This window comes from Rhinopithecus bieti, unplaced genomic scaffold (genome assembly GCF_001698545.2).
Source record: "Rhinopithecus bieti isolate Rb0 unplaced genomic scaffold, ASM169854v2 scaffold_2888, whole genome shotgun sequence".
NCBI lineage: Eukaryota > Metazoa > Chordata > Mammalia > Primates > Cercopithecidae > Rhinopithecus > Rhinopithecus bieti.
The window spans coordinates 2688761-2760849 of record NW_016804209.1 but is presented as its reverse complement, the minus strand read 5'-3'; the positions used below and the strand labels follow the sequence as shown (position 1 = coordinate 2760849).

At 41.0% G+C, this 72089-nt stretch overlaps 2 protein-coding genes and 1 pseudogene across 2 annotated transcripts; all 3 read left to right on the top strand.

Annotated features, from left to right (window-relative positions):
• The first annotated feature begins 13272 nt into the window (after positions 1 to 13272).
• LOC108526449 (BRCA1-A complex subunit Abraxas pseudogene) lies at positions 13273 to 14504 on the top strand (annotated as a pseudogene).
• A 4283-nt stretch (positions 14505 to 18787) lies between these two features.
• ASAH1 (N-acylsphingosine amidohydrolase 1) lies at positions 18788 to 48212 on the top strand. Its single transcript, XM_017867260.1, has 14 exons — positions 18788 to 19179; positions 27871 to 27917; positions 32085 to 32175; positions 33694 to 33780; positions 36567 to 36645; positions 39309 to 39383; positions 40603 to 40648; positions 41400 to 41544; positions 42082 to 42136; positions 42594 to 42675; positions 44312 to 44443; positions 44550 to 44673; positions 45748 to 45804; positions 47014 to 48212. The coding sequence occupies exons 1-14, from the start codon at positions 19102 to 19104 to the stop codon at positions 47101 to 47103; spliced, it is 1188 nt and encodes a 395-aa protein (XP_017722749.1). The 5' UTR covers positions 18788 to 19101; the 3' UTR covers positions 47104 to 48212.
• A 7440-nt stretch (positions 48213 to 55652) lies between these two features.
• Positions 55653 to 56065, top strand: LOC108526473 (SRA stem-loop-interacting RNA-binding protein, mitochondrial-like). The gene is given in 2 exon segments (XM_017867259.1): positions 55653 to 55809; positions 55812 to 56065. Coding segments are annotated over 2 exon segments (318 nt in total). The 5' UTR covers positions 55653 to 55676; the 3' UTR covers positions 55997 to 56065.
• The last annotated feature ends 16024 nt before the right edge of the window (positions 56066 to 72089 follow it).

The window sequence follows — 72089 nt, the reverse complement described above, 5'->3', positions numbered from 1 at the left end:
AGGCAACTTCTAAATTTCAGGCTTGAGCATGAAAGTAGATGGTAATGCTATCTACTGAGATGGAGGATGAACAGATTTGAAAGGAGGGAAAACTGATGAACTCAGTTTCTGACTCATCTCAGGTCCCCTATCAAATGTCACATAAAGACATCAGACACAGAATCTAGACACAGAAGCCTTGGGAGGGAATGAAATCACCCTGGGAGACCACGTAGACTAATACAAGTTAGATAGGACAGAGACCAAGGATTTCCAGCACTGACGTGATTTAGTAGAGGAGGAGGCAGTGAAAGACTATGGAAATGAAGTCAAGGAAGGGTGCAGAAAACCAGTAGATGGAGTATAATGGAAGCCATAAAAGGTAAACTTTCTATGGAAGAGGAAGTGGTCAGTTTTATCCAATGTACCGAAGGATCTAATAAAATGAAGATTATCTTTTGCCTTACAGAGCTCACCAGGTATCTCAGTAAGAGCATTTTTGGCAGAGTTGTTGGCGCAATATCCAGATGGAGAAGTATTGGTGGGTGACTTAGAGGTGAGGAAATAAATATAATAAAGTCAGTTCAACACTTTTAAACTTTTACTTTTTAAGCAACAGTAAATAAATGCAAAGTATTTTGTATTATGTAGACAGGGTAAGTTTTTATTTTGCCAAGCAGAAATTTTTTTAGTTCTACCTACTACTGTCATTATTTTATTAAAAAGCATTAAATTTCAGAAAACCGGGAAGGATATAAAAGAATAATGAACAGTCTTCAGGAGAAAACAGTAACCTTAATCTGATTCATATCTATAACTTGCTATATGAGTAAATATGGACAACATTAGCTTATTTCCTTTTTATTTTGCTACAGACACCTAAAAATATCTCCTGATGGTCTTATAGTCCATGAATCAGTATTTGGGAATTTCCAGTGTAGTTTTCTTTTGAGGACTTTGGCTACAAATGAGGGAGAGTGAGGTTAGTAACAGGATCCAAGGAAGACTTTTTCTTAGCATAGGAGAGACTTGAGTATATGTAAATGTTAATATCAAGAAGCCAGTAGAAAAGAAGAGGCTGAAGATGCAAGAAAGATAAGTCATAATTTATGGCATGGTATTCCATAAAAGGAAGAAGAGATTGACCTTAAACAGAAGGGGCAACCTCTCCATTGTAGCAGGAGAGAAGTAGAAAAGGATAGACAGATGTAGACCATATGTAGACTTGATGGCAGAAAATTGAGCCAGTTCCCTTCTGAAATTTATATTTTCTACATGAAGAAGAAGACATTGTAATCTAAGAGCAATAGAAGAAATAATAGACAAAGTTTTGAGAAGGTTTCAAAGAGTTAAGAGAGTTAACATGCCTGAGAATCACAGATTTGCTGCATAGTATTGAGGGCTCGGTAGAGTGTCTGCCATAAATTTATAATGACACCTAATCTGCTGAATAGAAGTCAATAGTCCAGGTGTAGGTATATAGAAGATATAGATAGTTGTATTCATCTAGGGTTAGGTTTTACAGAATAGGCAATGAAAGGACGAAAAGGGAGAAAGTTTAATATACTGGCAAGTAAGTGGTTAAAACGGTGGCCCATGGAACCTAAGCTGCAGAGGAGAGGAAGAAAGCAGATAGGTTGATGAAAACAGAAAAACCTATTGGAGGAGAATATTTCACTGACCCCTTTGCAGGACTGGCGACAGGGGTGCCTCATTTACTCTGCCTGCCATTCTCAACTCCTCATGGGAGGGAGTGCACGAGCAAACAAGGCAGGAACTGGGGTGCACAAGCATTGCAACTGGCCAGCCACTTTGGCACCAGGGGGATCAAACTCCACTCACTCAGACCACTGTGTTCCACCCCACAGAAGGGAAGACACAGGTGAGTAGGTCCAGGAGCTACAGTGAGCCCTTTTGGGCACCCCAGGAGCAAACTCCATGCAGACCCCATGTGGCAGTGAACCAGCAGGGGTGCCTGCAACTCCCAAAGCCCCAGAGGGTATGTTACGGTGCTTTTTCAGCTCTGCCACCTGTGGACAGCTTGAGTGTTAAAAGCTCAGTGGGCCCTCTGCCCTTTTGCATGAGGTGGCTGCCCTCCTGTGGTAAGGGCAAAGGGCCAGTGTGACAGCCTTTTATATCAGCACTGATGGTTCCTGAGCTCTTGTCTGGCATCCAGGAGAAATGAGGTCATACAAACAAATCGAAGGATGGTAAATGCAGTGAATTTTATTGCCGATGAAAGTGGCTCTCAGCAGGAAGGGGAGCTGAAAAGAGGATGGGTCGGTAGGTAATCTTTCCCCGGAGTCCACCCGTCTCTGGCTGGATTCTTCTCCAAAGTTATGTCACCAAGCTGTCCCTCTGAAGTCCAGCTGCTTCTCTCTGACGTCCAGCTGTTTCTCCTCCCTGCTGGCTGAGTCTGGGGTCTTTATAGGCATAGGATGGGGTGGGGCAGGCCATGGTCGTTTAGGAAAAGACAACATTCAAGCAGGAAAACAGGGATATAAGTTCTCACTTTAGGCAGTGGTTTCAAGCTTTTCAGCTTGAGGGTGATGCTTCACCAGGGATCTGCCTGTCTGCCTAGAATTTCTCTGCCTCCTGCCTCTATCATTGTATCACTATCAAAGAACAGATACAATTGGGTGAAACATCTAGAAAGCTAAGAAGCCTATACTCTAGATATAGCTGTTTGTGTGTAAGATAGATATCTTCCATTCTAGTCCTTCCTTTTTATAGACTACTTTATATCTGAATTTTATGGCTTACGTAAGGTTTTATGATCTGACCTGGAAATTTAGTATAAGTGGTGAGGTACATACCACAAAATCAGAAAACAGGCACAGTTGCATAAGCTGAGTCTCAGATTTCTCATCCACAGGATGGGGATAATAACAGTACTTACTTTATATTTGTATGAAAAATGCATACTGACTTTCCAACACCCAACTTAAAGACATCTGGAAAATAATTCATTTGCATTCTAGTCATTTATTCCATTATTTTAGATACTAGTTAGGTTAGGATGTCAATGCAGTTATTTTAGGTAGCTCATTTATTCAGTGAATATTCACTGAGTGCTACTAATACCAAACATTGCTCTAGCTGCTGACAATATGGCAGTAAACAAAACAAAAATCTCTGTCCTCATGGAGCTTGCATTCTAGTCAGAGAGAGACAGATGCTAAACAAATAAAAAATATGTACTACATCAGGGGGTGATAGTGTTTGGAGTCAGGTAAAGTAGAGTAAGGAGGATAGGGAGTACGTTCTCAGTCCTACCTTATATACAACACTATAGGAAGGCCTCACTAATAAGGGGCCACTCGAGCATTTGGATGTGCCACATGGGTATCTGGGAAAGTACGTTCCAAACAAAGGCAGCAGCAGGTGCCTCAGGGAGAGTATATTTGACACATTTGAAGTCCAGAAAGAAGGCCAATGTGATTGGAGTACTGTGAGAAAACGGGAAAGTGGTAGAATATAAGATAGGCTGGTTGGATCAAAGTAGCCTTGTGGGCCATGGTAAGATAATTGACTTTAGGCTGGGCATAATGGCTCATGCCTGTAATCCCAGTACTTTGTGAGGCCAAGGTGGGTGGATCACCTGAGGTTAGGAGTTCAAGACCAGCCTGGCCAACATGGTAAAACCCTATCTCAACTAAAAACATTAAAATTAGCCAGGCGTGATGCGCGCCTGTAATCCCAGCTACTCAGGAGGCTGAGGCAGGAGAATCGCTTGAATCCAGGAGGTGGAGGTTCCAGTGAGCTGAGATAGCACCACTGCACTCCAGCCTAAGAGACAGAGCACAACCCTATCTCGAAAAGAAAAAAAAAAAAGATCTGAGTGGGGTGGGGTGGAGTCATTGAGGGGACCTTGGGGCCAGGAGTGACATGCTCTGATTTTTGTGGAGATTAGATGGGGGATGGGAGAAAGCGGGGATACCAGTTACAAGGTGGCTACAATAATCCAGATGAGAGTAAAGCAGAAGTAGAAAGTGGTGAGAAGCGGTCAGATTCTGGGTATCATATATTTTGAAGGTAAAGCTAATAGGATTTGCTGGTGCATTGAGTATGTGGTAAGAAAGGGAAAAATGAAAGTGACTAAGATTTTTTGGCCTAAACAAACTAGAAAGATGAACGTGCCATTTATTGAGATAGGGAAGATTTGGGAAAGAGACAGTATATATTGGGACAGAGAGAAAATAGGTTCTTTTTTATTTTTATTTATTTATTTATTTATTTTGAGACCGAGTTTCATTCTTGTTGCCTTGGCTGGAGTGCAATAGCGCAGTCTCGGCTCACCGCAGCCTCCACCTACTGGGTTCAAGCGATTCTCTTCCCTCAACCTCCCGAGTAGCTGGGATTACAGGCACATGCCAATACTTCCAGCTAATTTTTGTATTTTTAGTAGAGACGGGGTTTTGCCACATTGGCCAGGCTGGTCTAGAACTCCTAACCTCAGGTGATCCACCTGCCTCAGCCTCCCAATGTGGTAGGATTACAGGCATGAGCCATTGTGCCTGGCCCATAAGTTCTTTTTTAGACATGACACATTTAAGATGCCTATTAGATATCCAAAGTAGATGAGGCTGAGAAGCAGCTACATATAAGAATCTGAATTCAGAGGACAGGTCTGAGCTAGTGATATAAATTTGGAAATCACTGTCTTCGTCCATTTGTGCTGCTGTAACAGGGTATGTGACATTGGGCAATTTATAAAGAACAGATAATTATTTTCTCAGTTTTGGAGGTTAAGTCCAAGATCAAGACCACAGCCTCTGGTGCAGCCTTCTTACCGTGTTCTCATCTGGTAGAAGGAAAAAGAGCAAAAGATGCGAAATGCTTGGTGAAGCCTTTTATTTTTTATTTTTGAGGTGAAACACATTTTTATTTGTTAATTAACCATTTATATTTTCTTTTTTTGTAAATTTTACTTTAAGTTCCAGGATACATGTGCAGAATGAGCAGGTTTGTTACATAGGTAAACATATGCCACAGTGGGTTGCTGCACCTATCAGCCCATCACCTAGGTATTAAGCCCCACATGCATTATCTATTTATCCTGATGCTCTCCATCCCCTCACCCTACCCTGACAGTCCCCAGTGTGTGATGTTCCCCTCCCTATGTCCATGTGTTCTCATTGTTCAGCTCCCATTTATGAGTGAGAACATGCAGTGTTTGGTTTTCTGTTCCTGTGTTAGTTTGCTGAGGATGATGGCTGAGAAGCCTTTTTAATAAAGGCCTTAATTCCATTCATAAGGGAGAAACCTTCATGACTTAATCACCTCTTAAAGAAGCCACCTCTTATTATCAGCACACTGGCAACACCTGAATTTTGGAGGGGACGCATTTAAACCATAGTTGTCATCAATATTCAGATGGGACTAAAGTCATGAGAGTGAATGAGGTCACATTAAGTGGTGAGCACAGACAAAGAAGAAATGATGTCTGATGACCAGGCCCTAGGGTATTCCTGCATATAGAGGTCAGTTGATGAGGAGAAACCAACAGACGCTATTCAAAATGTGGCCAATGAGTAAGGGAAGAGTCAAAAGAGTGGTACCCCAGAAGCAAAATGTTGTAAATATTCCAGTGTCTAAGATATAACCATGGAACTGGGTATTTGAGGTAAAATGGCATCCAAGAACATTTTCAGAAGTCAAGAAACGAGAATACTGGAAAAGTGTCTTTGTGGATGTTGAAATCACTAAGAATGTTGCCAAAAGTCACATTTAAAAGAGCGACAGTGAGTCAGGAGTCAAAACCTTCAAGGAGTGAGGAGAAGCAGGGGATCCCAGAGGTCTACAGGTAACTACAGCGTGATGGCAAGTCAAGTAATTGTGAATGTTCTGGAATTTGAAGTTTCCAAGTCGAATAATTGTTAATGTTCTGGAATGTTGAAGTTTCCAAGTCGAGTAATTGTGAATATTCTACAATGTTGAAGTTTCCAAGTCAAGTAACTGTGAATGTTCTGGAATGTTGAAGTTTCCAAGTCAAGTAACTGAATATTTTGGGTGATGGTAACAATTAGGTTGGCTATATGAAAGTGTTAATATTCAAATACATTTTACCTACAAAAATGGTAATTTTATATCTTCAGCCACATATAACAGAACATGTGTAAAATATGTTTCAGTTGAAGCTGCCTTTATAAGTCTATATATATATGGAGACTTCAAAAAGTCCATGGAAAATGCATGCTACAAAAAAAACTATGCATGATTTCAAAATTTGTTTGCACCAAAATAAACTCATACTATCTTACTGTAATATGTCTCAAAGGATCTAGCTGGAGGTACTAAGAAGAATAAGTCGTCAGTTAGAAAACAGTCCCTATCTGAGCAACACAAATTCTGTAAAATTGAAGCAAGAATATCAAATTTACAGTAAAGCTTTGGTGGAAGAACAGTGAAATCACAAATGCTTTACAAAAAGTTTATGGTGACAATGCCCCCAAAGAAATCAGCAGTTTACAAACAAATAACTCAATTTAAAAAGGGATGGGACAGTGTTGAAGATGAAACCCACAGTGCCGGATCATTACATCCATTTGTGAGACAAAAATTCATCACCTTCATGCCCTAATTGAAGAGGACTAACAACAGCACAAATAACAGCCAACAGCATAGACATCTCACTGGTTCAGCTTACACAATTACAAATGAAAAATTAAAGTTGAGCAAACCTTCCACTCAGTGGATGCCAAAATCATTACACCCAGATCAGCTGCAGTCAACAACAGACCTTTTAAATGAACTTTTTTTTTTTTCTTTTTTTTTTAGGAGTTTCACTCTTGTTGTCCTGGCTAGAGTGCAATGGCACGATCTCGGCTCACCACAACCTCTGCCTCCCAGGTTCAAGCAATCCCCCCTAGTAGCTGGGATTATAGGCATGCGCCACCACACCTGGCTAATTTTGTATTTTTAGTAGAGATGGGGTTTCTCCATGTTGGTCAGGCTGGTCTCGAACTCCCGACCTCAGGTGATTCACCTGCCTCAGCCTCCCAAAGTGCTGAGATTACAGGTGTGAGCCACCACGCCCGGCCTTAAATGAACATTTTAAACAAGTGAGATCAAGATGCTGAAGCATTTATTTGAAGAACTGTAATAGGATGGCTTTAGCAGTAGGATCCTGAATACAAGGCACAATCAAAGCAGTGGCTTCCAAGAATTGCAAATGGTGCAGTCAAAGCAAAGGCAGACCAGGCCAGGTGTGGTGGCTTACACCTGTAATTCCAGCACTTTGGAAGGCCGAGACAGGTGGATCACTTCAGGCCAGGAGTTTGAGACCAGCCTGGCGAACATGGTGAAGCCTCGTCTCTACTAAAAATACAAAACTTACGCCAGTTGCAGTGGCTCACACCTGTAATCTCAGCACTCTGGGAGGCCGAAGCAGGTGGATCATTTGACGTCAGGAGTTTGAGACCCTGCTCGTCAACACGGTGAGAGCCTGTCTCTACTAAAAATACAAAAATTAGCCAGGTGTGGCGGCACGCACCTGTAATCCCAGCTGCGCCGGAGGCTGAGGCATGAGAATTGCTTGAGCCTGGGAGGCAGAGGTTGCTGTGAGCCGAGATGGCGCCACTGCATTCCAGCCTAGGTGACAGGGCAATACTCCATCTCCAAAAAATAATAACAATAAAATATAAATATAAAAATACAAAATTAGTCAGGAGCGCTGGTGTGTGTCTGTAATCCCAGCTACTTGGGAGGCTGAGGCAGGTGAATTGTTTGAACCTGGGAGGTGGAGAGTGCAGGTGCAGTGAGCCAAGATTGCGCCACTGCACTCCAGCCTGGGTGACAGAACAAGACTGTCTCTCCAAAAGCAGTCAAGAGCAAAGATCATGCCAACAGTTCTTTGTGATGCTCTACGCATTTTGCTTGTTGATTTTCTGGAGGGCCAAAAAATGACAACATCTCATTATTAATTTTGAGAAAGCAAAGCTCTAGCAGAAAAATGCCCAGGAGATTCACCAGAGAGTCCTTCTTCACCATGACAATGCTCCCGACCATTCCTCTCATCAAACAAGGGCAATTTTGCAAGAACTTCCACAGGAAATCTTTCTGACTGCTTTTTGTTTCCTAATCTTAAAAAATCTGTAAAGGGCACCCATTTTTCTTCAGTTAATAAAGACTGCATTGACATGGTTAAATTCCCGGGACCGCCGGGCGCGGTGGCTCAAGCCTGTAATCCCAGCACTTTGGGAGGCCGAGACGGGCGGATCACGAGGTCAGGAGATTGAGACCATCCTGGTTAACACGGTGAAACCCCGTCTCTACCAAAAAATACAAAAAACTAGCCGGGCGAGGTGGCGGGTGCCTGTAGTCCCAGCTACTGGGGAGGCTGAGGCAGGAGAATGGCATAAACCCGGGAGGTGGAGCTTGCAGTGAGCTGAGAACCAGCCACTGCACTCCAGCCTGGGCGACAGAGCGAGACTCCTCCGTCTCAAAAAAAAAAAAAAAAAAATTCCCGGGACCCTCATTTTTTTTAAGGATGCACTAAATGGCTGGTATCGCTGACAATAGCGTCTTGACCTTGATGGTGCTTATGTTAAGAAATAAAGTTTATAATTTTTATCCTTTAACTTCATTGTCCATGAACTTTTTGAAGTCCCCTTGTATATATATTAGTGTTGTGTTCTTTTTCACTTGCAAACTCCCTGAGATCTGGAACTTGTATTTCACTGCATATGTATCTTTCATAACACCTAGTAATCTGCTCTTCATTTAATGGGCATTTAGTACTTTCTGTACACACATTATTACTGTAATTGTTATTGTTGGCTTCTCTTGTCATTTCAGGGTGACTGTCATACTCCTCACCTTTCTGAGCTGGGAAACAATTGAGAAATATACGCAGGCATTAGAAATATACACAGATTCTGCTTTCTTGTTCATTAAACTGAAACAAAGAAAACAATTTTGACCTCAGGTCAAAATGGAATTCCAACACCTACTTTGGAATGAACTTGTGTACTCAGTCATTAGACAAAAGCAAATGACTTTTCAGGGGCACAGCCAATTTCTAACAGGAGGGGAGTGAGCTGAGGGCAGGGTGAGGATGGAGGCGTAGGGACTGGATGTGCACCCTGCTGGCAGGAGGTGCTTATAGGCTCCATTCCTTGACTGCCTTCTCTCTACGTCTCCCAGAGCTCTCATTTTAGAGTGCTTTCTTCCAAATCTTCACAGCCATTATGTTATAACGTCATGATTTTAAAGTGTGTGTTGGTGATGCGTCACTTTGGGAAGATATGGTCAAAGGCAGCAACTACTTTCACGTCCACTCTTGTCATCCAAGGCTTGCTGCAGTGGGATTACCACTGTGGGCAGGCAGATCTACTACTGTGGGTAGGCAGATCTGAATGAGAGCGCCAGAAGAGAGGCCAGGCCATGCATGTTCGGTGATCTTTTCAACTAATTACCAATTAGATACATCTCTCCTTCCCTAGGGAGACATGAATGGAGGAGATTGCAGAGAAAGATGGACGTTTTCTTCCAAAAACATCTGATGCTAGATCCAGGTTTTGTGACACCTGAATGTTACACAATTTGAGTGGTCCTCCTTAAGGAAAAGAATACAAAATTACAAGTAGAAAATTTGGTGAAAGGCTGGGAAGGGGCATGAGCAAGTGAAGGTACTAAAACTTAAGCTTCATAGATGTACTGTACATCCGCTTCTCAACAAGGGAGAAATGTCTATTTTTATGTATTAGGATGCTCTCAGATCCAATAATTTAACTTGGAAGCAAACCAACTTGTCCAAGCTGCAATAACAGAGTAGTGGCTGATGTAAATGAAGAGTCCAGTTGTTGCACAGGATCTGGGGTTGGCTGATCTAGCAGCTTGACAATGTCATCAATGACCCAGTTTCTTTCCATCTTTCCACTGTGCAGTCCACAGTATCAATTTCATCTTAGGCGGCTCCTTTCAGGTTTATAGCATGCATGCCAGCAGCAATGGGGATTCCTAGCTTCCTCTTTCATATTAAAAGAGAGAAAACAAGGCCAAGCACGGTGGCTCATGCCTATAACCCCAGTACTTTGGGAGGCCGAGGCAGGTGGATCACCTAAGGTCAGGAATTTGAGACCAGCCTGGCCAACATGGTGAAGCCCCATCTCTACTAAAAATACAAAAAATTAGCCAGGCATGGTGGCAGCTGCCTGTAATCCCAGCTACTCAGGAGGCTGAGGCAGGAGAATTGCTTGAACCTGGGAGACAGAGGTTGCAGTGAGCCAAGATTGTGCCACTGCACTCCAGCCTGGGGAACAAGAACAAAACTCCGTCTCAAAAAAGAAAAAAAAGAGAGAGAGGACAATTGCCTCAATTATTGAGCAAACGTCCTGAGCTTCAAACCATGGCCTGTTTGGTTTAAGCGCCTGAGTGACTAAGGCCTAAGCCAAGCACTGTGGCAAGAGGTATAAGGAGACTTTAAATGTCGTAAGCCAATTGGGGCTCGCCCCGAGAGATAAGGGTAAGAATGTGTCTCATCTAAGTCACATACGGGCCACATAATGAACAGTGGAATTGAGGCTGGTGAAACATTCCCAATGTACAATATGCAACCAGATGGTAGAGCCTGGAAGAATGGGTGCAATGTATTGAAGTTTCAAGCTACTTGTTTGATTTACACGTTGTCCTCCATCTTTATTTTTCTCTACCACTAGACTGAAAGTCCAGGAGGGCAGGAATCATTTGATCACTATTACCCAGCACCTACATTAAGAGATCAATATGTGTGACAGAATAAATGAATTTAGCACGAACTTATTACTAAAATTATTTTTGTAAAATGGAACTATGAAAAATGAAACTGGAAATATGAAGTCAAAATGGCAAAAACACTGAGAGATGATCACATTTGAGTTAAACTGAAAATAATTTTGGGGTCAGAACCCTAGGTTTCATCAAGAAAAGTGGAAATAGAACAAAGTATTTTTTTAAGTAGCTCTTCAAATTCCAACATGTTTCGGGGTGTCAGGGGTTCAATGAGACATCAAAAATGTTTCAATAGAAACAGAAAGGTAAGTGCAAAGTAAAGAATAATTAATATGGGGGGGAAGGGAGGGAGAGTATTAGGACAAATACCTAATGTATGCAGGGTTTAAAACCTAGATGATGAGTTGATAGGTGCAGCAAACCCCATGGCACATGTATACCTATGTAACAAACCTGCATGTTCTGCACATGTATCGCAGTATTTAAAGTAAATTTTTTTAAAAAAGGATAATATAACTATTTTATTTTGATATTATATGGAGGAACAATTACATTAAATGTGAGCACTAAATTTATAGTTTTGTAATGGAATAAAATACAGTATCAATATACCTCAAGCTGAAGGTGATGATTTAACATTTTTTATCATCTAAAAATAAAACAAGCTGGGCGCAGTGGCTCATGCCTGTAATCCCAACACTTTGGGAGGCCAAGGTGGGAGGATCACTTGAGCCCAGGAGTTCGAGACCAGCCTGGGCACTACAGGGAGACCCTGTCTGCAAATAAAAAAAATCAGCTGGGCATGGTGGCTTGTGCCTGTAGTCTCAACTACTCAGGAGGCTGAGGCGGGAGGATAGCTTGAGCCCAGGAGGTTGAAGCTCAAGCTATTCTCCTGTACCACTGGACTCCAGTCTGGGTGACAGAGAGAGAGACCCTGTCTCAAGAAAATAAAAGAGAACTAAAAATAAAACATTATCTTTTTTGGTGTGATAAAGCTGCTACAGAAAAAGAAAATAATTTTGTATGGTTTCTGATTTTCCATTTCTAAACATCTTTTATTATCTAGATCCCTTCCTGAAGAGTTGAACAAAAACCTGTTTGAAACTCAGAATACATTTTAAATATATTAAGCCTTGAAAAAAATTAAGTAACCCATTGGTGTGGGGAAAGAGAGATCAGACTGTTACTGTGTCTATATAGAAAGAAGTAGACATAAGAGACTCCATTTTGTTCTGTATTTGATATGCTGTTAATCTGTGACCCTACCCCCAACCCTGTCCTTGCAAGAGAGACATGCTGTGGTGACTCAAGGTTTAAGGGATTTGGGCTGTGCAGGGTGTGCTTTGTTAAACAAGTGCCTGAAGGCAGCTTGCTGGTTAAAAGTCATCACCATTCTCTTAATCTCAAGTACCCAGGGACACATACACTGCGGAAGGTCACAGGGACCTCTGCCTAGGAAAGCTAGGTATTGTCCAAGGTTTCTCCCCATGTGATAGTCTGAAATATGGCCTTGTGGGAAGGGAAAGACCTACTCGACCCCTGCCTGACACCCGTGAAGGGTCTGTGCTGAGGAGGACTAGTATACGAGGAAAGAAGGCCTCTTGGCAGTTGAGATAGAGAAAAGCATCTGTCTCCTGTCCGCCCCTGGGCAATGGAACATCTCGGTGTAAATACCCAATTGTATGTTCTGTTTACCGAGATGGGAGACAACCGCCTTAGGGCTGAAGGTGGGACGTGCTAGCGGCAATGCTGCTCTTTATGCACTAAAAGGTTTATGGAGATGTTTGCATATGCATANTAAGAGACTCCATTTTGTTCTGTATTTGATATGCTGTTAATCTGTGACCCTACCCCCAACCCTGTCCTTGCAAGAGAGACATGCTGTGGTGACTCAAGGTTTAAGGGATTTGGGCTGTGCAGGGTGTGCTTTGTTAAACAAGTGCCTGAAGGCAGCTTGCTGGTTAAAAGTCATCACCATTCTCTTAATCTCAAGTACCCAGGGACACATACACTGCGGAAGGTCACAGGGACCTCTGCCTAGGAAAGCTAGGTATTGTCCAAGGTTTCTCCCCGTGTGATAGTCTGAAATATGGCCTTGTGGGAAGGGGAAGACCTAATCGTCCCCCAGCCTGACACCCGTGAAGGGTCTGTGCTGAGGAGGACTAGTATACGAGGAAAGAAGGCCTCTTGGCAGTTGGGATAGAGAAAAGCATCTGTCTCCTGTCCGCCCCTGGGCAATGGAACATCTCGGTGTAAATACCCAATTGTATGTTCTGTTTACCGAGATGGGAGACAACCGCCTTAGGGCTGAAGGTGGGACGTGCTAGCGGCAATGCTGCTCTTTATGCACTAAAAGGTTTATGGAGATGTTTGCATATGCATATCAAGGCACAGCACTTTTCCTTAAACTTATGTCACAGAGATCTTTATTCGTATGTCTTACTGCTGACCTTCTCCCTACATGATCCTATTATCCTGTCACTTCCCTTTTTCTAAGATGGTAAAGATAATGATCAATAAATACTGAGATAATGATCAATAAGGGAACTCAGGGGCCGGTGCGTGGTCTGAGTTAGCTTTCATAATTCTTCGGGTGAAGTCAATGAGCAAGCACTGAAGAAAATATCATCAAATGTCACAAAGAACGTAGTAGGTTGGTACAAATTCCATCGTCATTCAGATCAGATCATGACATTTAGAGACAGACTGCTTCATAGAAACTTGCAGGAGCATTTTTCAAACCAAGACCTTGTTTTTCTGCTATGAACACCAAGTATCATAACAGAAAGCTGCTCTACTCATCAACTGGAACATGCCTTATATAAACCTCAAAAATGACTTTTTCACAGGGTACCTTCAGTGGTTGCCAATCTGGGCATGTGTGAACAACCAGGTTATAAAACTGTATCAGGTTCTTGTATGTCCGCTGGTTTTAGCCGAGCAGTACAAACACAGTTCTAAATTTTTTGAAGATGGATCCTTAAAGGAGGTACATAAGATAAATGAAATGTATGCTTCATTACAAGAGGAATTAAGAGTATATGCAAAAAAGTGGAACACAGTGAACAAGCAGTAGATAAACTAGTAAAGGATGTAAACAGATTAAAAAGAGAAATTGAAAACAGGAGATGAGCCCAGAGTCAGGCAGCACAAGAGAATCCAAAACCCTCAGAACATTTTTCTTTGTCAAGCATGACGGACCTTTTTTCCAGAATCTAAATTTCTTCATTCATGTGTTATGTCTAAAAACTAGACATGTTTCTAAAGGTAGCTGTAACAACAACCACTATCTCGCTGTAGTAGACAATTTGAACTTAATGGTAGAACACACTGACATTCCTGAAGCTAGTCCAGTTAGTACACCACAAATGATTAATCATAAAGCCTTAGACTTAGCTGGCAATTCAAGAGATCACAGCGGGCGGATCACGAGGTCAGGAGATCGAGACCATCCTGGCTAACATGGTGAAACCCCGTCTCTACTAAAAATAAAAAATTTAGCTGGGTGAGGTGGCGGGCGCCTGTAGTCCCAGCTACTCGGGAGGCTGAGGCCGGAGAATGGTGTGAACCCAGAAGGCGGAGCTTGCAGTGAGCGGAGATCACGCCACTGCACTCCAGCCTGGGCGACAGAGCAAGACTCCGTCTCAAAAAAAAAAGGGAGATCATGGCTGTTAGACACACAAGACAAACCATCTAAAACAGATACTGATAGTAGTAACAACAACAACAAAAAAGCATCCAAAATGAGCAGCCCAGAAACAGCTGAAGAGACTGAAGGTTTTGATGAACATTCACCGTCTCCCATGTTTTGATCCTTTTAACCTTAAAAGGAGATTTTTTAATTTGGCTGATGGGTAAAGCCAAACATTTTTATTGTTTTTACTAGGTTGAGCTACTTGCAGTAATACAGGTAAGTTCATTTGTTTTTACGATGTTCACCTGTTCGCAGTAATCCACAGATAAGTCTTAGTGCATTTATTTTACAAAGTACTTTTTCGAACATCAGATGCTTTTATTTCCAAACCTTTTTTCACCTTTCAATAAGTTGTTGAGGGAAAGGCTTACGCAGACACATTCTTTAGAACTGGAAAAGTGAAGCCAGGCACAGTGGCTCACAGCTATAATCCCAGCACTTTGGGAAGACAAGGCAGGAGGACTGATTGAGGCCAGGATTTAGAGACCAGCCTGGGCAACACAGTGAGACCCATCTCAATTAAAAAACAAAAGTATCAGAAAAGCAAGAATAGCCTTATTTTCACAACGTGGGAAGGAATTTATATGAAAATTTATCTGAGTCATTAAAATTCTCCTTAAGTGATAATTTTTTAGAAGTACACTATGGCTAGAGTTGCCAGATAGAATGCTGGATATCACGCAATAAATTTGCAAAACATGATCTAAAATTTAAATTTGTCCTACATTTGTACTTGCTAAATCTGGCAGCCTTAATTATTACGCAACTATAACCCAACACAAACAGTAATCTCTCCCCTAGTTTGGAGTCCTTTGCCCGAAATTTAGCAAATCCATAATTTTGAGTACAGTACAAGCCTGGTAATCCAGTGTGTTTGGGACAGGTCAGTGGAACTCAGATCTGATACATATATACATACATGTTTATCACCTTCAGTGTCTATTAGATATAAATCATCTTTTTATGTAAAAGGCACTACTGGTTTGAGGATAGACTTGTCTAGGAATATATTTTGTCCTCCTGTTGACAGCACCACTATACATCCCAATGTAACATTTCTACAAAGGGAAGATCTCTTAACCAGGCATACTTACATTTGCTAGTTAGAAAATCATTCTGAGCAGTTTTAACTCCATTCAATTGAATGGTGTATTATATTGTATGAGCTATTTGGGGACCAGATATAATGACAGTCATACAGAACCACTTTTATTCAACATATGTAAAATGTGATGAGCTAACATTTTAAATAAGCGATCTGCTTAATGAACCTTGATTGATATAAAGGGGAAGTGTCATTCTTTACATCACTCCTGAAACACTTTTCTATCCAAAGGTTGGTTTGAGTCAGTATTGGCATCATACAAGCACTTACTATAAAAAAAGTTTATTGGTGGCAATGTGATAGAATTTATTCCCGATATCTGATGTTACAAACGTTAGGGTCCCTGAAATATGCAGGATCCTTGTATGTAACTGGCATAAACCCTGTAAAGAGATAATTAAAGTTCTTGACAAAGCATAATGAGCACAGTTTCAGGCTCTCTTAATTGCTTTTGTGATTTATTTCTTCCCACAAAGACCTGTAAAATAAAAAGCTTCCTTACTCATAAAAAAGTCAATAAAGTTTAAAAAATGTTTATTTCTCAAACTGAAACATTATTTCCATATCTCTTGACCTTTTAGTACACATTTTTGTATATTTAGTACACAGATTTTGTATATTTTACTAAATCAAGTCAAACCTGTTCCAAGTCATGTGGTGTTATAGGTGACAGGTTTCATTTAGGGTGGGGTGGCTAGGTTGCAATGCTTTTAAATCAAGGCTCCACCTCAGGAACCTAGGAATGTTAGGTAGGAGATTAGGAAGTCCACGGCTTGCCAAGAACTTCAGCTATTCCATAAACAATCTGATTACATATGCTGACTCTTGCACGCTAAACAGGTTATCCAAGTCTTAAACTTGACGCTTCTTTGCAGTATTGAGCCACCCTTTCCATGGACATAATCATGCATTTGTACATTTAAATACCATTTTCTATCAACAGACCAGTATGCCAAAAACCACTGCAAAGTCTCCTACACACACCTTGCCTTGACTTTCTGTATATTTCTAGTATTAAAGAATGGTGTAGGCAAAAACATAGATATATGTGTAAGAAAAAAAAGACATGCCGGGCGCGGTGGCTCACGCCTGTAATCCCCACATTTTGGGAGGCCGAGGCGGGCGGATCACGAGGTCAGAGGATTGAGACCATCCTGGCTAACACAGTGAAACCCATCTCTACTAAAAATACAAAACAATTCGTCGGGCGTGGTGGTGGGCGCCTGTAGTCCCAGCTACCCGGGAAGCAGGAGAATGGCGTGAACCTGGGGGACAGAGCTTGCAGTGAGCCGAGATCACGCCACCGCACTCCAGCCTGGGCGACAAAGCGAGCCTCCGTCTCAAAAAAAAAAAAAAAAAAAAAAAAAAATGCATAAAATGGTTGAATTTTAGGGAAGTAGATTTACATTTTATCTGAAAAGAATATCAGTATATAATAGGCCTTTGAAAGTTAGATGCATAGTTCTACGAAAGTGGTGCCTAAGAATAGTATGTCAATCGATAAATTTTTTCCATAAAGAAACTGATTTTGCTAGACTACCTAATCACCAATTAACATCCTCTTGTAGGGAAAAATATGCTCGGTGACATGTTTAAATCGCGCTCAAGAGTACTGAAGAGGAATGATCTTCAAATCAAATAGCTATTTGATTTAGTAATAACTAAAAGATGGGAATCCTCTTCTTCTTGGCACACTTATTTTAATTAAGCTCCAAGGTAATTCAATAGATTCAACATTTAACACGTGTATTCAACATTACACATTTTTTCTGGAGTGAAATGGCTCTGAATGCCTTACACAATTTGCCCTGCCCTCCTTAGCTCTCTTACTTTATCTATGAATACTTCTTTCTTCTTTTCCCCTTGTTCCTTCTGTGGCAGACCCACACACGTCTGCTGTAACTGAACATGCCAGGCACATTCTCCCTTTTAAGCCTTTTAACAGCTGCTGTCTCTGCCTAGAATACTCTTTCTTGGGCACACACAAAACTAGCTTCCTGGCCTTCCTCAAACTTCTGCTCAAACTTCACCTCCTTAATCAGGTCTATCTGTCCCTCTTATTTAAAACTGTGACTACCACTTCTGATCTCCACATTTGATGCTCCTGCCCCCCCCCCCTTTTTCTCCACAGCATTTATCACTAACATTCCATGTAATTTTCTTACCTATTATGTTTATTGCCCATTTCTCACCTAGAATATAAGCCTCAGGGTGGAAGAACTTTGTCTTTTTGTTGTTCACTGCTTATCCCCAGAGTCAGGAGACATGCTTGGCACATTGTAGGTGCGCAGTAAATATTTTTTGAATTAATAATGAATATTTCTACCATCTGCTAGCTTACTGTTCATGCAGGAACTCAAATGTGTATGTGGTATGTGTTAAGCATGTGGTATGTTTCAAAAGTCAAACTTCCTCCTTAAGGAGAACACTCATCTACTCCCCCTTTAAACAAAAAATAGGAAAAAAAAGCAAAACAAAACACCTTCTCATTTCCCCACCTCCAACAAAAAGATTGTTGAGTTTTCTAAAGAAATAATACAAATGGATAAAACTGTTGTCCTTTCTCTCTCTCAAAAAAAAAACTATATATGGAGATTTCGGTAGCGTGCTGAGGTTCATCAAAGCACTAGAACAATGCTGCTTGAGACTTCAGAGGTTCAATCAGGAAGTGCAACCCAGAGGGCAGGATTTCCTGCTGGACCTCGAAATCCAACCCGGTCACCTACCCGCGCGACTGCGTCCACCGACGGCACGAAAGCCAAGCGAGTCTCCCTGCCGAGCTACTCGCTTGCGCCTCCTCCCAGGCTGAGCTTTGCCCCGCCCACCTGAGTCCTTCGCCAGTTAGGAGGAAAAGCAGCCGCTTAATGAACGGCAGAGTTTGGCTGGGAGATAAGGCTCGCGGGTCCCACCTGACCTCCTCCCCAAGTCTAAGCGCGCTTTTCACCGAGGCTTCAATTCTGGGATTTGGCAGCTCTGCTGTGAAAGCCCAAGTGGGTAACCAACAGCCTGGAGGACCCGAGTGGATTCGTTTCTCTCTTCCTCCTCGGCCACTCAACTGCTCCTTGTCCCTGACCCCGCGGTGGGGATGAATAACTCAACTCATTTCGGGCCCGCTTTCCTCAGAGGGCAAAGATGGGTCAGGGTAGGATGTTACATTAGTGTTGAGACTCTTTGGATCCGTTTCGTGGGTACCGAGGACACTTGAATACCCGAGCCAGGCTGCACCCGCCTGCGGGAGGCGCACCGCCGAAGCTGCGCGGGTGAAGCTCCCGGCCCCACCCACGGGGCGGGGCTCCGGCTCGGTCCGACCAGTGCCCGCAGTGGGGGAGGGCGATGGATCAGGCCACACGCCAGGGGCGAGCGCGACTCTCCTTCTGCTGGTCTCCCCAGCCTGGAAGGCGCTCTCTCTACGCCATCCTTTTCACGGCACTGAAAAGCCCCGTCCTCTCCTCCCAGTCCCGACTCCTCCGAGTGCTCCCCCACTGCCTGGGATGGTGCGGTCCCAGGTCGCGGGTCACGCGGCGGAGGGGGGCGTGGCCTGCCCCCGGCCCAGGCGGCTCTTCTCTTTGCCTCTGCTGGCGTCCGAGGAGTGGCGTTGGCTCCCGGAGCGATGCTGGGCCGGAGTCGCCTCGCCTTAGTCCTCCTGGCTGCCGCCTTCAGCTGTGCTGTCGCGCAGCACGCGCCGCCGGTGAGTGAGCTTGAGCCGAGGCGCGGAGAGGGGCGTGCAGGTGCGGGCGCGGATGGAGGCGCAGGTGTGGCGGGGCGGGCGGGGACGACGAACACCTGGTGCTGGGCAGCGTCTTTTCGGGGGTCTGTGGTTTCGCGCACAGGGATGTGGGTGCAAAGCGGGCTGGTGAACCCCGTCCTCGGTTGATTCGGTGCTATCTGGATGGAACTAGAACACCTTTAAAGGAAATCCTAATGTCTGCAGGATACCTGGAAGTGATTCGCATATTCGCAAATTTGAGTGAGTGTACTTGAATAACCAGTTCCAGGCTCTTGCATTTTGAACTGTTTAAATAAAATGTTCCGGTAGACCTGTGTGCATTACTCAATCAAGGACAGACTGCCTGATGGTCAGGTGCTTTCTTCCGAAGACATTCAGGAGCTCAGCTCAGGATACTGCAGGGCCTTGGGAATCGCTGAATGGTCCCAAGCCTGGGCGGTGCTAGCAGCCCAGGGCATGCCCCAGAGGGCCCCCTGTGGCCTTTTGCACCCAAGTCATGGGATCGCCTGTCCCGTGGCTCTTTCCCACGATCAAGTCACAGGGCCACGAACTTCCTAACTGCAAGAGACAGTGAGGGACTAGCGTGACTCTTTTATTTCACAGAAGAGGAAATAGACCTAGAGTGAGAAAATCTTTAGCCAGAGGTTACACTATTGTTTACTGAACATGCCTGACGCCCGAGTACTCTTGACGCTAGTACTCTTTCATAATTCATTTCTTTATAAAGCAGTCAGACTGCGTTTGTCTTTGCCAACAGACCGGATAAGTAGGAACCTGGCGCATCTAGCCTGAGGCTGGATATGAGATGGTCTTGAATAGCTTAGGTAGGTTATTGAAAGTGGAAGTAAGATGTACTTTCTCTTCTTTTATACCAGTAAGGAGAAATTATTTAAAATCATGTTGGAATATGACTTAGCCATTAAAATTGATATGATGTTTAGCAGATAAAAGTAGAATCCAGAATAGTATATATAGTTTTTCTTGTAATAGGAAAATGCACAGAACATATATGCGGACTCGATTGAAAGGCCGTAAAATAGAATTGCTCTACCGTGGGTAGGGAATTAATTTGCTTGAGGGTAGTTGGTATTACGGGAATTTTGAAAGAGTTTGTGATACTTTGTTACTGTCAGGGCCCTTCATTCAAAGACCACCAGGAACACTCTATGAGTTGAACAAATTGGGTTTAGTGTTCTTTGAGGCAAATGAGAACACACACCATGAGCGACGGTGGGTTATAGAAAAAACCCATGACAGAATTTGAACTTTGGTTGCATGATTTGGGGTAAGATTAAGGAACCGGGCTTTGCTGTAGATAGAATGCTGTTAGACGAGTTGATGGGTGCAGCACACCAACATGGCCCATGTATACATATGTAACAAACCTGCACGTTGTGCACATGTACCCTAGAACTTAAAGTATAATAAAAAAAAAAAGAGGAAAAAAAAGGAAGTGGAGCATTTCTATCACTAAGGAAGCAACAGCCATTCTACTTAGCAAGAGAAGGGGATGCTTGGTGTTTTGTGCGTTGCAGGTGACCTTGTTTTTATCTGTGCTTAGACAAAATCCTCAAGTGGCATTGCTTTGTCTTTCTTTGTCACGTCTCAGAATAATCTTATCCGAGGTAGCTATCTGTGACATAGTTTATGTCCAGGAGGAAAACAGAGCTTACCTGGCTGTGAGTGTCAGATGGGCTTGTAATAATATTGAGGTATAGCTGTGGGACTCAGAGCAGTTTCAGGTGTTGGAGGCTGTTTTTTCTTCTTTCTCAATAGCTTTATTTATTCTAGCAAAAGTATTTTGATAACTATTTTCAGAAGAAGTATCAACAACCTCTCAATGGATATAATAGTTCTCACCTAAAACAGCGATTATCAAAGTCTAGTCTGGCCACTGGTGTCAGTTGGGGAAGCTGTTTTCAATGAAATTAGAAAAATAAGAATGCAAAACTAAAATTATTAATTTAGAATGTTAATCTTTATTCTGGTTGTATGGATTTCCAGTTTTCATTGTTACTAACATGTTCTTAAAAATCGGCTAATGGCAGAGGTAGATGTTATGGGCATGGAATTTGTTTTGTTTTAACATCTCCATTTGACAGAATAAAAATTTGGACTCTCCTGTGCCAAGGCCTCATTAATTTTTTTTTTTTTTTTTGAGACGGAGTCTCGCTCTATCACCCAGGCTGGAGTGCAGTGGCCAGACCTTGGCTCGCTGCAAGCTCCGTCTCCCGGGTTTACGCCATTCTCCTGCCTCAGCCTCCCCAGTAGCTGGGACTACAGGCGCCCGCTACCTCGCCCGGCTAGTTTTTTTTTTTTTGTATTTTTTAGTAGAGACGGGGTTTCACCGGGTTAGCCAGGATGGTCTCGATCTCCTGACCTCGTGATCCGCCCGTCTCGGCCTCCCAAAGTGCTGGGATTACAGGCTTGAGCCACCGCGCCCGGCATCATTAATTTTTTTTACTGGCCTGGAAAATCCTGGGATCCATGGGCGGAAGGACCTTTAGAACCTTAGAGAAGTTCCGTTTATTCATTCTCTGAGAAGAATAAGCAGTTTTTCGGATGAAGTCGTTATAAACTATCGCCTCATGGTGAGAAAAGATATTTCAAAACTACTTTTGATAAATATGAATGAGGAGAACTGGCTTTAAATTGGAAACGAGTCATTTGATTTGGAACATCTGTAGGGCTTTTTTGTTTGTTTTGAGGCTTTTCACAATATTTATATGTTAAGGTCCTCCTGAGTTTTTCTTCATTATTGGATTTTTTAGGAGCCTATTAAGAGATGAGGGTGAAGACAGTGGCACAAGAAATGTCTGGAGAGACAGCACCAGATGACATCATCCAGGGTTCTGTAGACTCTTACTAAGGATTCAGAAATTTATCCTAAAAAATGGGAGAATCTGGAACCAGCCAATGGGAGGCCATTAAATGGTTTTAGACAAGATAACATTTTCACTTTAAAAAGATGAGTCTGGATTGGAGGGCAGCAAGGGTAGATGTGAGGAGACTGGGCCAGAAAAGAAAACAGGGTGCATTGAAGGATGGTGGCGCCAGGGGTGAGGGAGAGAAGTAGATGTTCTAGAAAAAAATCAGGAGGGCGAATGAGCAGAAGGAAGTATTGGGTAAGGATGAGGGAGTGAGGTGTCAGCGTGACTTGCACATTACCAAAGTGCTTCACTGGGCGAATGGTGGCCTCAGTGCCAGGGAACATGGGGAGGGGAAAGCTTGGGGGCTAAAGAATGGGGATCGTTTTCATTTGGGGTATGTGTTAAATTTCAGGTGGCAGAGAGACATTCAGCCGGCCACTCGTACTGGCACTCAGAAGAGAAACACTGAGAGTCATTGGCATAATGATATTATTTGAAGCCCTTGGAGCAGATGAACTCACTTAGAAAGAGGATTAGAGAAAGAGAAGAAAAGAGAACTAGGCAAAGGCTAAGTAACTTGCACATGTATATGTCAGGAAGAGGAGAAATTGCCAAAGTTAAAACAGGACAGGCTGGGCACCGTGGCTCACGCCTGTAATCGCAGCACTTTGGGAGGCCAAGGCGGGTGGATCACCTGAGGTCAGGAGTTTGAAACTAGCCTGCCCAACATGGGGAAACCCCATCTCTACTAAAAATACAAAAATTAGCTGGGCAGAGTGGCTCAGGCCTGTAGACTCAGCTACTCAGGAGGCTGAGGCGGAAGAATTGCTTGAACCTGGAAGGCAGAGGTTGCAGTGAGCCAAGCCTGGGCAATGAGCGAAACTTCCTCACACACACACACAGACACACATACACACATATACACGCACACGCACACACACACACACACAAAACAAAACAGAAGACTAAGTGGGACAGGAAGCTCAGGGAAGAGACTAGGACGGGTTAACTATGTTGAATATTATTGAGATGTCAATAGTATTATGATACTGGGCAACTGGAGGTCATTGGTCACCTCAGCCAGAGCAGTGTTGGGGGCAGAAAATCGCTTGCAGTAGGCTGAGGGTGATCAGCAGGAAAGGAGCTAGAGAGATGGCTGCTCTCAGTAATAAGTCTGACCCACTTCATAAGATGTGTGAAGATGAAACATAATGGCTAAGTAATGAATTGCCAAAGTAAACTTGTAAACTTATTTTTATACATCAGCTTCTCATATGAGTTAATGGCATATGTCAACATTGTTGACATTAGCTCTTGAATCAGCTTTAGCAGTGATTTTCACACAGTTGCCAGAAATCTCATAGACCGCATCTGGCCTAGGAATTTATTGTGCTTCATCTCCTTTTCCCTACTTCTCCCATAGAAGGAACACACAGGTGTAATCCGTTCACTTATTCAACAAATACTGCTTGCCTACGATGTGCCTGACTCCTAAATGCTGGGAATGCATCAGCCAATGAGATAGATGAGGTCCTTCCTCTCAATGGAGGGTTTATTCACATTCCTTTGACTTAAATATCAGTAGCGTAATAGGATGCCATCGCATCAAAGCCCAGAAGACAAGTGAAAACATTTACAAGCTCATGTGACTTGTTATACACCTAAGAAACCTGCCTCTTCGTATTCAGTATTTCTGCTGAGTTGTACATAAGAGGACATTATAGGAAAAACTTGTCTGGAAAATAGTTGTTGATGAATTCAAGAACTGAATGAAAAATTGTCTTGCTAGAGTTGTTTGGCTTCTGATGGGTATGAAAACTGACATGAGGTATATCATTTTAGATTATCTTTCATTGTCTCTTTCTGAGTATTTGAATAAGACAAGCACGCAAGGGCTTTCTGGACTTTGAAAGTTCGTTGTTAGATGCATACATTTCATTGAGGGTCTCCTAATTCTGTAGGGCTCAAATATTTTAAGGAGCTGTACAAGTTACGTCATTTTTTAAGGGTCTGGAGCATTCATTGAGACCTTAATGAAATACTATTGTCTTTATATTTTTGTGTTTTTTAGAACGTTACGTTCAGTAGCTCTGTAATTAGTTTATCTTAATGAGTGGGGAGGACAAAGAGGCTTAAGTTTCTATCAAATAACCAGAAAAATTAGAGAATTTGCTGACCCAAGCAGTCTTTTAAAAACACTTTCCAGAGAGTTTCTTTTTTTTTTTTTGAGACGGAGTCTCGCTGTGTCACCCAGGCTGGAGTGCAGTGGTGCTGTCTCGTCTCACTGCAACCTCCACCTCCTGGGTTCAAGCAATTCTCCTTCCTCAGCCTCCCGAGTACCTAGGATTACAGGCACATGCACCACACCCAGCTAATTTTTGCATTTTTAGTAGTGACGAGGTTTCGCCATGTTGGCCAGGCTGGCCTTGAACTCCTGACCTCAGGTGATCCACCCACCTCAGCCTCCCACAGTGCTAGAATCACAGGCATGAGGCACTGCGCCTGGCCCAGAGAGCTTCACATGCATTGAAACATCAGATTTTTACCACTTCTCTCCACTCTGAGGAGACAACTAGGGGACAGGGAGAAAGGGAAGGGGAGAGAGAGAGAGGGAAAGAGAAAGAGAGGGACTGGGGGGAGAGGGTTAGAAAGAATTGATTCTAAGTTGGATTTTGTTTCCTGTGATAGGGTGTAACATAGTATACTATCCCGACCACATAATCTCTGTTCATGTCATCTGTTTCTAATATTTATGTATCATCTATCTATTTAAGTTTCCACTTAATAGAGTTGTCTGTTATCGAAAGTGTGTGTACAGTTGGGGATAGTAAGAAATTTTAAATAACATTAAATAAGTTCATTATAATTCTGTTTTAGGGCTACTCATGGGTTTTGAAGCTGTGTCTCCCTGTAGAATTCTTTTCTGAGGGTGAGGAAGTAGCTCTTTTTTCCACCCTACCCCTAAAACTAACCTTTTTGCATAAATGACTTAGGCGCTCATGCCATGTGATTCCCTGAAATACTGTAGTCTCATAGCTGCTGACTTTCTTATTTTCTCTCACATTTATCCTGTTTTCTTGCAATCAGATTCTATGCCGATTTCATGTTTGTTCATTGCAACCAAGAGTCGTTACCAACTTCAGATTCCCACATGTATTGTGGCTAGCTTGCTCTTTAGCTCTTACTTCTGGTGCAGGTCACATTCTCTCCTAATCCTTGATGGAGCATTTTCAACTTCGCTCACAGTAAGGAATGTGCCTGTAATTTGATGTTTATTTTGGCTTTGGAACCCAGGGTGTGCAAATTTAATTATTAGGAAGGGATAGGAGTCATTAATTTGCCGAGTTGATTCTAGTGGTCATCAGAAGCCCTGAACTAAGTGCAGATTATTGTTAGGAATTAAATTGAGGCATTGGTTTTATTATCTCTGTGGGAAGCTGTTCGATAGAGCAGGGGAAGCCATTGACTCTGATTCTGTCACCAGCTGTGTAACTTTCTGCAAGTCACTAATGGAGCAGGGTCTTATGTCCACAACGTGATCATAAAATTAAGCACTTGGGTTAAGTATGCATCACAGTATTCCCAACTCATAGGAAAACAATGGTCAGATACACAAGAAAATATAGAGCGGAGTATGTCATCACAGCAGAATTTATTTACAAATTTTACAAAGTAAAATTAAGCTGCAACCCAAATAAGTCTCTAAGTAGCTCATTAGCAAAATAAGGAAAGCCATTTACCAATGGTGGGTTAACTAAATTGTATTCGATTGTAGCAGCAGAAATGTTGTGTCCAGGGAAGATGAAATTATTTTACATGTCGTTAAATGAGAACCCTTGTCCTGGACTTCGGGAGCAACATCAATATCAATTAAAGAACAAAGCATGTGATTTTGAATGATTTTTCTTGACTCTCAACGTACCGATAACTGATCAGTTGTTGATATTTATTAGATGATCAGTGCCAAGTTTGAAGTGACTGATGAGTTAGCCTCTGAATCATCTGTGTAAAACAACTATAGGCGAGGATGTTTTCAAAGAAGTTGAGAAAATAGCGATTCAGTATAACCTGAAATGGAATCTGCCAAGATACATACAAATTGACAGTGGTAATGTTTGTGAGTAGAAAATGCTGAGTTGAGCAAATTCACAAAACTTATGAACATGCAAGGTGTTTAAAGCTGATGGTTATTTATTACAGTATTCCTTTTCAGGTACTTTATGGAAAGTATTGGGATCTCACATGTGTTATTGAACCAGCAGTGTAAACCATGAGCTTCATTTGCTCTTGTGGATATAAGCGTCATCATTTCTGTGAATTTTTGTCAGAAATAGAGGCCGGATATCCTGATGTCTCTTGTGACAGAGCCATTAGATGTCTTGGTAGCTATGAAGTTTTGCAGTCTTCGAGTTCACAGTTGAGACTAAAGTTTTTCTAAACAAGAACTGCCCCCAGCCACTATTATTGAACATGAATGACTTTGGAAATTAGCTTTTGCTACAGACTTGATATTGTTTCTTAATGAATTCAACCCAAAATTATAAGACAAAGCCACACATATATGAGAAACTTACACTGTGGTAAGGCAAATTTGACAGCTAGTGTTTGAATCACAGGTAATGTCAACCTACTTTATATATTCCCCATGTTACCAAAGTTAAAACAAGATGCTAGACCCCCATTCTTACACGGCTTTGCAGCAGATACATTTTCTGAGCTCAAGCTACAGTTCCAAGAGTTTTCTTACCTACTGTACTCTATCTTATTTTGGATTTGTACTTTTTTAAAACAATTATTTTGCTGTCACAGTACTGGTTCTCCAGAGGAAAGGAGATAAATACACTTGATACGTTGAATAACAAAAGAACCATAAATCTGTGTGGACTTTTTAGGATAAGTTTAGGAGAAGATTCTATTTTGCCACTAAGCTTGGACAACTCTCCCTAAAACAGTCTCATTCATTCATTGTCTCAGGCAGTGACCTCAGTGTTGGGGGCCGTCCTCGCCTCAAGGAGCACAGAGTCTGGTATTGATGAGGAACGTGAACAAATGATTATGATGCAGTGTCATAAACGTGGTGATGTGCATGTGTACAAATGCTGTGAGAGTACAAGTGAGGGTATGACTGTTTTTATATGGAAGATAGACGAAGACTTCACAAGAAAGAAAATACTTGAACTGAATCTTGGAAGTTAGAACCAGCAGTAAGGAAAAGGCATTCTAGCAAGAGGGAATAGCACAGGCACAGGCTTGGAAGGGTAAGAGATCATAGGAAGTGCTTGCATAAATACTAAGGGGAGTGTCAGGAGATGCGGCTGGGATGGTAAGTTACAGAAAGATGATGAAGGGCCCTGTGCTGTGTGCCCTGAAAATCTGGTTTGGGAGGCAAATCCCAGGACAGGATGCAATACACATGGCTAGTAAGTTGAGGTAATACATCCTATCAGGTCATTTACTTTTAGTGCTAAGTCAGCCTCTCTAACATCAACATTTTCCATCTGCTTTGTTACATTTGTCTGTTACTCAATATATTTGCAATATTAGAGCCAAATTATAACACCTCGCACTTTCGCAAATTGAATTGAAACTGAAAATCTACTTAATGGTGTAGGATTTTACAAGTTTCCTGGAAGGAAAAGACTGATTTTAAGAGGCGTTGAAATGGCATGAAAGAGCAAAATCAGACTTGATCTTGTCTTCACAGATAAACCACTTTCGAAATGGCTTATTCCGTTAGCAAGCATTTGTTATTTTCTGAAACTTAATTTTCTTTGCTTTTTAGTGGACAGAAGACTGCAGAAAATCAACCTATCCTCCTTCAGGACCAACGTGAGTAAACATCAGATGATGAAAACTCCCTTTGACCTTTGCGAAGTTTTTCCTCTTTGTAATAATTGCTCATAAACTAATGGTAGTGAATACAATCTTCAGTCATGTTTTCCATTCTGAGACAGAGGTTTGTTTCTCAGGTTTGTGTATTATGCATTTGGCTGAGATCTTGGACAAATATGAAAATATCTTCCAATTCAAATGCCCATTGCTAGCCTATCAAAATCATCGGAAAGAAAAAGATTTTCAACCAGGCGTGGTGGCTCAGGCCTGTAATCCCAGCACTTTGGGATACCAAGGCAGGTGGATCACGAGGTCAGGAGATCGAGACCATCCTGGCTAACGGTGAAACCCCATGTCTACTAAAAATAAAAAAATTATCCGGGCGTGGTGGTGGGTGCCTGTAGTTCCAGCTACTCGGGAGGCTGAGGCAGGAGAATGGCGTGAACCCAGGAGGTGGAGCTTGCAGTGAGTGGAGATCGCACCACTGCACTCCTGCCTGGGTGACAGAGCGAGACTCTGTCTCCAAAAAAGGAAAAAAAGGATTTTCATTCTCCACTAAATTCTTCTGTCTACCACGAAGTGTTTTTCTCATCTTTGACAAATATAAGGGCTGTATTTGAAATAACCTGTGATTCTCTGTGGTGCCTGGATTATAAGCCACCAAATTATTTTGGAACAAAAAAGCACAGGACCCCATATGTGATACGTTCTCAAAATAAAGCTTGGCACAACAGAGCTATCGAGGACAGAACAGGATTGGAACACCTCAGAGGAGGACCAGTGTCATGATTCACTGTGTTTAACATTAATATTTTTAGTCTAGATTTTGGTCTTTCCAAATCCTCAGTGTTTAAATGGGCCTGTGAGAAAGCCATAATAATAGCTCGCAGACCCAGAGGGTACAGAACAGAGAAAAGAAGGAACTGGTATAGGGGATGGTGATCTTACTCTCCTACACTGCCCTCTCGCTGAAAGTAGCCTGCTGGTTGTAGGGGAAAACAGTAAAACTCTGTCAGGTGATATCAAGATGACATTCTCGGTTTCTGCAACATTCCAAATTATGTATGTTGTACTGCTATTGTCTAAAGAATGTATTCTAAATAGCCTCTGTCCCGAATGGCGTGAAACTGTAATAAACTAAATTATTTTGACTTACTCGCCTTTATGTAGAAAGAGGCCAGTATTTGGCAGGAAGTAATTTAGAGGTAACCCATTTGGATGGTGTTCGGGGCCCGTGTTCATTCCAGCTCTTTCTTCAATGGCCTGCTCTCTGAAAGTCTTCCTTTCTGTCATCACTGGCATCCTTCTGGCCTTCAGTGACATGTCTGCCTTACCGATTGATTGTGTCTCTCAGCTGGTCTCACTGGCCCAATTCATTGAACATTTAATGAGGTGCCTTCCACGTTTAAGGCCGTTTCTACTCTCTTTTAGGTGCACTTTACATGTGTCTGTAAATTGAATGCCCTGTAATTGGAAACCATAAACCTTTGTTGATTGGGCATTTTACTGATTCCTTATTGCCATGTGTGTGTGAGTGTGTGTCTACATACGCACATACGTACCTACACATGTACATACATATATACCCCGAACACATACATATGTATACGTAGGCATAACGTGTGTTTCTTTCCTTGCCTTCATTTCTCTACTAGGTTACTTTTTACCACCCCAGCCTGCTTTCCTACACAAAAAGCCTCAGCTTTGCTCTCACCCTTCTCCTCTCTGAACTCTTATCAATGGATCTTGAGATCTAGGAGATAAGTGTGGTATTTATATCCCTCTGAATGACAAACAGTCGTCCTGTCCTGTGAGATCATCCTTTTCAATTAAGTGCATAGATTTGAGCAGCATCCATGGGCAAATATGAGGAAAGAAAAAGATAACCTGTTTGGCCAGCATGGCTAGTCAAACCAATGCTGGAGATAAAGGAACTGATAGCCAGATCACCCCTGAATCCATCTGAATCGCATTCAGCATTTCTTTCCCACTGCTCACTGGGTGGCTAGCACCTGCTTTCTTATTTGTAAATGTGTGTGTTGTGTCACTTGGACTAGTTTCCATGCGACCCGGGTAGCCATGTGGGCTCAGGCGATGTTGCTGATGTTATGAATCGCATGGACATTGCCAACACTAAGTCTCGAAAATGATGAAATGATGTTTCTTGTTTGCAGTGAAGTAGGAAAATACACTGTGATAACTACCGTTGATTGAATGCCAGTGCTGCTAAGTGTTTTTTGTTTTGATTTGTTTTTTTTTTTTGCATTTTTCATGTAGTGTCTTCGCTGCTGTTATAAGGTGGATACTCTTTTATTCTTATGGGGAAATTGAGGAGCACAAGTTAAATACTGAAATGTTTTAGAAAACTGTTTAACGAGAGGTAAAATGTGCGATTATGACTAAGCTTTAGCTATTAAAATAATTTTGTTTATTAGATTAACCAGTTCTCTCAAATTCTACTTAGCGCTGCTTTGATGGTAGAGAGGTCTGTGTGGTCTTATCCCCGCTTCATTGTAATCCCTTCATTGTCTGTCGGTTGTGTTGCGTTCATCCCCTCTTCATCGCCTCTCTGAGATCCATGAGCCTACCCAAGACTCTAGGCTGAAAAAGGATCGGGACTTTATGGCAGATATAGAGGCATGATTTGGGATTGGTTGTGTGTTATGCGGTGAGGAGCAGCTGATTGGAGTTCATAGGGACGACATGCATTGCTCCAACAGGCCGCTGAGTTATCTGTGCTACTAAACATAGAAATCTAAGTGCACACTTGAAGGGAGAGGGAAGGCTGGTAACACCTGCCTGTAATATGGGGAACAGTAATTACTGAATTGTGGGACAAAATTTTACATGCGAAATTATGGTCCATCAGAAATGGAATTAATTTGTTGTGATGAAAAGCTTTTTTCTGGAATATAAGTATTGTAGTATTTCATGTAGATATCAGCTCCTAGGCAATGGGGAACTTGAAAATGCTTTGAGAAGAAGAAAATTCATTCACTGTGATTTTGTTTAAATGTACGTTTCCAAAATTGAGTATGCTTTTCTTTTGTCTAAATCACAACCTGAATGTCTGTTAGTTAACAGTTGCATAAAACCTCATACATGTACCAGGGCCCCCAGTTACACAGCATTATTTAGAGAACGAAGTAATTATTTATGACAGTGGAAATATAAATAGAACCACAGTTCATGACTTAGGTAACAACCCATCTGCAGCTATGGACATAAATCTAGATAACCTTTCTATTTAGGTGACTGGTGTCATTGTGGCACATACCAGAGTCACCCTACCAGTCTCAGGAGCAGATCAGTGGAACAGATGATGGTTATTTTTAGGCATAGGTTTATACTGATAAACCACGAAATGGCACACCCTTAAAAGCTATTTCAGTTTAGTAACAAGGGCCAGAAAATAATATTCCTATAGCAACAAAAATAGTTATAGAATTCATCCACCAGAGATATGGCCCAGCTCCCTTGATAAGTGAGTGGATGTTGCTATATCCTCAGAAATTGCTGCATGTAAGTTAAAGAGTAGGAAGCTGGAGAAAGGATATGACAGAATATGGCTCGGGCTTGGACTTCGTACAGAAAAATCAGAAGAGAAGAGGTATATAGTAGGGAAGATGAGGATGGCTGACAGAATCATGAAGGTTCTCGAAGCTGGTCATGGGAAGATAATACATGTTGCTACTCTGGGGCTTAGAAGGTGATGATCTTCCTGAAGTCAACACTGGAGACAATGGTTTGGCAATAGTGTTACACTCACTGAGAGAATTCTGAAACTGGAAACCAATTGGAGAATTGTCTAGAGCCTAGACTAAATCTTTGCAGATATTTAGGAGAAAAAAAATGGTAGGTATTTCCCATCAGTGATAATCAGGTTAGAGCTCTTAAGCCATAGTTGATTTTTTCATAGAAAACCAATTCACATGAACCTTCCCTACTAGATCATTCTATTCCAAGATTTCTGTGACCACTTATGATTGTGTTCTCAACCTAGAAGCACTAGGTAGAGAATGAACTTTCTTTCCAAATTTTGGTTTGGGTAACCAAATTAGACACTGTCGTTAAGACTGTGCCTCTCATATATCCTTATAGATGTTATCTAACCCTCACAAAAAACCCTTTGATCATTTCAAGATGATACACCTCTCATTACAGGTACAGAGGTCCAGCTCCATGGTACACCATAAATCTTGATTTACCACCCTACAAAAGATGGCATGAATTGATGGTTGACAAGGCACCAATGGTATGCTCTGATGCTTAAATCTTTTATTTATTTTTTATTTTACTTCTTTATTATTATTTATTTATTTATTTATTTGAGACAGAGTCTCACTCTGTCACCCAGACTGGAGTGCAGTGGCACGATCTCAGCTCACCGCAACCTCCGCCTCTTGGGTTCAAGCAAGTCCCCTGCCTCAGTTTCCCGAGTAGCTCGAATTACAGGCACCTGCCACCATGCCGATTAATTTTTGTATTTTTAGTAGAGACAAGATTTTGCCATGTTGTCCAAGCTGATCTCGAACTCCTGACCTCAAGTGATCCTCCCGCCTTGGCCTGCCAAAGTGCTGGGATTATAGGCATGAGCCACCATGCCTGGCCATATTTTTTATTTTATTTATTTATTTTCCCCCAAGGACTGTGAAGATTTAGTGTTAAATCTTTTATTTCTAACTTTATTAAATATTATTGTATTTTTAAAAGAACACTTCATGAAATTACCCACAGAATGGTTTGAAATTGTGCTTTTGATACCTTTCTGCCATATACAATAAATGACAGTAGAGGAAAAGAGGTCATTCCTCTGTAGGCTTTGTTCTTTTTTGTAAACTTTACCTTTGTTTCTTTCCCTTTATGTTATCTCCTTTCATGTAAATCATTAAGATTCAAATTCACTTTAAAGATAAAATTAGACTTACTGTATTAATATATTAATTGAGGCCAGGCACAGTGGCTCATGCCTGTAATCAATCCCAGTACTTTGGGAGGCTGAGGAAGGCAGATCACCTGAGGTCAGAAGTTCAAGACCAGCCTGTCCAACATGGTGAAACCCCATCTCTATTAAAAATACAAAAATTAGGCCGGGTGTGGTGGCTCCCACCTGTAATCCCAGCACTTTGGGAGGCTGAGGCGGGTGGATCACAAGGTCAGGAGTTCGAGACCAGCCTAGCCAAGATGGTAAAACCCCGTCTCTACTAAAATTACAAAAATTAGCCAGGCGTGGTGGCATACGCCTGTAGTCCCAGCTACTTGGGAGGCTGAGGCAAGAGAATCACTTGAACCCGGGAGGCGGAGGTTGCGGTGAGCCGAGATCATGCCATTGCACTCCAGCCTGGGTGGCAAGAGTGAAACTCTGTCTTAAAAGAAAAAAAAAACAAACAAAAATTAACTGGGCATGGTGATGCACGCTTGTAATCCCAGCTACTTGGGAGGGTGAAGCAGGAGAATCCCTTGAACCCGGGAGGCAGAGATTGCAGTGAGCTGAGATGGTGCTACTGCACTCCAGCCTGGGTGACAGAGTGAGACTCTGTTTAAAAAATATATATATATATATCTTTTATATATATTTTATATCTATATTTATATATACATACTTTTATATATTTATCATTTTTTTAATAATATATAAATATATTTATATTTTTTTATATATATATATAAATTGTCAAATAGCACTCTCTTTCAGCTACATATGGGTAAGCCAAAAGGTAATCTTGACAGCATTTCATTATATCTTTTAGTAAGCATTTTATTTATTTTTCAGCTAAAAGTTATAGTGAATTCTCTGAAGAATATGGTAAATACATTCGTCCCAAGTGGAAAAATTATGCAGATAGTGGATGAAAAATTGGTAAGAAATATTATTTCTCACAATAAATGTTAAGCACACACGCATTACACACAAAAATCAGAAAATGCTCTGGTATTTATTTAAGGGCATAATTCAGCAACCTCTTCGCAGGGACTTGGACAGATCTGCGTGAATCTAGCTCACTGTCAGAACTTCAGAGGGACTTAAATTTGGGGGACTGGTCATATTAGGGTAACAGCATAGCAAATTATGGTTTCGTAAAAGGATGGGACTACATTACGACACCGGGCAGACAAACATACTTCATCTGGGAGTGTGCTGTTTCCTTCCCTTTATGAGTGAGTTCACTAGTGAAGACTTGGTTTTTTTTCTTAGGTATCTCAGGGACATTCAGAGATTTTTTTTTCTAGATACGACCAAATTATGACCAAATGACATACTCAGCCTGGCCCCGTATTCTGTAGAGTTCCTCAGTAGCTCTGACCCCGAAACTCATTTGGGTTGAGTGTTCCTGTGCAATCACCAAACTATTTCATTTTCATCCTTTCATGCAGGAAGACTCCCATTTCTCACTCCATTTCTCAGCCCCGTTTTTGCTTACGCAGAACCAATGAAACACCTAGGGCCTGGCCCCTAGAACTGTTAAAGGGACCCTCATTGTACTTGATGGCAGATTTTGGGCACTCATGACATTCGGGGTTGGGCAGCTTTTTTGTTTGTTTGTTTGTTTTGAGACCTCACTCATCTCACTCTGTAGCCCAAGCTGGAGTGCAGTGACGTGATCATAGCTCACAGCTGCCTTGATCTCCCAGACTCACGGGATCCTCCTGCCTCAGCCTCCTGAGTAGCTGGGACTACAGTCACATGCCACCACACCCAGCTAATTTTCTGAATTTTTAGTAGAGATGGAGGCTTGCTCTGTCACCCAGGCTGGTCTCCCAACTCCTGGGCTCAAGCGATCCTCCCGCCTCGACCTTCCAAAGTGTTCTCCCAAAGTGTTGGGATCATAGGTGTGAACTGCCATGCCCGGCCTGGGTTGGATATTTCTTTGTCATGGGGCTGTCCTATACATTTTAGGATGCCCGGCCTGGGGTGGGTATCTCTTTGTTGCAGGGCTGTCCTCTACATTTCAGGATGCCCAGTCTGGGGTGGGTATCTCTTTGTCATGGGGCTGTCCTGTGCATTGCAGGATGTTTAGCAGCATCCCTGGCCCTTACCCAGGGATGCTGGTAACACCCCCTCAGTTGTGACAACCAAAAAATGTCCTTAGATATTTCCGAATCTCCCATGGTCGAGAATCATTGCCCTAGCGGCCGAGTGCTCTGGGCACATCCTCCCTCTGACACTTGTACCTGCCAAGCACCAAACCCATTATCCCTCATGTTCATGCTGTTAGAGCTTTTGTTTCAGGCTATCCTTTATGTTCATACTTACCAGACTTCCTCAAAACAAAAAATGCTGGCAGGAGCGAAAGAGGATGAGGTCCCCACGTACCCCATATGCCTTAATCTCCCCTCTACTCTGAATGTTATCAGGGAGGGCAGCATTGCAGAGTGTTTTTGTGCCACGCCTTGGAATCGGGCAATACTGGGTTTTAAGGCTGGATCACTCACATAATAGCTGTGTGTCCTAGGGAAAGTTCCTTAATCTATGAAACCTCAGTTTTCTCATCAGGGAGAATAATACTTACTAATACGTATTTCATATGGTGGTTGTAAGGATTAAATGACATACTGTGTATAAAGCATAGTGCTTGGATGTAATAAGTGTTTAATAAATACCCATTAAGTCACATTTGTTTGTTAAATGGCTGGAACATTCCACTTGGGCAGTGCTTTGAGTTCCTAGGGAAAAAAAGTAATACGTTTAGGCGACATTGCATATAATTACCAAGCTGGTTAAAAAAATGAGATTCGTGAATTTTAAACACTATCTCAGCAAGAGGCTGTGAACTTAAGTTGTGATCTAGATGTTAGTAGTTGCCATTGAGAATAAATATATGATGTCCACCACTGAATTTGCTTAAAGTCTATAGTTTGCTAAGATAATGCAGTTACTTCATGTTAGCCAAAGATCAGCCATTAACCATGACACAAGGCTATGGATAGACTAGTTCAGGTTTATCTCCGTGCGTGTGGGAAGGAAATGGTAAGAAGGGTATATGCCAATGGCTAGAGGGTGAATTCATGCAGAAAGACAAGGAGTGCTTGTTATGATGTTTTTGTGGTGTGGGTCAAATTAGGTCATCCAGGTGGAGTTACTCTCGTTCCTGCCTTCTCTGGAGAATGATGGAAAATAAGGCAGGAAAACAATCTGAGAATCTGGTCTATGTATAGGGGCCCAATATTGAGTATTATATAGAATCTTTTTTTTTTTTTTTTTTGAGACGGAGTCTCGCTCTGTCGCCCAGGCTGGAGTGCAGTGGCCGGATCTCAGCTCACGGCAAGCTCCGCCTCCCGGGTTTACGCCATTCTCCTGCCTCAGCCTCCCGAGTAGCTGGGACTACAGGCGCCAGCCACCTCGCCCAGCTAGCTTTTTTTGTATTTTTTAGTAGAGACAGGGTTTCACCGTGTTAGCCAGGATGGTCTCGAACTCCTGACCTCGTGATCCGCCCGTCTCGGCCTCCCAAAGTGCTGGGATTACAGGCTTGAGCCACCGTGCCCGGCCAGATTCTTTTTATAACTACATGATGTAAAAATGCTTTAAAAAATAACTCCTATCACTTATTGTGATAGCAGTATCTAGAACAAATTATACGTCAAAGAACTAGATTTCAAAGTATGTTTTTTAGGTTAAATGCTTTTATTAATATATTTGTTTTCCAGCCTGGCCTCCTTGGCAACTTTCCTGGCCCTTTTGAAGAGGAAATGAAGGGTATCGCCGCTGTTACTGATATACCTTTAGGTAAAGTTCACTTAGAAGCTTTTAAAAAAAAAAGTAATTAAACTCTTTTACAAATTTCCATTGAGGTGTGATATACAGCCAAGTGCACAGGTCTTACGTATACAGCTCAGTGAAGCTTCAGAAATGGATACGTGCACGTAGCCATGACTCAGATCAAGATACGGAAGAGCCCAGCACTCCATAGTACTCCACCATGCCCCTTTGCAGAAAATACTGCCTCCTCCAGTAACCACTATTCGGATGCCACTGTAGATTAGTTTTGCCTCTTCGTGAACTTTATATAAGTAGAACTGAATGATAGGAGCTCTGGGGTGTGACTCTTCTGCTTTCATTATGGGTAGTGTGCCACTCCATGAACAGGGTATTTGAGTTGTTTTCAGATTTGCGATATTAAGAATAGATGAGTTATAAATATTTTAGTACATTGTTGGGGTCTATGTGCTCATTTTTCTGGATATATACCTAGGAAGTGAACCGTTGGGTTATAGAGTAATTGGATGTTTAGCCTTGTAGATTCTGCCAAACAGTTTTCCACAGTGATTCCAGCAGTTGACAATCAGCAGAGTGTGATTGATTCAGTTTTCTCCACTTGATAATTCTCCTCTCAAGAGTATCAGTCTTTTCTTTTTCCTTTTTTTCTTTGATAGTGTCAATCTTTACTTGAGCCTTTTTGTTGAGTGTCACAATATCCCATTTTAGTTTTAATTTGCATTTCCTCGATGTCTAATGAGATTTAACACTTTATTGACTTTTTTTTTTTTTTTTTTGGTTTCTTTGTTTCTTTTGGAGAAGGGCTTGTTAAGGTCTTTTGCCCTTTTAAAAATTAGATTGAAGGAATTCTTTACATACTTTGAATATAAGCCCTTTGTCAGATGTGTGGATTCTGAATATGTGCTCCCAGTCTGTGACTTTCATTTTTATTCTCTTAGGGTGTCTTTTGATGAACAGACATTTTTAATTTTAGTGAAGTCTAATACCTCAGTCTTCTCTTTTATGAGTAGTGCCTTTTGTATCCATTTAAGAAATCTTGGCCTAGTCCAAAGTCATATATATGCTTATGTATTTTCTTCTAGATATTTAATGTTTACTTTTGACATTTAGGCCTATGATGTATTTTGAATTATTTTTGTATATGCTATATGACTTAAGGGTCAAGGTTCGGGATTTTCTCATATGGTATATCCAGTTAGTTAAACACTGTTAATTCAGAAGGCTGTCCTTTCCTCAGCAAATTGCAGTGGTGTCTTTGATATAAATGTACAATACATATATATATACACACACAGACACACACACATGTGTATATGTATATACAAACAGGTGATTATATATATGTTGTTTTGTTTGGAGAATTACTGTTAAGTTTCATTTACCTATTTGTCTTCCCTTGTATCAATGCTATTCTACCTCAGTTACTAAAGCTTTATAGTAAGTCTTAAAATTAGGTAGTATAATTCTTCCAACTTTGTTTTTCTCAACATTTATTTAGGTTATTGATTTCTCTGAGCAGTATCTTATTTTCAGGGAGAAGGCCTTGCATGTCATTCATTAAAATTATTCTTAGATATGGATGGTTTGGGAAGCTATTTTTAAAATTTCAGTTTAAGCTTTATGGCATGTAACGAAAAAGATTTTCCCCACGACCCCGAAAGTTTTATCTTTAAGCTACCAAAGCAGTAGTGTCGTTATTTTAAATAGCCAATAGTACCTTCATTTTATAAGAGAGATGATTGAGAATTTGTGAAAATCAGTGGCCAGTTTTGTGTGTTGCTTCTTTAAAAAAATGATTTAAAAGATAGTCAACATACTGGAAATAGCTGCTAGCTGCCTTTATGAAAAGCAAGTCTAATTCCTTTATTATGTAAAGAACTCTAGCAAATCAATACCAAATATTATAAATACCTCATGGATTAAGAAGAATAACATGATGTATACGCCAGCCCTCGCGTGTAAATTTATATAATTTATAATTATTATTAAATTCTATAATAAAATAAGTAGAATGGTCACCAAATTAGGAAATGTTAATTGAAATAAAGTAAGCATTGGATTTGGCGTGAAAAAAATATTGAGCTTAACATGTTAATGTTAAATAGGAGCAGAAATGAAATGTATTACCTATCTTTGAATTAAATGCTAAACAGCAGTTTTACACATTTTGGGAAAGTATTCAAAAAATAAAATGCCCTAGAATGGGGTGTCTTGGCAGCTCTGTACTAATTTTATTAATAGTTATTGATTAATAGTTCTTGAATCTCCTTTTCACCTTAAAATTTTAGTCACAGTTGAAAATCTGGGCAAAATACATTTCAAGCAAACAGCCAAGAGCCAGTTGTATTAAATGATCATATTTACGCTCCCAAAAGAAAAATCGAAATGAAGCATGTTGAGAAACATTTTTGACATGATGTTGGAGAACAGTTGCAACTTGCCCAGATGTTCAGCTGGTCCAAAGGCTGCCTCCTGGGTGACTTGTTTCATCTTGAGTCTAGAAAGTCCAGGCTGGGGAAGAAAACCACCGTCCAGCCGGCCGTTCCGGCACAGCCCCACTGGCCAAAACACACACTCACACATTGAAAATACTTAAACTTTTCTTAAAACAAATTTTCTCCCATCGTCATGGTTCTGTATATTAATACAAAATTTTCCTTTTTTTTTCATAGGAGAGATTATTTCGTACAATATTTTTTACGAATTTTTTACCATTTGTACTTCAATAGTAGCAGAAGACAGAAAAGGTAATTGTGCACTGAGGGAGGGTGGGCAGTATGAAGCACTATGTAAAGAAGAATCTTCTAAATAAACGGAATTAGAACTTCTAAACTTTGGGCTTGCTACATAAATTCTGTGTGTGTTGCATAGAGCTTTTATTTCTTGGTAAATTTTATGAGTGTACTGAAAATTCTCCTTATTTTAAGACTACTATACTGCCTATTAAAGTTGAATTCAAACATGCCAAAAACCTGGAAGAAATGTTTCAAGGCTAGAAACATTGTTCTTTTCCTCATAGTCTACTTACACCCATCTACATGATTTAATAGAAGTGCTCGCAGGAGGTACTTCCTTATCTTCATGTATGTCATGATATCTGTCCTTTTCCTGAGGCCCAGAACACACATTCTGTCATCCTTTCCCAGCCAGGCGACCCAGTGTGTACCAGCCTCCCTTTCTCGTATTTTTCCTAATGGGTCTCCAGAGTACAAAGCACAGGACAACTTCGCTAACTCACCCTGATCTTCGACCTATACTCTGGGTATACATTTGCCTGTACCTCACCCTTGAGGTGTCCTGCTCTAGGGGATGATGCCTGAAGGGAAACATTGGATGAATCCCAGTAATTGAGGCTCAGATTTCTGTGTCCTGGTAGAACCATGTGATAGTGAAACAAAATATGACCATTGATTCCTTTTCCCATATTCTTATCTTACCTGAAACCTGTGCTTTCAGATTTTGTGGGGTTGTCTGGCAGATTGACAGTGACAACAGTCCCATCTAGTGAAGGCTTAGGATATTAGGATGTTTGTTACTTCTCATTGTTTGAAGAAACAGTTGTGAATATAAATTAATCAAAATTAGAGGCCAGACACGGTGGCTTACACCTGTGATCCTAGCACTTTGGGATGCCAAGGCAGGTGGATCATCTGAGGTCAGGAGTTTGAGACCAGTGTGGCCAACATGGTGAAACCCCATCTCTACTAAAAAAAAAAAAAAAAAAAAAAAACTAGCCGGGTGTGGTGGCATGTGTCTGTAATCCCAACTACGTGGAAGGCTGAGGCACAAGAATTGCTTGAACCTGGGAGGCAAAGGTTGCAGTGAGCTGAGATCGCACCACTGCACTCCAGTCTGGGCAACAGAACGAGACTCTGTCTCAAAAATTTAATTAATCAAAATTAATTGTCCAGCTTTGATTTAGCATCTTAACTGCTATTACACGTCTCTCTGTCTACCTTCAAATAGGTCATCTAATACATGGGAGAAACATGGATTTTGGAGTATTTCTTGGGTAAGTAAAGAACACAGGGTCGGGCATGGTGGCTCACACCTGTAATCCCAGCACTTTGGGAGACTGAGGCCAGTGGATCACGAGATCAGGAGTTTAAGACCAGCCTGGCCAAGATGGTGAAATCCCATCTCTACTAAAAATACAAAAATTAGCCAGGCATGGTGGGGGCCACCTGTAATCCCAGCTACTCGGGAGGCCGAGGCAGAGAATTGCTTAAACCTGTGAGGCAGAGGTTCCAGTAAGCCAAGATCGTGCCACTGAGCTCCAGCTTGGGTTACAGAGCCAGACTTCACCTAAAAAAAAAAAACCACAGGAACTGTTTAATTCTATAAGAAGAGTAGGTTGTATTACATTGATGAAAAGTAAGTTTCAAGTCACACCCAAAATGTGATCATAAGTGAAGATAAATGGATTACTGAGTGTTGAGAAAAGAGGGGTACACTCTTCTATTATATGTGTCCATCTTGACCTTTCTGACAAAATAAGAGTGCTGTAATTAGCATTCTGTGTTTGAATCTGAGGCTCACTATTTATAAGCTGTGTGATACTGGGAGAGTTACCCGACTTCTCTGAACCTCAGTTTTATCATTTGGAAAACAGAATAAAGGTACCATATTGTAAAGGTCTTGTTAGGATTGATCATGGTGACTCGGTAGATAAAGCTCCCAGTGTAGTGTCTGGCCCTCATCATCAATGTTCATCATTATTTTCACTGTGTTTCTTAAATGTCACTGAAACTTGTCTTTTGTAGGTGGAACATAAACAATGATACCTGGGTCATAACTGAGGAACTAAAACCTTTAACGGTGAATTTGGACTTTCAAAGAAACAACAAAACTGTCTTCAAGGCTTCAAGCTTTGCTGGCTATGTGGGCATGTTAACAGGATTCAAACCAGTAAGGACTCTGTTGTTACATAATTATACAGGTAGCTTTTTGTCCTATTACTGTTATGTAAAAGGTGAAATCTAAGAATATGAGGACCTAAAGGGAATATGAAGCCCCATTTCATCCCCTTGTACTTCTTGTCACTTCATAGGTATGAGATCCCGTGGTAGAGACGAGTAGAAAGGAAATGGAGGTTTCTGAGCCTGTTCTAGGATAAAGAGCATGTGGCTGGGTGTCAAGGGCTGGGAGTCACAGTCTAGGATCTGGTCCTGGGTCTGCCACTCACTTAGGCAAGTCAGGCGTTCATTCTCTGCCCTTCAGTTTCCTGTCCAAAAAACGTAGCCAGTGATACCCCACCTACTTATGTCACATACTAGAATCAGAAATGCTTTGAACTTTTTAAAAAGCCTTGCATGGTTTTGATTTATTTATGCCTTCCCCATTACCCAAGCTGGGCCTTTATATCCCACTCTGAAGTACAGCGGCGACAGGGCCTTAAAGCGCATGGTTGATGTTTCTGACTTCGTTGCTTTGTCTTTTTCTCAGGGACTGTTCAGTCTTACACTGAATGAACGTTTCAGTGTAAATGGTGGTTATCTGGGTAAGTAGAGCATTCTCAAGTGAAATGGGAATCTCAGAGCTTTTTTATGAGGATGACTGGACTGTGCCTTCTGATTACATAGTCCAACCTCTTCGGGTTCCTAACTGGTTACAAAGTCTAACCTCTTCTGGTTCCCAACTGGTTACATTGTCCACCCTCTTCCGGTTCTTGACTGGTTACAAAGTCCAGTCTCTTCCATTTCCTGACTGGTTATATAGTCCAGCCTCTTCCGGTTCCTGACTGGTTACATAGTCCACCCTCTTCCAGTTCCTGACGGTTACATAGTACAGCCTCTTCTGGTTCCTGACGGTTACATAGTCCAGCCTCTTCTGGTTCCTGACTGGTTACATAGTCCAGCCTCTTCCGGTTGCTGACTGGTTACACAGTCCAGCCTCTTCCGGTTCCTGATATAGTCTAACCTCTTCCAGTTCCTGACAGTATGTTCGATCTCTTCCAGGTATTCTAGAATGGATTTTGGGAAAGAAAGATGCCATGTGGATAGGGTTTCTCACTAGAACAGTTCTGGAAAATAGCACAAGGTAAAGTGTTTCGTTGCTTTACTATCAAATACAAATATTTGTTAAGCTCCAGCTTAACAATCCTTTGAGGAGCTATTGCAGAATTTCTTAGGTGAACCTCTGACACTCGTGGAATTATTCATGTTTTCTTTGTGCATATTGTGTGTTTTACAGTAAAGAAATGAATTACTTAAAATTAGCACTAGGGATACTGACATTCTGAAAGGCACCTATGAATATTTTTGGTGTACAGAAAAAAAAAATCACCCACACACAAAAGAACAATTGTACAGTAAAATCTTCATTTAAATGGTAGTACAGACCAGACACAGTGGCTTATGCCTGTAATCCTAACACTTTGTGAGGCTGAGACTGGCAGACCACTTGACCCCAGGGGTTTGAGACCAGTCTGAGCAACATGGCGAAATCCTGTCTCTACAAAAAATACAGAAATTAGCCAGGCATGGTGGCACATGCCTGTAGTCCCAGCTACTCAGGAGGCTGAGGTGGGAGGATCACCTGAGCCCAAGGAGGTCGAGACTGCAGTGAACTGGCATCCGTCCACTGCACTTCACCCTGGGTGACAGAGTAAGACTCTATCTCAAAAAAACAAAATAAATAAGTACAAAATGTAGTAAATATTAGCCTGTAAGTTTTATCCTGCTTTGGTATAGAAATCTTACAATAGCAAAACTACCTTTCCTTCATTCAGCCTGCACTGCGTCCAAATAAATGGGCATCAATCCTGTTTCTAATAATTCCCAGGGAATAAGATTTAATGTTAGTAGTGTTCTTTGATAACCCAATTCAATTTTCAATAGTCCTAATTTTCAAGAAGGTTTACTTTCTATTCTCTTAAGTCCCATATACTGTAATATTATTTCCCTTTGTTCTGTTGTTCAGTGAAAGGCATGGACAGTAAGGGTGGAAGATGATCTCTCGAGGCCACTTTGTTTCTCCTTCAGATTAGAGGGACTTCCTAAGATTCCCACTTCCCATCTCAGTGTTCACCATCTGAGGATTGCTTTTCCCAGAGTCATTGCTCACCATCCTTTTTTACAAATCACTTTGCGGCTGGGCGTGGTGGCTCATGCCTGTAATCCCAGCACTTCGGGAGGCAAAGGCAAGAGTATCGCTTGCACCCAGGAGTTCGAGACTAGCCTTGGCAACATAGTGAGACCCCCATCTCTAAAATAAAAATAAATAAAGAATACGTTCCTTAGATACTTGTTTTCCTTTAGTTTCTACAGAGCTAAACATTTCCATTCTAAGTCATCTAAAAATGTTTCCTACCATCATCCTCAGCAAACTAACACAGGAACTGAAAACCAGACACCGCATGTTCTCACTCATAAGTGGGAGCTGAACAAAGAGAACATGTGAACACAGGGAGGGGAACATCATACACTGGGCCTTTCGGGGGGTGGGGTAAAAGGGGAGGGAGAGCATTAGGACAAATACCTAATGCTTGTAGGGCTTGAAACCTAGATGATGGGTTGATGGGTGCAGCAAACCACCATGGCACATGTATACCTATGTAACAGACCTGCATGTTCAGCACGTGTATCCCAGAACTTAAAAGTAAAATTTAAAAATAAATGAAGTTATTTACTGAAATAAAAAAAGTTTCATTTTTTTTTTCATTGTTTCTATATAGTTATGAAGAAGCCAAGAATACATTGACCAAGACCAAGATACTGGCCCCAGCCTACTTTATCCTGGGAGGCAACCAGTCTGGGGAGGGTTGTGTGATTACACGAGACAGAAAGGAATCATTGGATGTATATGAGTAAGTAGATTTGTTAAAGCAAAAGAAGTAGAAACAAAAGCATACACTGACATACTTCGAGTTTTAAGGCTGTAGCCTAAGAGGGAATCTCTCTTTTTGTATCTAGACTCGATGCTAAGCAGGGTAGATGGTATGTGGTACAAACAAATTATGACCGTTGGAAAAATCCCTTCTTCCTTGATGATCGCAGAACGCCTGCAAAGATGTGTCTGAACCACACCACCCAAGAGGTACCTTTGCGGGTCATCTTTAGAAAGAAACTGTTGCCATGAAAGATTCTCTTGGTTCTGCCATTTTTCTTTGGCCTTCAAGTAATTTATAAACCTCCTATTATTCATAGTATCTCTGGTCACTCTCCACTGATTTTTTGGGGTTTTTTTTGTTTGTTTGTTTGTTTGTTTTTTTGAGACGGAGTCTCGCTCTGTCGCCCAAACTGGAGTGCAGTGGCCGGATCTTAGCTCACTGTGAGCTCCGCCTTTCAGGTTCACGCCATTCTCCTGCCTCAGCCTCCCGAGTAGCTGGGACTATAGGCACTCGCCACCTCGCCCGGCTAGTTTTTTGTATTTTTTTAGTAGAGGCGGGGTTTCACCGTGTTAGGCAGGATGGTCTTGATCTCCTGACCTTGTGATCCGCCCGTCTCGGCCTCCCAAAGTGCTGGGATTACAGGCTTGAGCCACCGCACCCAGCCTTTTGTGTTTTTTTTTTTAACTTAAAGAGCAAAATTGTGCTGTACTTTCCCTTTCTGGTTCTAATGCGGGATACCACTCTGAAGTTGAATAACAAACAGGCAAGAATTTAAAAAGGGGAATGAGAGAGAGGAAAGTAATCCATAAAAACTGTTACCTGTGTTTCTAACAGTGACTCCCACGGAAAGTCTACTGCGGGGATGGAGGGGAGGTTGATTAAAGACTGTCTTGACCGGGCGCAATGGCTCATGCCTGTAATCCCATCACTTTGGGAGGCCGAGGCGGGTGGATCATGAGGTCAGGAGATTGAGACCATCCTGGCTAACACAGTAAAACCCCGTGTCTACTAAAAATACAAAAAAAATTAGCTGGGCGTGGCGGCAGGCGCCTGTAGTCCCATCTACTCGGGAGGCTGTGGCAGGAGAATGGCGTGAACCCAGGAGGCAGAGTTTGCAGTGAGTCGAGATCGCACCACTGCACTCCAGCCTGGGCGACAGAGTGAGACTCCATCTCAAAAAAAAAAAAAGAATGTCTTGGTTTCTGGTGACCCATGTGTGTAGATAAGGCTGTTGACTTCGTATTTAACTTACTGAACAAAACTTTTTGTATGTGTTTTAGAATATCTCATTTGAAACCATGTATGATGTCCTGTCAACAAAACCTGTCCTCAACAAGGTATTTTAAATATTGTATGTATATTTGCCTTAAGGGAAAGAATTTGGCCCGGTGTTTTATCTTTCTCTGTTATCTTTGATCAGTTTGAACACAGAAGTTATGTTCACCTTAGGGCTGATTTTTTAAAAAATGTTTTTGTGTGGCTAAAACTGTATTTTGGAATACAACAAAGAAAATGATCACTGAGGCTAGATAGGTCAGAGTATTGTTTATAGCTTTATTTACATGGCAACTTAATTAAGTCTAGCATTTTACTCTTATCGGTATCTATTAAAAATCTCACACTATATAACTAAGCAAATTCTGAAGTCCATTTTCAGACAGAGCTCTGTGTCTTGGTGGGTTAGGGTTTCCCTTAAACTTTACTACATCTGTTTATCTTTTCCCTACACTATAGATTTAAAAAAAATGCTAAAAGTTTCCTAATCATCCCACCACTTGCTAACAGTCGTTCCCTGAATGTTCTGAATATGCCCCCTTAATTATGCCATTTGTTCCTTCTTTTTTTTGGTCCTTTTCCACAGCTCTCCCTAACGTAAACATGCCACCTTTACCCTTGCCAGGAGAAATCTCTCCTTGTCTTTAGCGTCCAGGTCATCCTGGCTCTCGCAAGAAGCCTGCCTTCAGTTCATGGGCCCTGCCATACTTGGCGTTTTGCCTACAGCATCTTTGAGCAAGTCACCATCTCGTGACTGTAGTTTGTGTGAACCATGAGTTTGGGTGTGTGCCTTGTAATCTGGGTGCCTGCAGTTTCCCCCACTGTATTGGAAATGCTTTAAGGATAGGGATAGCCAAAGCTCCACGGTTTTTACTCCATAGGACACCCGGAGGCCTCCCGGACTGCCAGCTGTGCGTCGAGGAGGGTTAAGGCATTGGGGGTGAAGCAATGTGCTGCCAGGAATAAGCTCCTGTAAGGAGCTGGAGATCATTTCCTGAGTCTTTTTATATTCACTAACTGAAACAGTGATCCTGTTGAAGTTGGTTGCTTTAATTATTTGATAAGACTCTATAATGATTAGCTAATTTTACATTATACTATATGAATATAAATATATACATTATATAACATGCGTTGCATATATTAACATTATATTATTTAATATTAAATTAACTTCCTAAAGCAAATTCTGCAAGTATAGAAATGCTAATATGTATCAGAACATCTCTGAATTGAAAACGTCCTTAAAGTAAAAATAACTTTTCTTTCAGCTGACCGTGTTCACAACCTTGATAGATGTTACCAAAGATCAATTTGAAACTTACATACGGGACTGCCCTGACCCTTGTATAGGTTGGTGAGCACACGTCTGGTCTACAGAACGCGGCCTCTGAAACATGAAGACACCACCTCCGTGTGACCGAATACTGCAGCTGTCTGACCCTCCAAAGACTAAGACTCGGGGCAGGTTCTCTTTGAGTCACAAGCTTGTCTTCCTGCAGCTGTTGACAATTGACAGACTTTTTTTTTTTTTTGCCCTATCAGTTGATTTTTTATCTTATTTACAGTAAGATTTTTATCTTATTTACAGATAACTTCTTTAGGGGAAGTAAAACAATCATCTAGAATTCATTGAGTTTTGTTTCACTTTGACATTGGGGGATCTGGCGGGCAGTCGAACCATGGTGAGCTCCACCTCCGTGGAATAAATGGAGATTCAGCGTGGGTATTGAATCCAGCACATCTGTGTGAGTAACAGAACAGTAAACACTCCACATTCTTCAGTTTTTCAGTTTCACCTACATATTTGTATGTTTTTCTGTATAACAGCCTTTTCCTTCCGGTTCTAACTACTGTTAAAATTAATATACCATTACCTTTGCTGTTAGTGACAGCAGTATAATTTTATTACATACGATTAGAGGGATGAGACAGACATTCACCTGTATGTTACTTTTAATGGGCAAAAAGTGGGCCTTTGACTCTAAATAGCACTTTTAGGGGTTCAAGAAGTAATCAGTATGCAAGGCAGTCTTTTATACAATAATTGAAGTTTTCCCTTTTTCATAATTCCTCTACCTCCCAGTAACCCTAAGGAAGTTGCTAACTTAAAAAACCGCATCCCAGTTTCTGTGAATTTAGTAAATAAACAAAGACGTGGAAAATAGGAAGTGAACTCATTATTTTAAATTCTCATAAGTAGCATTCATGTAATAAACAGGTTTTTAGTTTGTTCTTCAGATTGACATGTCGTTTGAAAGAAATGTTAGTAGTTACTAAAATTATGTTACTCTGTTTTTCAGAAATCAAACTACTTATGAAAAGTACTAATAGAACTTGTTAACCTCTCTAACCTTCACGATTAACTGTGAAATGTATGCCATTTGTGCAAGCCCATATGTCCATTTCATTTTGTATAATCACAGTTGTGTTCCTGACACTCAATAAACAGCCATTGGAAAGGGTGCCAGTCAGCAGTCATGAACGCTGATTGGGTGTGTACATCTGTGTTGGTTTGAAGGTGGGGGTTATTATCGAGAAATACAAGCTGAACATCGTATCTGAATTAAATAACAAGGGTTATGTAAGTGGGTTATTAAATATGACTAAACGGTCACAATCTTACTCTTACATGACTAATACCACCTCTTAACCAGATACTATCAACCCAATTTGCAGGCCTTTAAAGGTAGTTTTTCCCCCAGATAGGAGGTGCTTCCACAAAACTTTAGTGATTCCAAGATTACTTTAGTAAAGCGAGAGGAATTATAAGAGGATTTACATTAAAATAGGATTCGATTAATGAAAAAAAAAGTTTACTCAGATTTTCTACCTCTTATACAAATGAAGTCAGGTAAACTTGTTGTGTTTTTTTATTAATGTAGTCATCTTTGATATGCCTGATAATAAAGAGGTGAGATGCTAATTTCAGACCAATTTCTCAGGAGTAAATCACAGTTTACAAGAAATAACAGGTGTTAAGATTTTAAGAAGTAATTGTTTAGTGGTAAAGCAGTTTTAAAATAGGATGTACAGGATAAACCTAGTTATATAACACTTTATACATGTACTTATGCATAACTAGATACAGATCTAGAATATCAAAAGATGACTGGGAGGATATTATCCAAAATGCCGACCGTAATTCCCATTGGATAATACTAAGTGCTATTTTAATTTGGAGAGGACAAAACTTAGTAGCCATTGGACATTAATGAGACTACTTTTAGAAATACTATAAAAAAAAAAAAAGGTCCAGGTTGAATCCAAACCATGTGCTATATCTCATTTCCCTGCCTGGTTTTTGGGAGTTTGATTTTGAATGGAAAGCTAAATCCTACCTGTATTCCTTCACACATGGAGCTCCTCAGTCACTCATCTTAATTCTTAATTAGAGCTCCTACTTACCCATTTATTTACCTGGCCTTGTGATTGATAACATGCTTGACCTAGATTACCTCCTCAGCAAACCCTGGTATCACTTGTAATCACACTTGCCAACCATGGAACAAAGGGTAACTTGATGAAAGTTGCATTAATAGAAGGGCTTAGAGCCAGGCTTTCAGCCAGGTCTGTCCAACTCCTGTGCTCTTATCATGACACCTGAATTCTTTTTCTTTTTTCTTTTTTTTGAGATGGAGTCTCACTCTGTCGCCCAGGCTGGGGTGCAGTGGCCGGATCTCAGCTCACTGCAAGCTCTGCCTCCCGGGTTCACGCCATTCTCCTGCCTCAGCCTCCCGAGTAGCTGGGACTACAGGTGCCCGCCACCTTGCCCGACTAGATTTTTGTATTTTTTAGTAGAGACGAGTTTTCACCATGTTAGCCAGGATGGTCTCGATCTCCTGACCTCGTGATCCACCCGTCTTGGCCTCCCAAAGTGCTGGGATTACAGGCTTGAGCCACCGCGCCCGGCCCCGAATTTTTTTTTTTTTTTTTTTTTGAGACAGAGTCTCTCTCTGTTGCCCAGGCTGGAGTGCAGTGGCGTAATCTTGGCTCACTGCAAGCTCCACCACCCGGGTTCACGCAATTCTCCTGCCTCAGCCTCCCGCCACCATGCCTGGGAGGGACTACAGGCACCTGCCACCACGCCCGGCTAATTTTTTTTTGTATTTTTAGTAGAGACAGGGTTTCACCGTGTTCACCAGGACGGTCTCAACCTCCTGACCTCTTCATCCGCCTGCCTCGGCCTCCCAAAGTGCTGGGATTACAGGCGTGAGCGCCCCCGGCCCCGAATTCTTAACTTTGCAAGTAGGATTGAGAAACAGCTCTGTCCTGTGAGACCCACACTTCTGCTGCCGTGGACCAGGCCACCATGCTGAGCCTGGACACCACTGTGTCACTGCCTTCTACTTGTTCTGTGTCAATTATTAATGTTCCGGTAGGGATCAGAAACCCTTTGGTGTCAGGAGCTGACGGGTCACTTGTTTCTCTGACTACCCTGAGTCTGAATCATGCTCAGCTTGTGGGGAATGCGTTAAGAGCACCTCAGTCTTTCTGTGGCTGTGACCCAGGAGTACATGAAAAATACGAAACGTTCTGAAATTTTTAAAAAGTCACCGTAAAAGCTCACAGAGTCATTATTGAAGTTAGTCTCACAAAGTGAAGGATAGTTTTTGTTTATTGGTGACAATTTACAAAATAGTTGCCAGCTCAGCATCACAAATGACAGATGTGGCCAGCAGGCTCCAGACCACACCGAGCTGCGTGCTGGCCCCATCTACAAGCCTGGGGAAGTGTGGCTGGGCTCCTCAGCCTTCACAACTTGTGGAGGTTGGTCAGCTCACATGAAAATCAGTCCTCTCTCTTTCCCTGGTACTCCCTCCCTCTTATGTTGATAAAGTGGGTTTCCCAGCCGGGTGGCACGGGGGATACTAGACTGGTGTGTGTTGGGCAATTCTCTGGTGGTTCTTGACATCTTCAAGGGTGCTTGTCTAGGCAGAGGACAGATTAGTTTCCTGACTACGGTAATAAAGATCTTCGTCTACCTGTAGGGCAAAGGTTGGATGAGTTGCTTGGACAAGAAGCTCGTCTTGTAACTTGAGGGGTCTCCTGAGCCTGGGGTTCCTAAGCTAGGATACAGATGATGCATCATAAATTGGGTTGTCACACATCACCTCCTTGGGGGACTTGGGGGTGGGGAGCAAATGGAATTCCCAGAGTAATACAGTCCTTTGCCTTTGACCGAGGAGTCTGCCAGCATCCAGGAAGCTATGGCAGGCTAGGTCATTAAACTTGCAAGCAGGGTAAGATCTCAGGCGTTTCAGTGTCTCAGCCGTCGGGGCAGCTGGGCAGGATCTAGGCATGCCAGCCCCCGGGCTGCCTCCAACAGCGCCGGCTTCCTCTGGGGCTCCTGGAAGGGCAGGCTTGGACAGTGATATGGTTTGGCCCTGTGTCTCACTCAAATCTCATCTCGAGTTGTCAGGGGAGGGACCAGGTGGAGTTGATTGGAGCATGGGGGTGGTTTCCCCCATGCTGTTCTCGTGATAGCGAGTGAGCGAGCTCTCCCGAGAGCTGATGGTTTTAAACTGTGGCACTTCCTCATTCTCCGACTTGCTTCTCTCCTGCTGCCTTGTGAAGGTGTTGTCTCCGAATTTCCCCCGTGCCTTCTGCCACGATTGTCAGTTTCCTGAGGCCTCCCCAGCCATGCGGAACTGTGAGTCAGTTAAACCTCTTTCCTTTATAACTTAGCAGTGTGAAAACGGACTACTACAGACAGAGTGGGATAGACTGCACCCCTCTGTGGTCTCACAGGCTGGGAAAGGAGGTGTGGGGCATGCACAATATGGAGAAAGTTAGTAAAAATCACTGGCCCTGTGGACCAGAAGAGACCTGGGCCAACTGGGTTTTGCCTCTGTCAAATATAAAATCCACATAAAGATACCTAACCATTCAGCCCTCATTGGGGGCCCTCCTGATTACTTTTCACCAAGACCCAAACTTGGCTTGGTCGTCCCAGTCCTCAGTGGTAGCAATAACACCTGGAACTTATTGCTCCCATTGCAAGGTTGAGCAATAGCACCTGTCCTGCAGATCTCACAGACAAGCAGCCTGTGGCGCAGCTGGAGTTTTATGTTCCAGGTGCGCGGAGCCCAGCACACAGCTCCGCTGCAGAGGTTGGAGGGAGGTGCAGAGGCAGCGTGGGCTCCTGGTGGATTCAGCTGCAGGCAGTAGCCCAAACATTTACTTCACATGTATCTGATTCTTGTGTCCATTTGTAGCCGATAGGCCAATGTGGAGGCATCTCAGCTGGCTGCCTATGACTGTTGTAACATTTCAAATGCTTTCTGCACAATAGGACATTGTTATTTTTAAATACTTGATTGGAATTTTTCTTTTCTCCTTTTTTTTATTTTTCTTTTTTTTTGTTTTGAGACAGAGTCATGCTCTGTTGCCCAGGCTGGAGCACAGTGGTGCCATCTTGGCTAACTGCGGCCACCACCTCCCAGGTTCAAGCAGTTCTGCTTCATCCTCCAGAGTAGCTGGGATTACAGGCACCCACCACCACGGCCAGCTAAATTTTGTACTTTTAGTAGAGACAGAGTTTCACTGTGTTGGCCAGGCTGATCTTGAACTCCTGACCTCAAGTGAGGTGTTCACCTCAGCCTCCCAAAGTACTGAGGTTACAGGCATGAGCCACCGCACCTGGCCGATATGGAAATTTTGATTGAATTCAGAACTCTTCACAAGGTAATTTAGTACATGTATCAATGAAAGTTAAAAAAAAAAACAATTAGTTTTCAAATGTAATTCCAATTTCTGTAAATCCTTGAATGCTTGTACAACACTATTTTAAATTTATTAATTAGGCATACAGATTGATCCTTAATGATTTTTCTAAAATTTGAGGAGATCATAAAATCTTGGCCAAGAATTGTGTATAGCAATTTCAAACGGAAAACAGGTTATAAAAACATGTTAAGAAAATAGCTGGGCTCTGTTACTCACGCCTGTAATCCTAGCACTTTGGGAGGCAGAGGTGGGTGGATTGCCTGAGTTCAAGAGTTCAAGACAAGCTTGGGTAACATGGGGAAACCCTGTCTCTACATAAAATACAGAAGATCAGCTGGGCAAGGTGCCGGGCGTCTGTAATCCCAGCTATTCAGGAGGCTGAGGCATGAGAACTGCTTGAACCCAGGAGGCAGAGGTTGCAGTAAGTCAAGATCATGCCACTCCACTCCAGCCTGGGCAACAAAGTGAAACTCTGTCTCAAAAAAAAAAAAAAAAAGATATAGTTTTGCATTTTGACGTGTAATATCTCCCCTAATACCTTCTGTTCATGACTTAGACATTTCATAATTAATAAAAAGAAAATGTAATGAATTTTTCGCCAAGTCCCTTATCCCCTGTCGTTTACAAACACTATCCTTTTCGGTATGTACTGCAGCACGCATACAGGCCAAAAGATAACAAATCTCTCATTGTTTCCATTGCTTCATCACCAGCTGGGTGACCAGCGACACATGACTTAACTCCTTGCATCCCCATATCTGCCTTTGTAAAATGAGGGTTTAAATCCAATTTTCTCTCAGGATTCCACTAGCTTGATAAATCTCGATTCAAATTGTGTCTCAGTTTGGCAGGGAATCCAGTAGCAGCCAACACCCAGATGTGGTTGGACTTGTCAGAACCGTTGTAGTCTTTGTTAGTCATACACATGCATGGGTGAAATCCAATCAAAACTTTCATATCAAGTATTTCAAAATGATGCTCTACTTGGCAGAAAAGCACAGAGTTTGGGCAGTCATGGGCAAGTAGCCAAGATGCCTCCAAACTGGCCTGTGAGCTGCAAATGACATTTTATACATGTATAACATATACAAAATATGTATATTTTATATACATATATACAATTTATATCTACACATAAACGTATAATTTGTACACACAGAGATTTACAGTAAATATGTTATAATGGGAAACCATAGTACCTAGTTCAATGCCAACCCTCGTTGAATGTCAGAAAAACAGTAAGGCTGGGCATGGTGGCTCACACCTGTAATCCCAGCACTTTGGGAGGCCAAGGCAGGAACATCACATGAGGCCAGAAGTTTGAGACCAGCCTGGACAACATTGTGAGACTTCATGGCTACTCAAAATAAAAAAATAATTAGCTGGGCATTGCAGCATGCACCTGTGTCCCAGCTACTCGGGAGGCTGAGGCGGGAGGAGCACTTGAGCCTGGGAGATGGAGGCTGCAGTGAGCTATGATTGTACCACTGCACTCCAGCCTGGGTGACACAGCAAGACTCTGTCGCAATTAAAAAAAAAAATTACATTATGCTCTATGATAGTTTAGTGGCCTACACAAATTCAGCTCTTCCCATGTTGTGGATACGAAATAATGAGGCGGGGTTGATAGCATTATTTCACAATATTATGATAAGAGGAGTTTTAAGAAGTCAACTGCAAGGCCATGCATGTCCAATGCTGTGTGTGGGTGAGTGAAATCTTATGCCAAGGAGCTATAACCAAGGGGAGATTACTTGATGCATACACCAGTTCTTGCTTTTCACCTGCTCGGTACAATGGGCCCTACATGTTACCAAATGGAATAAATAAGACTTTTCATCTTAGTTACTGAGAAAAAGTATTCCTTGGTAAAGCAAACACCCTGTGATTGGCTCTGTTATTAGAGAATTAAGTTTACTGTCTTAGTATAGAAAATCAAGTTTCAGTAGTTGAGTTTCATTACATTTTTGTTTCTGATTGTTACAGTTGCTCGGTGAGAACAATGTGTAAAGTTTTCACTTGTTTGCCTTCAAGGGTACTGACTTCATTTTATATATACACACACACACACTCTCTCTCATGTATGTGTGTGTATATGTCTCTCAGACACGTACGCAGTAGTTTTTAAGTGACTACATTCATTGCCAATAAGCAATGGTGTATATAAGGGAAGATGAACTCGAGACTTGTTCTGGTGTTGTCTCTGCCACTCAGTTTTCCTGTATTTAAAATGTGAAGAAACTAAGGCACTATGAAAGATCTTTGATACTTGAAAAATTTTTAGGGCTGTCAAAGACAAGGGACCGTGAAAAGTTGACAGCCGTTTGTTGTTTGGCTGGGTTTTTTAACCAAAAGAATATAGAAATCTATAACAATCATATTAATAGGTATTGAACAATACTACTGTTTTATAGACCAGATAAATTAATATTTTTCAAATGATTCTCCATGTGGAGAATCTGCCATGGCCAAAATAATCTAATAATATTAAAAATATTTTCCTATCATCTCCTTAAGTTCTCAATATGCTAAAAGCTAATATGATGGATTTTTTAAAAATCTTAAGTGGTTGTTTAGGAAAAAATATTATAGTTCTCATTTTTTTAAATCATATAATTGATAGACTATTCTTCTGGACCCAAGATTTCAAGGGCTGCGTACAGGTGCTTAGTTAACTTGCATTTCTTTTTTCAACTTAGTTACGTAAGAACAGTGACAAATCTAGCATTAAAAATAAGAATGACCAAGCATGGTGGCTCACGCCTGTAATTCTAACTTTGGGAGGCCAAGGCAGGTGGATCGCCTGAGCTCAGGAGTTCAAGACCAGCCCGGGCAACACGATGAAACTCCATCTCTACTAAAATACAAATACTAGCTTGGCATCCTGGAGGGTGCCTGTAGTCCCAGTTACTGGGGAGGCTAAGACAAGAGTATTGCTTCAACCTGGGAGGCAGAGGTTGCAGTGAGCCAAGGTTGTGCCACAGAACTCCAGCCTGGGTGACAGAGCGAGACTCTGTCTCAAAAAAATAAAGTACACAAGAGCCAATAAAAAAAATTCAAGTGGTTTATTAGAATCAGGACCAAAGCAATTGTTATTTGCTGTATCGTTCTATACAAAATACTTTAAAATAAAATTTAAAAATAACCATTTGTAGACGTGCCAACATAGTGATAATACAAGTGTAAGATTTTTTTTAGTCTAAAGATGGCGGCCTCAGCAGCGAGGGGTGCTGTGGCGCTGCGTAGAAATATCGATCAGTCGGTTGCTTTTGTGAGAAAAATTCCTTGGACTGCGGCGTCGAGTCAGCTGAAAGAATACTTTGCACAGTTTGGCCATGTAAAAGGTGTATTGTACCTTTTGACAAGGAGACTGGCTTTCACAGAGGTTTGGGCTGGGTTCAGTTTTCTTCAGAAGAAGAACTTCAGAATGCACTACAACAGGAATATCATATTATAGATGGAGTAAAGGTCCAGGTTCAAGCTAAAAGGCCAAAAGTTCTGCAAACATCTGATGATGAAGAGTAAGATTTTTGAGACCGCAGCCTATTAATAAAGTTAACATAACTGAGAAAAAAAAAAGTGTAAGATTTAAAAAAATTTTTTATTTTATTTTTCCATAAATTATTGGGGTACACGTAGTATTTGGTTACATGAGTACGTTTTTAGTGGTGAATTGTGAGATTCTGGTGCACCCATCACCTGAGCAGTGCACACTGCTCCCTATTTGTTGTCTTTTCTGTCACCACCTCCCACTCTTCCCCACAAGTTCCCACATTCCTGAGTTACTTCACTTAGAATAATAGTCTCCAGTCTCATCCAGGTCACTGCAAATGCTGTTAATTCATTCATTTTTATGGCTGAGTAGTATTCCATCATATATATATATATACACATACATATACATACACACATACATATACATACACACACACACACACACCACAGTTTATCCGCTTGTTGATTGATGGGCATTTGGATTGGTTCCACGATTTTGCAATTGTGAATTATGTGGCTATAAACATGCGTGTGCCAAGTATCTATTTCGAATATGACTTCTTTTCCTCTGTGTAGATACCCAGTAGTGGGATTGCTGGATCAAATGGTAGTTCTACTTTTAGCTCTTTAAGGAATCTCCACACTGTTTTCCATAGTGGCCGTACTAGTTTACATTCCCAGCAGGAGTGCAGAAGTGTTTGCTGATCACCGCATCCGTGCCAGTATCTACTGTTTCTGCTTCTTTGATTATGGTCATTCTTGCAGGAGTAAGGTGGTATTGCCCTGTGGTTTTGATTTGCATTTCCCTGATCATTAGTGATGCTGAGCATTTTTTCATATGTTTAGCCATGTGTATGTCTTCTTTTGAGAACTGTCTATTCATGTTCTTAGCCCACTTTTTGATGGGATTGTTTTTTTTTTCTTACTAATTTGTTTGAGTTGGTTATAGACTCTGGTTATTAGTCCATTGTCAGATATATAGATTGTGAAGATTTTCTCCCACTCTGTGGGTTGTCTGGTTACTTTGCTGACTGTTGCTTTTGCCATGCAAAAGCTCTTTAGTTTAATTAGGTCCCAGCTATTTATCTTTGTTTTCATTGCAATTGCTTTTGGGTTTTTGACCATGAAATCCTTGCCTAAGCCACTGTCAAGAAGGGTTTTTCCAATGTTATCTTCTAGAATTTTGATGGTTTTAGGTTTAAGTCCTTAATCAAACTTGAGTTGGTTTTTGTATAAGGTGAGAGATGAGGATCCAGTTTCATTCTTGGACATGTGGCTAGTCAATTATCCCAGCACCATTTGTTGAAAAGGGTGTCCTTTCCCCACTATGTTTTTGTTTGCTTTGTTGAAGATTAGTTGGCTGTAAGTATTTGGGTTTATTTCTGCATTCTCTATTCTATTCCATTGGTCTATGTGCCTATGACAAATTTATTTAGAAGAAATATTTTCTTATCTTTTCATGCTTTGCTTTAGATATTGCTACAAACTTTATTTAATAGTAATTTTAAATTTTGACAAGTAAAGTTATGTGAACCATGTACAGCAAAATAAAGGATTTCATTTGTTAGACTTGTTTGCAGACATAGCACCTTAAGCTTCCATTAGATCTGTTTTTATCAAGTTATCTTATCTCTGAGCTACTTGACACGTTCTCTGTCTCATCGGGTACAATCATTTAAAAACCGTTGAGCTAGGTTGTCTTAAAATTTTCTTTAAAATATGCAAATAATATATTTATCTTTTTTGATAAAACATTTAACAAAATAGAAGTCTCCCCCTTACTTAACTCTTCCAAATTCCACTCCCCTCCCCAGAGGAAACCTCTTACCCATATTCTCTGTTTGGCTCTGTGTTCCTGGTTTTTTTTTTTTTTTTTTTTGAGATGGAATCTCACTCTGTCACCTGGGCTGGAGTGCAATGGCACGATCTCAGCTCATTGCAAACTCCGCCTCCTGAGTACAAGCGATTCTCTTGCCTCAGCCTCCCAAGTAACTGAGATTACAGGCACCTGCCACCACACCCAACTAATTTTTGTATTTTAGTAGAGATGGGGTTTCACCATGTTGGCCAGGCTGGGCTTGAATTCCTGACCTCAGGTGATCCACCCACCTCAGCCTCTCAAAGTGCTAAGATTACAAGCGTGAGCCAGTGCACCTGGGCTGTTTGTTTATTTTGAGAAAGGATCTCACTCTGTCACCCAGGCTGGAATGCAGTGGCACAATCATGGCTCACTGCAGCCTCAACATACTGGGTGCAAGCAGTCCTCTCACCTCAGCCTTCCGTGTTGCTAGGGCTACAGGAATGAACCACCATGCCCTGCTTCTTTTTATTTTTTGTAGAGACGAGGTCTCATTATTTTGCCCAGGCTGGTCTCGAACTCCTAGACTCAAGCGATCCTCCCACCTCAGCGTCCCAAAATGTTGGGATTACAGGCATGTGCCACTACACTTGGCTTTTGTTTTTCCTTCACAGTATGGACCTCTTTCCATGTGACTTTATAGATTTTTATCATCTTTTTTAACTGCTTTGAAGGATTCCAAAATGTATTGATGGACATTTAGTTTGTTTTCAGAGCTCTGAAGTTATAAGTAATGCTGCAGTGAACATCTTATGTATACATATCTAACAGTTTATAGAACAGATAACAGATACACAATAAAGAATAGATGTGGTTAGGTGGGAATTTATTTTGTAAGCTACTACTGAAGCACTTTCCAAAATGTCTGAACCACTGCACACTCCCAGCAGTGGGGAGAATGCCTTTTTCCCCAGACACTCAGAAACAGTAATTACCATAGCTAATTAATCTATGACGTCAGTGAACACACTTGGAAGAGTGACAGAATTACTGTATCCCCATCACCGCGTTCATTTGCACAGACTCCTAGGGCACCCTGCAAAGACATTCCTGGGGAGATGGGGCCGACAGGACTACAACCCTAATCTGGCAAAGGGTCCATTGTGACGACTGATGCACAGGTGCCTGTGTCAGGGCTAGTGAAAGAAGAAGGGACATCGGAATAGAGAACCCTCTAACCTGGGAAATCTGATCTGAAACCGTAGCAAAAAAGAATGTGATTGTGACTCCCACGTTAAACACAAAAGACTCTTGGCAGTTGCCCTATGTTCCAAGCCACTATTTTTAACCAAGATCAAATCAATAGCCTGTAACCCTTACACTTCATGTTGAATTCAACCAGCTCAACCCTGAGTGAAAACCATGGAAGGCACTGTACTGGGCTGGCTAACAAACAGCCCCTTCCCTGAAGGATCCTACAGCCCAAGATGGGAGTTAGGAGAGTAAATCACTCATTGGGATTGGCCATGATGGGAGTTTGCACAGGGTAAACACAGAAATGAGAAACTACACCCCAAAAGGGAGGGCTGGAGAAGAACAAAGCTTTAAAGAATGAGCAGGAGTTCGATGGAAAAAGAAGGAAATAAGTCGTTTGACTGACAGAGAAAAAGAGTGTGTATGAAGTATGGAAGCATGAAACAGTACGACCAGTTTGGAGAACTACAAGTTTTCAAGTGCTTGCAGCAACACAAGGATAGAGAGGTCAACAGATGGGTCCAGGGATCTGTAATTGCAATTTCATAAATCATGTTGGAAAAATAAATTTACTTAACACTCACACCACCCTCATGGTTGCTGAGTCACTGAATTCCAGAAGCCTCTGGGGACAACCACTCATTCTGTCAGAGGAAAAGGAAAAAGATGCTACTCTGTCCTCGAAGTTACTGGTTAGAGACAAAACCAGGCTGAAGTGACCCAGTGGTCTTATTCATAAGGGCAAGATGAGGTTCTGTGATGCTCTTCTTTGATGTAGTGCTGTTTGAATGCTCTCCTAACTGTGTATCCAGGGGACTGCTTTTAACATGAGTGCAATCTTATAAGTACAAATGGGCCAGCACCCTTCTCCATATCCTTTCTAACCACCTGCAACTCGGTGAAGAAACAAACTCTGCAACTCCCATTTATTCATTCAACAAAACATATAGGCAGACAAATGTCATCACAACTTACGCTTCCAGGCAGGATGAAGTAGCAGGAGTCAGATTCACCTTCTACCTGATACCACAGAAAAACCAGACAAAATATATGAAATGATTTTTAAGACATTGGATATGAGATATCTGAAAGGCAAGAAACAAGGAGAGCCCTGCTTGCCCCAGCCTACCGCCTGGAGAGTTTGCATGCCATGGAGCAGAAAGGGAGCAATGGCACAGCCTGGGGTATCTCGAAGTGTGATGGAACTGGGTGTGAGTAGCAAAGGCAGCTAAAGATTACGGGGCAAGGGCTGGGTGCAGAGAATAGCTATAGAAATACAAAACTATCCACACCCAATAATGTAAAATATACAATATCTGGCATCCAGTCAAAAGTTACCAGGCATACAAACAAGCAGAAAAAGATGGTTCCTAATGAGGGGGAAAAAAATCAATGAAAATCAGCCAGAAATAACACAGATGACAGAATTAGCAGACAAGGATGTTACTATAATTGTACCCCAGTGCTCAAGAAGCTAGAGGAAAGATTAAGTTATAGAAACATGGCAGATATGGAAAATACTCAAACCTGATACGGAGCAAATATGAAAGCCATATAGTTAATATCATACTTAATGGTGAAATACATTTCTGCTAAGATTGAGAACAAGGGACTGTTGCCCACTCTTACTACTTCTATCAACATTGTACTGGTTGTTTCAGCCAGTGCAACCAGGCAAGAAAAAAGTAAAAGGCATCCAGATTTAAAAGGAAGATATAAAATTATTTTTATTTGAAGATAACATGATCATCTATGTAGGCAACCTTTGGAATCCACACAACATTTTCAAAATTACTAGGATCAATAAGTGAGTTTAACAAGGTTGCAGGATGCAAGATCTCTGTATAAAATCAATTATATTTCTATCTTCTAGCAATGAATAACCAGAAACTGAAATTCAAAACAATACCATCAGTGATACAGGAAACTCTGAGAGTTTGCAATAGACAGAATAATGGCCCCCAAAAATGTCCATGTCCTGACCCCAGAACCTAAGCATATGTTTCCGTACATGGCAAATGGAACTTTGCAGATGTGATTAAGGACCTGCAATGAGGAGGTTTATCCAAGTGGACCTAATCTAATCACATGGAGAGCAGATACTTTTTTCTGCTCTGTCAGAGGTGTGACTACTGAAGAAGGGTTGGAGTGAGATGCAATTCTGCTGACTTTGAAGATAGAAAAAGGAAGCCATGAGCCCAGGAATGTGTGTGGCTTCCAGAAGCTGGAATGTACAAGGAAATGGGTTATCTCCTTGGGTCCCTAGAAAGGAAGGCAGACCTGCTGACACCTTGATGTTAGCCCATGTGATCCATGCTATAATTCTAATCTATAGAGAACTGTAATATAATACGTTTGTTGTTTTAAACCACTAAGCCTGTGGTAATTTTTTATGGTAGCAATAGCAATCCAAATAGGATAAATCTGTACATTGTACGTAAATCCTACACACTGAACACTATAAAACATAGCTGACAGGAATTAGACAAAACTTAGAGATACCATGTTCATGGAAGACTTGATGTTAAGATGAAAATTCTCAAACTGATTTATAGATTCAAACAAATCCCAAACAAAATTCCAGAAGATTTTCTAGTAGAAATTGCTAATTCTAAGGTTCATATAGAAATGCAAAGTACCTAGAATAGTTGAAGAAACCTTGAAAATTGAAAAGTTGGAGGACTTACACTACCTGATTTATTATAATAAAGTTATAGTGAAGAAAACAGTGTGCTAATGGTATAAAAACAGACAAATATATCAGTAGAATTGAAGAGTCCAAAAGTAGATCCACACACATAATATAGTCAATTGATTTTCAACAAAGGTGCAAATGGAATTCAGTAGAGAAAGGATAAGCGTTTTCAACAGTGATGCTGGGACAACTGGATATTCAAATGCAAATAAATGAACATTAATGAAAACCTCACACATACACAAAAACTAATTCATAATTTATCAGGCAGGGCACTGTGCCCCACACTAGTAATCCCAGCACTTTGGGAAGCTGAGGCAGGAAGATTGCTTGAGCCCAGGAGTTCAAGACCAGCCTGGGCAATATGGCAAGACCCTGTCTCTACAAAAAATTAGGCATGGTGGTGAATGCCTATGGTCCCAACTACTTGGGAAGCTGAGGTGGGAGGACCACTTGAGTCCAGGGAGGTTGATAGGGTTTTGCTGTGTCCCCACCCAAATCTCATCTTGAATTGTACTCTCATAATCCCCACATGTTGTGGGAGGGACCCAGTAGGAGATCATTGGAATCAAGGTTTCCTCCAACAGTTCTCATGGTAGTGAATAAGTCTCATGAGATCTGATCATTTTATCGGGGGTTTCCGCTTTTGCATCTTCCTCATTTTCTCTTGCTGCCACTATGGAAGAAGTGCCTTTTGCCTTCTGCCATGATTCTGAGGCCTCCCCGGCCATGTGGAACTGTAAGTCCAATTAAACCTCTTTTTCTTCCCAGTCTCGGATATGTCTTTATCAGCAGTGTAAAAATGGAGTAATACAGAGGTCAAGACTGTAGTGAGCCGTGATCGTGCCACTGTACTCCAGCCTGGGTGACAGAGCAAGATCCTGTCACAAAAAATTAAAAACTTTTTAAAATTGATCAGTGAACTATAAAGCCTTTAGAAGAACACAGGAGAACATCTTTGTGACCCTGGGTTAGGGAAAATTTTCTTAGATATAATGCTAAAAGCATGATGCTTAAGAGGAAACAATGAATACATTGGACTTCATCAAAATCAAGAACTTAAGCTCTTCAATAGGCACCAAAAAGAAAATGAAAAAACAAGCCTCAGAGAGAAAATGTCTGCGAAACACTTTATCAGATAAAGAACTTGTATCTATAGTACATATAAAACTCACAACTCAAAAATAAGAAACCCGATAACCCGTTTTGAAAATGGACAAAATATTTGGACACTTCACCAAAAAGATATATGGGTACCAAATAATAAGAAAACAACTGGAGGGGCGTGGTGGCTCACGATTGTAATTCCATGACTTTGGGAGTCCGAGGTGGGTGGATCATGAGGTCGAGACCATCCCAAGTAACATGGTAAAGTCCCATTTCTACTAAAAATACAAAATTAGCTGGGTATGGTGGCACGCCCCTGTAGTCCCAGCTACTCGGGAGGCTGAGGCAGGAGAACTGCTTGAACCCTGGAGGCGGAAGTTGCAGTGAGCCCAGATTGCACCGCTGCACTCCAGCCTGGGCGACTGAGTAAGACTCTGCCTCAATCAAAAACAAGGAAAAAAAAAAAAAAAACACCTGTTTTTTTTAATGTGTAAAATATCTGAATACTTCAAAGACAATATATAGTTGGTAAATAAGCACATGAAAAGATGTTCAATATCACTAGTTATTAGGGAAACACAGGTCAAAACCATAATGGGATACCACTGCACATGTACTAGAAAGTCTAAAAAGTGCAAAGACTGATAATACAAAGTACTGGCAGGGATGTGGAGCACTGGGATTTTCCAAGTGTAAAGGTGGAATAATGTAAAATGGTACTTTGGAAACAGATTAGGCAGTTTCTTTTAAAGTTAAATACACACACTTAGCATATGATAAAGCCAGTCCACTCCTAGGTATTTACTCACAGGAAATGAAAGCATGTCTATACAAAAACGTGTACAAAATTTTTCAGTAACAGGTTTACTTGTACTAGCCCCAAACCAGAAACAACCCAAATATGCATCAAGACATTAATGAATAAACAAATTCGTATATCCATACTATAGAATACTATTCAGCAATACAAGGCAATGAAGTATCAGTACTTGCTACAACATGAGTGAATGTCAAAATATAATGCTGAGTGAAGAAAGCCAGACCCAAAAACATGTATACTGTATGGTTACATTTAGATAGATTTCTAGCAAATGCAAACTAATCTGTGGTGACAGTAAGTCAGGGGTTGTCTGGAGACAGGGTTAGGAAGGGGGAAGGTGAGAGGGAGGGATTACAAAAGGGCATCCGGAAACTTTTGGGGAAGATAGGTATGTTTATTATCCGGATTGTAGTGACAGTGTTACATGTGTCAAACAGCAAATTGTACATTTTAAAGTATACTTGATTATATGTCAGTTATCCCTCAATAAAGGTGTGAAAAATGTATTGAGAATACATTCAACAGTACAGGTGGTTGGCTAGGTATTGGAGATACCATGTTGAACAAAAAAGAGAAGGCAAGGTCTCTGTCTTCATGGATTTTAAGATATGAAGCAAAGAATCCTTCCTTCCATTTCTTTCATCAGTTTCCACTTCTGCCCACATACTTCTCTCTGGTGATTATTGTGTGACAGGAGCAAAGTGTTATCACCAACAGGATTTCTTAAATCATCGTCTCAGGCAAGGGCTGCTAGAGTTGATCTAAGAGTTTGAAACTAGAGTGTGCAGCTATTTGGAATAGGATGTAATTCTCTTATTTCTGTTTACAGAGAAAGTTGTAATCATTTTTGTGCTTAGAAAAAGCCCATTCATTTTCCTCAGAAGAGCCAGCACTGGGTTCATAACAGAGGCTCAATTCAAAGACACCTAAGAAGACATCAAGAAGAGTAAAAATGTATTTGGCTACAGGTGAAAAGGCTGGATATTCTCTTTCTAGTTGTGGCTTCCATTTTTCCCTGTGAACCCTGGGGTTGGGTGTGAGGGGATGTGAGTGGTAACTAATGGCAGGTCTGGGGCAAGAGTAATGAATACCTCTTAAAAGAATAATACAAGAGTAATGAATACAATGAATACAAGAATACAAGAGTAATGAATCCCTCAAGAGTAAGGATTAACTCACATGCTAAGGCAAATTCTTTAAACATACTGGGGTGCAGAATGGTTTGTGTCAGCATGGATCGCACACAATCCATCAAAAAGTGGCTGATTACAGGGTCAGTGAGGCATTCATAGGCTTTTTGTTTTTCTTTTCTTGTTTTGAGACAGCGTCTCCCTGTTACCCAGGCTGTAGTGCAGTGGCGTGATCTCGGCTCACTACAACCTCCGCCTCCCAAGTTCAAGCGATTCTCCTGCCTCAGCCTCCCAAGTAGCTGGGATTACAGGAGCCCACCACCACGCCCAGCTAATTTTTGTATTTTTAGTAGAGACGGGGTTTCACCATGCTGGCCAGGCTGGTCCTGAACTCCTGGACTTCAGGTGATCCGCCCGCCTCAGCCTCACAAAGTGCTGGGTTTACAGGTGTGCACCACCATGCCTGGCCCACAGGCTTTAAGTCCTGGCAACAGCTACTCTTGACTGGTTGGTAGCATCACCACGAGCACTATGAGCAGGTAGGCAACCCACTGACTGGGTTGGAAGAGTTGGGGAACTGTGCCAATATTTATTCCTTTTCTTAAAATTTTTGTGTAGTATTTGACACATACAAAAGCATATAAGTAAGGTATAGCTAAAGCATGAAGCACAATAATGAAACAACAGTATCAAACCCACTATCAACTCACTCACACTGAAATTACCATGTTTCTTCTCATGCCTTTCTCATTATTCTCAGACAGAATCACTCTCTTAAATTTCCATCTTTAGCCCTTCCATGCTTAAAAAAAAAAATCAGTGCAAATGTGTATTTTCCTTACCCATGTTGTTATTTTTTTTGAGCAATATGAAGATAGAATCATACATACATAATCTTCTGTGACTGCTCCTTTATTCAACATTGTTTTTAAGATCTGTCCATATTCTTACTATAGCAAAATTTATCAATCTTTTCTTTTATGGATTGTTTTTGTGTCTAAAAAATCTTTCCTTACCTCAAAGTAAAAAATCTTCTGTATTTTCTTAATCAGGTTTTCTCTTGCACATTTGTCTTTAATTCACATGGAACTGGGTTTTATGTATGATGAGAGACAAGGGAGAGAATTTTATTCTTTTCTACATGGATAATCACTGAACAGCATGTAGTGATTAGTTCCTCCTTTCACTACTGCTTTATAACATTCTCTGTCAAGTATAAGACCTTATATATGCTTGAATTCCTTCCATTATTCAGTTTGTCCATCCCTAGACCTAGGTATACTATCTCTAAGCACTATAGGTTTATGGTAAGATTTTATATTTGGTAGGGCAACCACTGCCCCTTCGTTGAGTTCTTTTGCTTCCAAAGTATCTTGGCTATTTGGGGGCATTTGATATTCCCTATTACTTTTACAATTAGTTTATCAATTCCTTGAAAAACTATGTTGGAATTTTGATTTTTTTCCCAAGCTTTATTTTAGAATCGGAGGGTACACGTGCAGATTTGTTAAAAAGGTACACTGTGCGGTGCTGATGTCTGGGGTATGAAGGAACCTATCACCCACATTGGGTGAGCCGAGAACCCAATAGGCTGATATTTAGCCCTTGATTGCTCCTGCTCTATCCCCTCTAATGGTCCCCAGTGTCTTTTGTTCCCATCTTTATGTCCATGTGTGCCCAGTGTTTGGCTCCCACTTATAACCTCATTATAAAGTATTTGATTTTTGTTTCTGCATTCACTTAGGGTAAACAGCCTCCAGCTGCATACATGTTGCTGCAAAGGACATCATTTTTGTTCTTTTTATATGGCTGCATAGTATTCCACAGTATATATATACACCATATTTTCTTTGTCCAATCTACTGTTAATGGGCATTTGGGTTGATTTCATGTCTTTGCTGCTGTGAATAGTGCTGTATGGAACATACAGGCACATGGGTCTTTCTGGTAGAATAATTTATTTTCCTTTGGGTATGTATCCCGTAATGGGATTGCTGGGTTGAATGGCAATTCACCTGTTACTTAGTTCTTTGAGAAATCTCCAAAATGTTTTCTACCGTAGCTGGACTAATTTACAAGGACTTTTGATTTTGATTGCATCAGTCTTCAGGTCAATTTGGGGAAAACTGAAATCTATACATTATTGAGTTGTATTCTCAAAAAATATTATACATCTCTCCATTTATTGAGATCTTCCTTAATGACTCAAAAAACTTAATAATTTGTCCATCTTTTGTACATTTATTTTTATCTTGTATCTGTAAGTTTTAATTTTAAATAACTTTCAAAACATTGCTTATTAACTGCTGATGTGTAAAAATGATTGTTAAATTATCACCTTACATAACACAATTCTGCTAACCACACTTTTTCAAATGATTTGTCTGTAGATTTGGATTTTCTTTGTTGACAACAAATGATCTGTGAATAACGGCAGTTTTTTCTTTCCAAATTCTTACACATTTTATTTTCTTGCCTTACAATGTTGTGTAAAACCTATAATACAGTGGAATATAAGTTATACTTAGGGACATTCATTTCTTTTTCATGGTTTTAAAAGAGATTGTCTAATTTTTTAAACTAGAGTTAAGTTCTCAAATCAATGAGGGATATACTGTCTAGCAACAGAATAGAGTTCCACATATATGCTCTTTCCTTCATCCTTTCTCTTCTAATTAAAGTGCCAGGGAAGAATGATGGTAAGGGTGGGGAAGTAGAATAGCCTGTGAGTTGATATACTATTGACCACCTTCATTGCATTTCTTCTCAATGGTGGCCTGATTATTTTTTTCTCTGTTATCACCCTTTTGAGCTTACCCTTATTTTACAATTAAACTTGACATTTTCCAGTGGAAGTAGAATGTAGAATTTTAAAAATTCCATTGAAAAGCCACAATCAGAGTTATTGCCAGCTATTATAATATTAAAGACCTTCAGTAATTATAATGTAAGTTCCGAAAGATTTCAAATTAACCTTTTCCTCTACCTGAACTTCTTTGTATAATTTTTCCTTGATAAGTCTGCTGCTTTGCTGATTTGATACTGCATTCCATATAAAAAGAATCTTCTTAACTTGACATAGAGAGACAACCTTCAAAGGGCTTGACCAATCACTGATGTCCTACTTAAACCTTGTTGGAAATAGTGTCATTGGAAAGTTGACACAAATTTATATGCCCCCCACCCCCCCCAGGGCCAAAAAAAAAGAAAGAAGAAATTAAGTTAGATTATCTGCTATTATACTTATATATATTATATATATAGAGTATATATCAAACACATCCACCACCACACACAACAGATAGATATGAAGAAACTAACCCTCTAAAAATATAGCAAATAGGAAACAGCACTGTTTGAGGTGGAAAATGTAGGCAGACGATGGTGCCTTAACATTTTTATAATATTGTAGGCTATTCCCTGAGCTCCCATTTGATCAGCATATTCTATACAGTCAAAAATGACAGACACTAATACCGTTCTTTCTCCTCTGCCCTACTCAGCCAAACTCTGCAGTTACAGAGAAATACCGAGGGCAAGGTTCCATTTACCTTTGAGGCCAAAGTGCTGATAAGGTTGGCCCTGCCCTGTACTACTCTCAAATCTAGGATCCTCAATAACAATAAATATTTTGTGAACACTTGGGATATGTGGCTATTTGGAGAGGTACACAGAGTAGAAACCATTTGCTGTGAAGAGCTGACATCAAGTTGTTTTTGTTTCCCTTAAGCTAGAGGTTCATTGAACCACCAGGTAGTAATAACTGTTGTGATTACCCCTGGCCGGGCGCGGTGGCTCACGCCTGTAATCCCAGCACTTTGGGAGGCCGAGACAGGTGGATCACGAGGTCAGGAGATCGAGACCATCCTGACTAACACGGTGAAACCCCGTCTCTACCAAAATACAAAAAAATTAGCCGGGTGCTGTGGCAGGCGCCTGTAGTCCCAGCTACTCGGGAGGCTGAGGCAGGAGAATGGCGTGAACCCGGGAGGCGGAGCTTGCAGTGAGTGGAGATCGCGCCACTGCACTCCAGCCTGGGTGGCAGAGCAAGACTCCGTCTCAAAAAAACAAACAAACAAACAAAAAAAAAAACAAACAAAAAAAAAACAATTACCCCTTTTCTAGAACAACAGCATATTTGGAAAAATCTACCTAATCCTTTCCCTTTTAACATATCAGTATCTGACACTGAAATGAGCAATGCTAGAATACTGTGGATAGCTACTATACAGCAAATATTAGGATAACTGAGTTATCCTAGTGGTAAATGTTGTAGGCAATAATACACAAAGCTAACAAATACCACCAGTGCTGTGCCAGGCCCTGTTCGGTTGCTAGGGATACAGTGTTGAACAAGTCTGACTCCTTAACAAGGAGAGACAGATATCAATATACTAATCATGATAGTTTCAGATGGTGACAAGTATAAGAAGAAAAAAAATGATAGGATAGAGAATAACTGAAGGGTGTGAGGCAAACTTGATGGAAACTACAAACTCACATAGGCTCAATGAACCCCAAGCATGATACACAAATCCATACATACACAGGCATATCATATTCAAATTGCTGAAAAGTGCACATTACACAGAGAAGAAAAATGACAGCAGCCTGCTTTCTAAAAAACTAAGCCAGAAAATAAAATGGCATTGCTAATGTGTTAAAAGAAAAACAAAATGTTCAACCATATTTCTATATTGAATCAAAGACCTAGATGAAGGGAAAACTATATAATGTTCATGGATTGGAAAACTCAGTATTGTTCACATTTCCATTCCTCCAATTAATCTATAAGTTCAATGCAATACCAACAAAACTCCCAGCAGGTTTTTGGATTGTGAAAACTGAAATTGAAAATACAAAACATGAAAATGAAAAGAACATAGCCAAAAGTGTCTGTGAAAGAACAAAGCTAGAGGATTTATGTTTCTTTTTTTGTGTGTGTGAGCAAGATGAAGAGAAACTTTATTGTTCGAACAGCTCAGAGGAGATTTTTTTTTTCTTCTATATCCCAAGTCATCAAGCAAGGACTTAGGTTTCTTAATTTCAAGACTTACTATAAAGCTATAGTAGTCAAGACAGTGTAATACTGATGTAAGAATAGACATATCAATCAACAGAACATAACAGAAACTCCAGACATAGAGCCACACATATATGGTCAATTGATTTCCACAAACGTGACAATAGGAAAAGTCCTTTCAACAAATGAAGGCACTGGATTTCTATATAGCAGAAAAATAAAACCTGATCCTTACCTCACACCATACCAAAAAAAATTACTTAAAATATATGATAGACCTTAAATATGTAGGACAAAGAATTATTATCCATATATTTTATATATATGAATAATTCTTAAATCTTAAGTATTTATTATTAGGATTTCTAGCAATTAAATTGCTATGCTAAAGACTATATTTTGAACTTTTTAGTGCACACTGCCAAACTACAGGTGGCATGAATTTTTCTAGATCTTTTAGTGGGAAATTAGGGAAGAGGTCTCTTTCCAGAAACCCTTAGGAGATATTCTTAAATTTGACTAAAAGCCTAGTTTTTTTGAAGATTTTCCACTGATTAGTTGAAAATCTATTGTTGTGTCTTATCATTGGATTCACGGCATTTTAAACTTAAATTTCATGTTAATTTCAAATTATATCAACTAATATGACTTAGCTATTAGCAGACTTGGGATAAGCATACATTTGCATTTTCCTCAGCTGAAACTTTTCTTTCTGAAAAGTACTATTATAGGAATATTCCACTGTTTTTGTTAAAACTATTGAAGTGGAGAAGAATCCATTTGCCATAGTTTTAAATAAGATGTCCAATCCTTCTTAGTAAAACATACTGACAACCTTGAATCTCTCTTCAAAATACTCAAATTTACTTGTTTATGTAACAGATATTGAAAACATTCTACATTCCAGGTTCTGCTTGAAGACAAGAAATATTGCAGTGAACAAAGCAGAGAAAAATTCCTACCCTTAAAGAACTTACATTCTTTGATGATGGGGTGGAGAAAGACATAAAATAAGTAAAATATTGTTAACTGTGGATAATTAATATGGAGAAAAATAAGCTGAGGGCAAGAAGATAAAAATAAATTATGGGGAGATACAATTTTAGGTTGGATACATAAAGAACATTCACTAAACATCTGCCATAAAAATATCTGAGGAAAGAACATTCTAAGTAGCGGTAACAGTAAATGCAAAAGGCCCTGCATGTGATGATGCCTGGCACGTCTGAACAGCAAAGAGGTCAGCGTGACTGAAGCTCAGGGAAAATAAGAAAGGAAGAGGTAGAGAATTGTCCTGTAGAGCCTTCTGAAGTGATTGTTGCTTTTACTTGCAATAAAATAGGAAGCTACTGGTATCATCTGAACAGTATCACTTTGGTTGCTGTGCTGAGACTAGATTATAGAAAGTCTAGGAAGTGAGGGGTCTGGCCATTAGGAGGCTGGTACAGGAATCGAGGCAAGAGATAAGAGTGACTTGAGTAAAGATGGCAGTGGAAGAGGTAGTGAAAACCGGCTAGATTCGACTTACTTTTTAAAGGTGTAGATGACCATATCTACTGAAGGGTTGGAGGAAGGGTTTGGGAGAAAGAGTTGAGCCACAGACAATGTCAAGGGGTTTGTCCTAAGAAAGTAGAAGGATGGAATTGCCACTTATTAAGATGAGAAGACTAGAACAATCAGATGTGCGGCAACCAACAGCTCCCTTTTAACACATGTCAATATCTGATATCTGTGTGAACCTTAACATAAACCTTAACATATTTCCATATGAATTTTTTGAATCTTACCATACAGAAATACTATAATGCCAAGGGTGGAAGACTAACTTATATCATTTAGTTGTTTACATTTAAGGTTGGAGAATGGACTACAATAACTGACTTTAGTTTTTCACAGCCTAGGAGTGGGAAGAAAAAGTTTAGAGTAGTACGCTTCTTCTGTGCTGTCGACTAAGTAGCATGCCCCAAGAAGACTTGAGGAAGAACAAGAAGTCCCTGTTTTTTTTCAGGCAGTGCCACTATGCCAAGGGAAGTCCAGAAGCCTCAAGTCATAGAAAATGCACAAAGTTGGGGTCACCTGAATCCTTTTAATTTAATCCCAGTTTTGTTACAAAATAAAGTCACTACGGTTTTTCACTTACTTATTTGCTGGGACTTCAATAAACACTGATAATTATTTGTATAATTGCTCATTCACTAATTTCCATTTTAATTCTTTTATAAGTCTTCCTTTGAAAATACTAAAAGCATCCTTGGATCTAGGATAATTCTTCATTTCACAGATAGGAAAATGAAGA

Coding starts and splice junctions, on each gene's coding strand:
- ASAH1 (XM_017867260.1), top strand. CDS start 19,102: ATGCTGGGCCGGAGTCGCCTCGCCTTAGTCCTCCTGGCTGCCGCCTTC. Junction 27,918..32,084: donor TATCCTCCTTCAGGACCAAC/GTGAGTAAACAT, acceptor CTCTCATTACAG/GTACAGAGGTCCAGCTCCAT. Junction 44,444..44,549: donor GAATCATTGGATGTATATGA/GTAAGTAGATTT, acceptor TTTTGTATCTAG/ACTCGATGCTAAGCAGGGTA.